Here is a 70,442-nt window from a genome sequence, read left to right on the forward strand (position 1 = left end):
CATCCGGGTCAAGACAGTTTCAGATGGGGATGAGTAGTATGATGGAAATAAAACAAGGCTCTATCAAAGCAGAGGGTGCGACAGTATTTTAGACCAGATGGGACGGGGTTGGGGAGGCCAAGCTGAGTACCAAAGGAGCCAGCTATGGACAGAGCAAGTGCAGAGACCCTAAGGGCAGGGCATCTGAAGTGTACCGTGGGCAAAGTGGCCAGAGCAGGGAGCGAGAGGGGAGGCAAGAAAATGAGGCAGGCAGGAGTCAGATATCCCTGCATAAGAGTTGGAATCTTATTCTAGGAGTGATGGGAATCCTTTGAGAAGTTCTAGAGCAATGAGTGACCAGTGATTGGGCCTGTCACAGGTTGGGTGGGTGATGGCTAACGTCTCCTAAGCAGGAGACCCCAGACCCCTGGGAGAAAGGGTGCCAAGCAGTTGTTTACACAAGGATAGTTAACAACTATAGAGGATCCTTGACCCCACCAGTTGTGGTATTTGGGGAGGGAAGTTTTAGATACATTAAACACGAGGCCAAGTTCTGAAGGGGTGTGGGACCTCTAGTTCAGGCCCATACATGTAAGTTAAACTCACACAGTCTGTTTCCCTGGCTGCAGGCTCCGAGCAAATAAGATGCAAAATATAGTGTGTGTGTGTGTGTGTGTGTGTGTGCTCGCGCGCGCTGGGGGGCGGGGTGGTGGAGTCAGAGCTTGCCCGGGCCCAATCCTCCCCTTCAGGCAGTCACCACACTGACACAGATGCAAAAAACCGTCGATTTTATACAGTCTGTGGTTCAGAAGCAACAATATGCAAAACGGTGGAACAGTCTGTGCTGCCTCCATCCCCCCCAGACATGCCCATTCCTGTCCCCCAAGGGGCAGAGGACCCAGGACCCCTGCCGGGCAAGACCCCACTTAGTTACAGGCTCCTGGGAGGGACCAAGCCCTTAGGGGTCAAGGCTGGGAGGGAGGGGGACCAGCGCTGGTTAACTGGAACTATGTCTGTGGGGGGATGGGGAAACGACTGGGCATAGGCCATCTCTCCCCAAGGCCAAGGGTGGGGAGCAAGTAAAGCTGAGGAGAGGGCTTCGTGGGACAGGGTCCTCTCACCCGGAGAAGGGGTTTTCTTGGACACCCCGCAAGGCACTACTGACCCAGATGTAGGATGGCACGCCCCATCTTTGGCCCCCGAACCTCTCCCAACCCCGAGCTCGCCTAGTTCTCCCGTGCCCACCTCCCACTGTGGTTTTGGGGAGGAGTAAAGGGGCCTGGGGCTCGGGTTCATTCACCACTCTGCACAAGCCAGGAACCAGGCAGGCCAGCTGGGGCTGGCGAGGACCTTCTCCCGCCGCCTTGGGCTCCCAGAGTCTCCGCGGCCGGGCGCCCGCCCCCGCCCCCTTTTTGCACTGGCTGGAAAGAATAAATAAATAAATACCTTCCCCCGCCCGCCCCCGCCCCTACAGCTGGCTCTCCTCCTCCTCCAGGGAGCGGTTGAGTCCGGGGATGAACTTGAGCAGCCGCCGGCGGAAGCTGCGGTACTTGGTTTTGCGCAGGCCGGCGCCGCACAGGGCCTGCTCGCGGGCCTCAGTCCAGAGAGCGCTCGGCGCGCCCACGCCGCCGCCGCCCCCGGGGCCCGCGCACCGCACGCTGGCGCTGCGGCTCAGCACCGCCCGGGGCCCCGGGGCCGAAGCGTCGGCGGGGCCCGGGCCGGGAGCGCGCGCGGGGGGCGGGGGCGGCGGGGGCTCAGGCGGCTCAGCGCCCCCGAAGAAGCACGTGTGGTAGACAGCGTCGTCCGCGTCGCCCCCGGCCCGCCGCGCGCCGCCGCGGGAGCTCCCGGGGGCGGACAGCAGAGGCCCGAAGGGCAGTGAGCCCGGGAGCAGGCCCGCACCGTACAGGCTGGAGCGCACGGACTCCAGCGTGTCATAGATGCTCGGGTCCTTCACCACGAGGCCTGCCGGGGCAGAAGACACGAGGGAGGGCCGTCAGAGGGCACGGGTAGGAGACCTCAGCTCCTTCCTGTTGACCATCTGTGTGGCCCTTGGGCAAGTCACAACCTTGAACCTCACTTCTCTTGTCTGTAAAAGAGGAATTATACACTCAGATCCTTATGAGGATCACTTATGACACAAGAGCCACGGAAGGGGTCTGAAACAAACTCTTGGAGCCTTCCTGTTCCCATCTGTAAAATGGAGATGGTACTATCTTGTACTTTCCTTCAGGGGACAATTGTGAGAATAAACTAAAAATGTGTGTGCATCAGCCTGGGGCAGCATTGTACCCAAAGTAGTAGCTCAACAAACCCTTCTTCACTTTGGAGGGGGAAGTAACCCACTAGTTCTGAGGGGGAAGCAGGAATGGGGGTATCGGTAGGGGTGCAAGTGGCCCTTCACACCCCTAATCTACTCACCGTGCACCAGCCGCTGCTCCTGCACCATTAGGGACCTGTATTCTCCCCACTTCTCATACAGGGTTTGCTGTAAGAGACACCCCCCGCCTCACTGTCAGGAGCTAGCAAGAAACTAGCAGGAGGTGGGTACAGACTGAGGGATCAGGGAGTACACAGAAGAAACCTTAAGGTTAAAAGGAGGTTCAGGACCCCCGGTGGTGCAGTGGTTAAGAATCCGCCTGCCAATGCAGGTGACGCGGATTCCAGCCCTGGTCTGTGAAGATCCCGCATGCCGCCGAGCAGCTAAGCCTGTGCGCCACAACTACTGAGCCTGCGCTCTAGAGCCTGCGAGCCACAACTACTGAGCCCGCGTGCCACAACTACTGAAGCCTGCACGCCTAGAGCCCGTGCCCCGCAACAAGAGAAGCCAACACGATGAGAAGCCCGCACACGGCAATGAAGAGTAGCCCCCGCTTGCCACAATTGGAGAAAGCCCTCGCACAGAAACGAAGACTCAACATAGCCAAAAATAAATAAATAAATACATACATACATAAAACAGCTTGGATTTTTAAAAAATAAATAAATAAATAAAATAAAAGGAGGTTCAAGCAGATAGGGCTCAAGTTTAGGGGTCAAGCAGACCCCTAAAAAAGAGTGGGGCCGGTAGGGGCAGGGGCTTGGGAAGAGGAGGGTGGCGACTGGACGTTATCTGGGCTGCTTTACCTTCAGGTACTGCAGACGAGCCTCCAGTTCCGCCTTCCGAATTGATGTTCCATACAGAGTTTCCAGTCTAAGGAGGTTGGGGAATCAAAGGCTGAGTGGGCCCACAGGGTGGGGAAACACTGAGAGAAGCTGAGCTCAGGAGTCCCTCAGGGACCGCGGCACTTGGACGTACCTGAGAACGTTGCCAGACGCCTTAATGATGTCAACAATTTCCCGATGCCGGATGCCTTCCACGTTCAGGCCGTTGACACTAGCGATGGTGTCCCCTGCCAGGCAGAGAGAGGATCAGAATCTGCTCCACGGGGCATGTGGAAGAATTCCAGCCACCTTCGCCAGAAAGGGTAGGGGTAATAACCCCACAAAATTCTCCTGAACTCCCTACCCCCAGTCATCGTTCTGGGGAGATCTTGTCCAGGCCTGGCACCCCAGCATAGGGGCCAAGGCCCTCAGACACCCACATCCTCACCTCACTCTCAGGAAGCTCTGTCCTCAAAGGCTGAGCCCTCCTGGCAAGCCTGGGCTGCCCCCAGAGCTAGTTATTTTGGTCCAGCCCACAGGCTGTCATGAGACCCAGCCGAGACAGGAAGGGGGCAGGGTGAGTAGCACCAAGCTGGGAACTAACACTGGCCCCAGGCATAAGAGGCCTCAGCTTCTGATACCCTGGGCCACTGCAGAGCCCCCTGACCTCAGGCAGAGCAAGGCACCATCTCCGAGGGCCCATTTCCCATCTGGAAAAGGGGGTGTGGACCCCTGCGGTGGCTACCATGGGGATTAGGAGGGAGGGTGGATGTGAAACTACTTTGCAAAGTTGCAATATGCCACTTAGCTACCAGGGGCTGCTGGTAAATAGGCAGGGAGGTAAGGGCTTAGGGAAGGAAATGGTGACAGGACTGGGTGGGGGTCAGTTTGTGCAGTCGCAGGCTGTGCCTTCCTGGGACTTGGGACCCTAGATTTGGCCAATTCGAAGGGTCTCCTACCGGTGGCACCATTTCCTTGTTAGAGGAAGTATCACAGGTACCCCAGTTTTGGGCCAGGTTGGGAGCAAGATAGGCCCTGATCCTCAATATCAAGCAGATCTAATGGAGTTGTTCCACCCCAACTCCTGCCCATGCTGCATTGCCAGATCGCCAGGGGGAGGAAAAACTGCAGCAGCAACACCTGCCATTTACCAGGCCCTGGCTCTGTGCCCAGGGAATTCCCTCACCACACTGACGTGAGGACATGTTATTGCCCCCAATTTGCAGATGGGACTGCTCAGCATCACACAGTAAATGGCAAATTTGCCTAAGTCCAATCTATTCTTCTTTCTGGTCTTCTCAAAATAGGAGGAGGAAGGGAAATTGTTTTCAGAAGAGATTTCTTACCCCCTCTGCTTGGGAGTAAGGTCATACCCCTTTTCCCAGAGCCCTGTGTCCTGGGTTCATGCCCCACCTGGTGTGAGCCCAGCCAGCTGGGCAGGGCTGGACTCATGAACCCGGCAGACAAAGGTCACCATCTCCACGCGCTGCTCCTCCCGGTGGTGAAGGCCATAAGTCTGTAATAAACAAGGGGACCCTCAGCCCAGGGGTGGGGCGAGATCCATCCATCCCTCTGACCAGCCTCCCAAGCCCTCCCTCCCTCTGCACTCAGCTTCTCCCACCTGGATCTCAAAGCCGAAGGTCTGGTTCTCCTCCTTCTCCAAAGTCAGCACTTTCCTGCAGGAGACACAGGGGCCATCCCATCAAGACTGTCAGGATTAAAAGGAGCTTGGCAGCCCCATAGCATGGCCCTCCGCTAATGCTGGGAGTCTGCTCTGGAACATCCACGCAGGGCTCTGCCTCCAGGGACAAGTCACACTCATCACAGGTTGTCAGAATGTCCTTTTCTCATTCGCAGCTGGAATCAGCTTCATTGAGCCACACAGCATCAATCCAGCCCCTGGTGGGGGAGGCACTGGAACGGCTGACCCCCAGAGCCGGTGGGCTAGCTGAGTTTCACAGCCACACGCCCAGTTTTCTACTGAGCCCCAGAATACTGACTAGCTGAGGCCCCAAATTCGGCCACAGCCTGGAGCACCGTCCGCTCCAGAGCCCTGGGGAGAGGGCTGGCCCCACCCCCAGAGGCCAGTCACGAGGCTGAGCCCAGACCACAGCTGCTCCTCCCAGCTGCGGTGAGGCCAGCCCACCAGATGTGAGGGCTGGGGGGAGGGGAGCCTCGAGGCCGCCCCTTCCCGCACTGCAGGCCTGCCCACTGGACACAATGGTCTGGAGTAGCTCCAGATTCTCGTCTGCTGGGGGAGCCCAGAGTTTCCTCTGCCCACCCCCACACCCCCCCTTCCTTCCCGCCCAGCCAGAGGCAGAGTTAAAGCAGCCTGCAAAGGCCCCTTCAAGCCTCACGGCCTCAGAAAGGCCCTGGAGACCCAGGCCTCTCAGTGCCCAAGCTGACCCACATACCCCCCAAATGCTGAGTGGCAACACCCAGCCCCAGCCTGAGCTCCTCCCTACTTTGAACGCAGGCCTTTCCCCCTCTACGTGTATTGGGGCGGGGAGCAGGGTGACTTCTGTGTCTACTCCAGTGCTCTCTGGTTTTCTGGAAGGGTTGGCAAACTTTTTCTGCAAAGGGTCAGACAGTAAATATTTTAGCCTTTCTTTTCGAGACCTAAATTATTTGACAGCCTCCGTCCTATATTGTTCTTTGTTTTTATTTGTACGACCCTTTCGAAATATAAAAACAGCTCTTAGCTCCAGGCCAGTCTGGCCGGCGGGCCACAGTCTGCTGATCCATTTTGGAAGAAGCCAGGCCCAAATCAGGATGGTACATGGGCAGAGTGGGGCCTGAGTCAGCAACTACTTCTGCCCTCACCTCAGACCCTTGCTAAGAGGCCACCACAGGATGGGACCAGCAGAGGACTGAGATTTTGGATGCATGGGGCAGACAGACTGGAGCAGCTGGACATAGCTTGGCCATGGTTTGGGCCCTCGGAGTTTGCTGGGCTGGGAGGGCTCAGGGTAGCCCCGAAGACTTCTCCTGCTTCCCTCCTCCCAGATCCAGCTCTCTCCGGGGAGGGGTAACTGGCAGGGACTGGGGGTGGGTTGAGGAGCACCTGATGACTCAGAAGTCCCTATCTCCTTCCTCTGCCACCCCCTTCACACAGCCCACACCTCCACCTGCCCCTCATTCCTAGCAAGGGTGCTGTGCTGAAAGGGTGGGAGAATGACTCCCCCCTGGCTGGGCTGAGATGCTGTGTCGTGCTGCCCCCAACCCAGCGCCTCACCCTTTTGGACCAGGGCAGGGGCTGGGGTAACGGTGACTCACCGCTGCTGTTCAGGACTCTGGCTGAGATTCTTCCAGCGCAGTCCTGAGCCCTGGGTGGGAAGGAGAGTCAGGAAGGAAGCAGGTGAGAGGGAGCTGTCCTGGAGCAGATGGTGAGAGCCCTCCTTTGGGGGTTTCTCACCTGGGCTCCGGCCCTAGACCCAGCACCCCACTCACTGTTGCCTGTGTGTCCGGCCCCAGCTCCACACCTACTCTGGTGCCGGGGTAGCTATCTGCAGAGTGCCACCATCAGCACCATTCCACAGCTTTCTCCCTAAGCTCTATCCCCACAGCTGGGTGGACTGTGGGGACACAACAGTTGCCTGGGTCCCAGATGCATGAACCTCTAAGCCCTGTGCTGGTTCCCAACCCGGAGGGTAAGGGGTTTCATTACTCTAGATAAAACAGTCTCCACCCCCAGGGTGCACGTCTGCGGCGGCTCAGGCCCCCTAGACCCCACAAGCTGAAGCAGGGGCTCTTCCCAGATGTTATTCAGGGAAGGGCAGGGGGCCCCTGGGCTTGCCTATCAAAACACTCCAGAGGCCCCTGGGCCGGTCAGGTCTCTCCTAATTTCTCATTCACACCGAGTGGCTCGGGGGAGCCGGGGTCAGAGACCCAGGTCTGGAGGGCTGGACTATCAGCCTGAGCATGGAAAGGCAGGTGACAGAGGGGCCCAGCCTCCTCCCTCAAAGTAGACTGTTTCAGGGACCAACTATGGATTCCAGCTGCAGGTGGCCAACTGTGCCCAGCTCCACCTGGGTCTCTCAACATTGCCATATATTTTGTTGCTTTCTGGGACAAAAACAAAAAAACAAAACCTTGGATCTCAAACTTGTTCTTAAGACTCACTATACTTAAGGAGAGACATTGGGAGTTCTTTTTTTTTTTTTTTTTTTTTTTGGCATGGCGGATGACAGAGCTGAGGGTCCCTACCTCTTTTGGGTCCTTGAGAAATTAAAGCAGTCTCTCTCCCTCCCTAAATTATTGATCCTTGGAAGAAGCCCAGTCCCAGACCAGCCCTCGTCCTGTGTGCCCCAAACAGCCCAGGGCCTTCCTGGTCGGTGCCCTTGTTAACCCTCCCCCCAGGCTGCCCCAAGGCCAGGAAGAGAAGGAAGCCCTCCTTCTCCAGAACCAAAGATTGGCCTCAGGGGTGGGGACAGTTCCCAAATGGGCCAGGGAGGAAGGGCTGGGCCGCATAGAGAGACCCCTTTGTCTTTCCACCCGATTTTCATAAAATGCAAATTCTCAACAAGCTGTTCATTGTGTTGGGGGGAGCCAGGGGCCAGGGGGAGAGGAGGGAGGCTGAGCTAGGAAAGGCCACCAGCCCCCTCTCCTTAACCTGGGTCTTGAGTTCCCCTTTCTGAGCGCTCGGGTCCCCCTCAGGCCAGAGGAAGAGCCCTGCGCAGGGGGAGACTCAAAGAGCGGGCGCGGCCCGCATCCTTCCTGCCCCGCGGGCGCCCTGCGACCCCTCCCACCGCGTCCGGTCGCGGCTGACTTCCAGGGAGCGGTGGCCTCGAGCCCCGCACCTCAGACGCAGGGCAAGGCGGCAGGCCCCGAGTCCAGGAATCCGGGCGTCCCCTCGGAAGGGTCGGCGGCGCCGCACGCACTTCCCCCGCTAGAAGGCACGCGGCGCGTCCGCCGCCCTCCTCCCCACCCGGAACCCGCGGACTCTCAACTTGACTGGGCGAGCGGCGGGACCCCAGCCCAAGGCCTCCCCGCTCCCACGGGAGAAGCCCGGGCGAGGCGTCCTGGGGACCTCGAGACGCCTGGACGCGGGGAGGCGGGGCTCGGGGGTGGCCGAAGACCAGCTGGGGCGAGGGGAAGGGGACCTGGGGAGGCGGCAGGAAGGAGAGCAGCGAGACGGGGCGGGGGCGCATGGGGAGTGGAGAGCCGCCAGGTCGGGGGCGGCGTGGAGCCGGGGTCGCGGGTAGGGGGGATTGCTCCTTCTGAGCAGAGGGTCGAGGGGACCCAGCAGGATCTGAACGTGTCCGTGGGGGATCAGCGGGCTGGGGAGGAATGGGGGGACCCCAGGAGAATGGTGGGGGTTCGGCAAGCGCGAATGGGGGCTGCTGCGGGTTGCGCGGGTCCTGAGGAAGGGACCCCGAAGGGTACCGAGAGCCGAGGGGGGGCCGCGGGAGTTGGGGGGGATACGCACCTTCCGGCGGGGCAGGGTACCTCCGGACACGGCGAGCGCGCGATACAGCTCGGCCGGGTGATAGTCCTCCAGCGCCGCGTACAGCTCGTCCCCGGGGGTCCCAGGGCTGGCTGCTGCGGCAGGGGGGCCCGAGGCCGGGGTCGGGGTCGGAGGGGCGGGAGCAGCTTCCGAGTCGGGGGCTGGGGCAGCGGGGTCTGGGGCGGCCGCCGCCTCCTCTTTCTGCTGCAGCTTCCTGAGTCGGCGGAGGGTCATGGCTCCGGCGCTCCTCGGAGGCGGCGCTCGCTCCGCGCGGCAGGCCAGGCGGCGGCTCGGGGATGCCAGCCGGGAGGGTGGTGTGTCGCCTCCCTTTATAGGCTCGGGGAGCGGGGCGAGCGGGGAGCGGCCTCGCGGGGCCTCGCCCCCCGCACGGCCGGCTCCGCCCCCCCGGGGGCCACCCCCCCTCCCCCGCTGTCCCGGAGCCCCGCCCACAGCTCCCGAGGCATGCCAGGCTGGGGAAACTCTTGGGGACCGGAGCGCTCAATAGGGGAAAAAGCTAGCCGCGGAGGGGAGGGGGGTCCAGGGCATCCCGGGGCGGAGCATGGGTCTCCGTGATACCTGAGGGACGGGGAGCCTGTGAAGGCGCTTGTGCACGAGATTTGAAAATTTAGGGATGGATATCTCTGGAGATTCAAGGAGTCTGGCCGTGGAGCGACCGTAAGGAGTCCTTAGGAGGAGGTTTGGAGGCTGCCCAGAGTAAGATTCTAGGAGACCCAGGAGGCTGCAGGAGACTTTAGGCAAGGAGAGGGAGGAAGGGGGAGGGGTGAGGTCCCTGATGGGAGGGAAGAGATGGCCCTGAACTAACTGCAGAAGCCGCTAGGGAGTGAAAGGGTCCAGGGTTTCCCCCTTACACAGCTGTCCCAGAAGAGTTCAAAGAGGCTGCCTCTCCTTCCCATGACATGGGGAAAGGAAAGAGGGGGAAACCCAAAAAGTAGTAGACTTAATTCTGGCCTGTCCCCTCAGAAGATCAGGAGTTGTTCCTCCTGGATAAACCTTTCCTCACCTCCTGATGTTGGAGCTCAGGTATCCTTTTCCCAGCCGATAGATCCTTCCTATGGGGTTGACTCATGGCAGGGGATGTGACCGCGCTGAGTGGGTGCTCAGGGTTGGGGGATGGTGCTCAGCCATTATCTGACCTTTTTGGGGGACCATCTTCCCCCCACCCCCAGCTGTGTTGCCGGTGGGGTGGCTGCCAGGCCATGGGAGAGGTGGGAATGGCCCAGCTGAAGTCTCTGTCGTCAGTGGTACCCGAATAAGAAGTGAGAGGAGGAAGTGGAAGGCCAGGTCTGGCATCTGAAGAGTGGCCAGCCACCACAGGGCGTCAGCATCACAAGCTGGGGGCTCCACATCCCTACGTCTGCCACTGAACAGAAGCCAGGAATGTCCACATTGTCCCCTCCTCCAGTGTTCCCAAATCTGTTGCCTTTATAGCTGACATTTATTGTGCTGTGCACACTGTTCTGTGTATTCTTTTACATCTTTTACATCCATGAATGAATTCATTTGGTCTTCATAACAACTCTATGAAATAGATACCATTATCATCCCTTACAGAGGAGAAAACTGAGGCCCAGAGAGGTTAAGTAACTTGCTTTAGGTCACTCAGTGGCAGAGCTGATTTGAACCTAGGCAGCCTGGTTGCAGAGCTTGCAATCTAACCACTATGTGATGCTGTCTTCCGCTGTTCTTCATTCACCCTATGTTGAAGCCCTGCTCCAGGCCAGGTTACAGAGGCTCTTGGTCAGGTAGGGAGTGATACATGCACTGGTGCTGTGTTAGATGCATGGCCTGCGGAGTACAGAGGGGCTAGTGGCCCATCAGCCTGCGGAGGCCAGGAAAGGCTTTCTGTCTCCTGTCTCTCTCAGTCCATGGGTCTGTCTCCGTCTTCTAGCTTCCTAGTCTCCTTGACTCTGTCTGTCTCTTCCCCACCCCCAGGCCCCTGGGGCCCCAGCCCCTACAGGAGGTGTGGGGGGGAGGGGGTGCTTCTCCACCCCGCAGTGATTACACAAGTCCAGATGGCAGGATGCTTGTTGGGTGGGGGGCAGGGTGTGGATTGGGGACTGCCACGAGCCAAGTGCTAGCTCCCTTGGTGCCTTCCTCTCCCTCCTCCCACCTTCCCCCTTGGCATCACCAAGTGGCCATCAGCTGAGGGGCTGAGGGGGCGTTGGTGGGGAAACACGGGACTCTATTGTGAAGCATTAGCACAGATGGACCCCTGGACCGTCTGCTGCCTGCTCCTGACAGACGGCATCTGCAGCGGGGGTGGGGACAGGGAGGCGGGCAAAGGCAGCAGAGGCAATGGTTTCTATCCTCCTCACTCCGTGCTTATTCCTGAAGGGACCCTCCAAAGGGCATCTTGTAAGCTCTTCTGTACTGCCACCCCACCCATCCCAGAGGGTTGCCTAAGGGACACCTCCTCGCCTGAAACCTGCAGGAGCAGACACCACGGGTGTCACAGCACCTGTGTCTGCCAGCCCTGTGGAGACATTCCTCCTTCAGACTGACGTGGAGACAGAGACTGCCCGTCAGTATCCAGGCCAGTCTGCCTCTCCACCTCCAAGTCAGAGAACAGCACCAGAGAAGTGAAGCTCACACCAGTTTCCGCCTCCCGCCAGGCAGGGTGCCCTGGAGGACCCCAGAATAAAGGTGGGCCCAGGAGATGCAATTTCTGTCACGTTCATTGCATGATTTCCTCAAACCCTAGAACTTCAGAGCCAGGAAGGGCCCCGTGGTCCGGAAAGGACACCAAGTGGTCCAAGCCCTTATTCAACGGAGGAGGTGAACTGAAGCCAACCAGGGAGGGAAAGACGGTGGCAGAACAGGCACTAGAACCCACTAGAGCCCAGGTCTCCTGGCTCTGGAGACTATTTAACTCAGCTGCTGGTAGCTCCCGCTGAGAGCTCAGAGACCCGTGCCTGCTTCCCCCTCACAATCTTCCCAGTTTCTCCAGAGAGGTGATGGGGAGCCCAGGATGCCACACTGTGGGGTGGTGGTGCCCTCTGGTGGCCATGAGTCTTGGAAAATCTTCAAATCAGACTCCGAAGGGCTGTCTGGCTGGTGCTAGACCCCCTCCTGGAATCCCATTCAGGTTTAAGGAGCCCCCAGAGCTCCTCTCTGGCCTGAGAGGGTCTGTGTTCAGCTGAGACACCAAGCCCCACTTCGGTCACTGAGTTCTGGAGCTTCACACCTGTTAGGAAGTTGTGTGTTTGTCACCCAGCAGCAGGTGACACTGCTCAGGGAGAGGGCAGACAGCTGGTGGGCTTCCTCCGTGCAGGAACCTGCACACGTCAGACTGTACACCAGGCCTAAAACTTTGCTTTTTCCGATCCTCCACGACTTCCTCCTGAGCCTGAGTCTCTGGTCTAGCATCTGCTCTCCTCATCCCATCTTCTGCAGCTCTCTTAAGGCTGGTGGTGGGGGGAGGGAGGAAAGCATTCTGCACGCCACCTGCAGCCTCATATTAGGACAGCTCCCCCTCTGTTCTCCCCCCCCCGGAAGCCTCCTTGCAAAAGCCCCATCGCTCTGGCTCCCGCAGACATCTGCACTCAATCTGTACCTTACTCCTGAGCAAGTCCCAGGCTTTCAGAGTGAACTCTCCAGGCTTTGCTTCCTTTGGCTCCAGCTGTCCTGGCCCCTGGCTCTCAGGGTAGGCAGGGCTTGGCCTGTGGTAGGGGCACAGAGAGCGGGGGCTTGGCTAATGGACGAGGCCTAGGTGAGATCCCTTCTCTTTGGGACAAGCCCTTACCCAGGTACCTAACAGTCAACGGTCCCCTGAGTCCCGTCCTCGCCCACCTGCTCAAGCTCTAGGCTCCCATCAGGAGGTCGGGGTACTCAGGGCAAGAGCTCCAGAAGCCCAGGCTTCTCTGGCGTCTGAGTTAATGTCAGGGCTCTCGCACAGTCATTTCATCCCAGGACTGGTGGGCTGACCGGTCCGCTGGGGCTGCTCTCTGGGTATTGCCACTGCTTCTGAGTGGAAGGTGGGAGGGTGAGGGCCTGGGAGGGAGCTGGCTGTGTGGGCAGGAATGAGGGGCTGGGCCCTGGCTGTAGGATGCTAAGGGAGGCCTGGGCAGCTGGTAGGCAGCTGACTGGGCAGGGAGTGGTTGTTTTCCTTAATGGCTCCTATTGCCCAACTGTTTCCACGGGCTAGTGTCTGTGTGTGGCACTGGGGTCCAGGGGAGCCCAGCAGCAGAGGCGGGGGCGGGGGGGGTGGATCCATCACAGCCCAAAGAGCTAATTCTAGGGGGTCTGGGAGCAGGAGCAAGGCGGATATGGCAGTTTATTTGTCTTGGATACTGTGGCTTCTGAGTCTAGTCGCAGCCAGAGGCCAGGGACCATCTTGCCTCCTAGGGGGGATGGCAAGGTATCTCGGGCTCGAACAGGTTAGACTGGTAGAAGGGAGAAAGGGTCATCTCTCTAGTTTTCCTTACAGTATCCACATACCACTTCTAGGACAGAGGGCATGTATTATTTTACCCCACCTCATTTCAGACAGGTACAGATAGCTAGGACAGAAAATGACAGCTTTTAGGGCCCCAGACTCCCCAGATCTCCTCTCTCTTGGCAATCACAGCTGCTCTGGTGGTCCAGCCCTGGTTCCTTCTCCCCAGGGACAGCATGGTACACGAGGCTGAGATTCTCCCATGGATTCCACACTGAAGTCGGCTGCTCCTCTCTGTCCCCATGTGATCACACCCCCAACCTCTGCATCCTTTCCACTGTCTCTCCCTGTCCCCCAGCTTTTCCTGCTCTACCGCCTCGGCAATTACCTTCTCAAGTCAGCACTGTGTTCTTCCCCCAGTACAAGTAAGATCACATCACTCCCCTGCTCCAAACCCATCAACGGCCTGTCATTCCTACATCAGGAATGAAAAAAGAGGTGTTCATTCATGGGACAACTCCACATAAGCCTGCTGTTGAGAAGAATTTGGAGACCAGGTCGAGACTCAGGAGGAAAAATTACTGAGATTAGCAGTCTGAGGCAGTTGTCACAGGGGAAGTGATGGCACTGGTGGCTCTCGGGATACAGTCTTGACGGCTTAGCACAGGATGGCTCTAAGAGATTTCCTGTGTGCACCCTTGGCTCTCTTGCTCTAGCCATACTGAACCTGTGGTTCTCAAACAACGCACTTTTTAGAATTAATTAATTAATTAATTAATTTCTGGCTGCGTTGGGTCTTCGTTGCTGTGCGTGGGCTTTCTCTAGTTGCGGTGAGCGGGGGCTACTCTTCGTAGCGGTGCGTGGGCTTCTCATTGCGGTGGCTTCTCTTTGTTGCGGAGCACGGGCTCTAGGCGCGCGGGCTTCAGTAGTTGTGGCACACGGGCTCTAGAATGCAGGCTCAGTAGTCGTGGCGCACGGGCTTGTTTGACCCGCGGCCTGTGGGATCTTCCCGGACCAGGGCTTGAACCTATGTCCCCTGCATTGGCAGGCAGATTCTTAACCACCGCGCCACCAGGGAAGTCCCGACACACTCTTTTGGACCAAATCTCCCTCCTCCCCCAGTCAGCAGGCCAGTGCCTATCTCTAAATAGATGTCACCTCTCTTGACCCCATCTTCCTGTCTGTTCTGTGTTTCCAGAGGATTGTGTGTCTACCCCAGCATAGCACTTACCTCACTCCATTGTAATTACCTATTACCTAGTCCATTCCACCAGGTAGGGAGCCCCTGGAGGGCTGGCTTTCCCTAGGCACCTCACCTGAGCTTCCATGACGCATTACATACGGCTCTGTAATGGGTGGGACTTGCTAAAACCTGCTCTACTCTCTATTCTCTATACAAATCCTCTCCGTCTCGAAGGGCAGTGGCCACAGATTGTTCGTCCTTGTATTCTGCCTACTGCTTTACACACTAAGGTTGCTGAACACATGCTTGTTATTTAATAAGAATGTATTTTGAGCCCAGTCCATCCTATTGTTCCTTAAACCTTCCTATCCCATTATCCTCCATCCTTGGCCTCCAAGGGGCATTCCCAGGTGGATCCAGAGCTATCTGCCATATTCCTTAAATCCCACCCTGTCTGGCCATGGGATGCCTAACACCTTTCAGGGTATGGTGCCAGGGATGTTACTGTGAAGGTATGATTTAGATATGATCAACATTTAAATCAGTAGACTTGGAGTAAAGCAGGTTAGGTTACCCTCCACAGTGTGGACGGGCCTCATCCAATCAGTTGAAGGGCTTAAAAGACTGAGGTCCCCTGAGGAAGAAGAAATTTTGCCTCCAGACTGCCTTCAGACTCAAGACTGCAACATCAATTCTTCCCTGGGTCTCTAGCCTGTCAGCCTGCCCTGTAGCTTTCAGACTTAACAGCCCCACAATTGTGCGAGTCAATTCCTTTAATCAATCAATCTATCTATCTATCTATCTATCTATCTATCTATCTATCTATCTATCATCTATCTAATCTATCCAGCCCTCCTATTAGTTTTCATTTCTCTGGTGAATCCTAATAAACCATTCCTGTCTTGATCCACAGCTTTCCCTCCCTTTCCCTCACCTTCATTATGCATCCCTCACATGTTCCTGCATGTCTCTTGAACTTTACTACTCTACCTCTCATTTTGTTTTGGTTGTATTTAGCAAGCATGTTCTCCAGACTATAGATCAGAAGACATGGCCTGGGGTAGGGGGTGGGGACAGAAATTTAAAATGTGTGAAACAAAACCCCTAGTGATACACCATTAAATGAACGCAGGTCTCCTGGGTCGTGGGCCTTACAAAGGTGAAACGTTAGTAACCTTCAAGGGCACATGAAGAGGTCCCAGAATTGCTGCCTTTCTGATTTTCAAAACGGTAAGGTTGAACCTGCAATCCATAGCCTAGTGAATTTTAGGTCCATGCTTGGCAAGATGGCTGATCATTGATTGGCTTTTTTTTTTTTTTTTTTTAATAAATTTATTTATTTTATTTATTTTTGGCTGTGTTGGGTCTTCATTGTTGTGCGTGGGCTTTCTCTAGTTGCAGCGAGCAGGGGCTACTCTTCTTTGCGGTGTGCGGTTTCTCATTGCGGTGGCTTCTCTTGTTGCGGAGCACGGGCTCTAGAGCGCGGGCTCAGTAGTTGTGGTGCAGGGGCTTAGTTGCTCCGCGGCACGTGGGATCTTCCCGGACCAGGGCTCGAACCCGTGTCCCCTGCATTGGCAGGCGGATTCTTAACCACTGCGCCACCAGGGAAGTCCCCATTGATTGGCTTTTGAACTAGGTTGAGATCCACTACAAGCCACTTCACCTTTCCTTCTGACAGACAGATCAAAGAGATGCAGCAACCACAAGAATACCTTGCCACTTCAACAAGGTACTTGGGCTTCTGCTGTTATCTTTGTCCAGAAAGAATTACGGCCAGGGTGCAAGGACAATTTAATTAGCAGCCACTCTGGGTTACTAGGATATATGCCAAACTTAGAGCCAACTTCTACAGGTAAGTTACTTGATTTTCTCCGGCCCAACAGTCTCCGATGGGAGGACAATGGAAAACTCTGGGCAACAATCAGAATTCTAAAATATTGACAGGCTGCAGCAATGGACAGGTTCTGTGGTAAAATTTAACAGGGTAAACATATAAGGCATATAAGGTCCTGCACTTGACTTCAAAATACCAACTTCTCATATACAGGAAAGAGGAAGGGGGCTGGATTTTACTCAACCCAAACATAAGATGCAGTCCTGGGATGTGACCTGAAGGTGTCGAGCATAGTCTGGGATTCTCGTTCTGGTCTGTGCTGCCAGTGAATGCCTGGGTGGGGTGTCATGTGCTCTCCGTGGCCCCAGGCGTGAGCCAGGTTCTCGGAGAGCAGCCAGCGTGGGGGAAGGGCATGGCGCATGGAGGCAGGATGTGCAGAGGCTGAGGGGCTGCAGTCTCTGGCCAGACACCCTGGACCCGAGGTCTTCTCCACCCTTGTGAGCTATGCGGGCAATTTATTTGTTTTCTCTAACCCTCAGTTTCCTAATCCAATCTCATACATTGTTTAGAGGATGAAAGCAGTTCATGTACGTAAAGCCAATTTTGGCACGCTGTGTAGCACAGAGTAACTTTTTTTTTTTTGCCACTGCACAGCATGCGGAATCTTAGTTCCCCGACCAGGGATCAAACCCATGCCCCCTGCAGTGAAAGCGCGGGGTCTTAACCACTGGACCGCCAGGAAAGTCCCACACAGTAACTTTTTAATAAGTATCATCTGCTAATATTAACTGAAGAAACCCTAAGCTTTGCCAGATTCATAGTAACGTAACAGCTGCCTTCAAGTATTTTAAGGGACCTTATATGGAAGAGAGAATAAGTGCTCTGAACCACCTTGGAGATAAGTCACAGGGAGGTTTCCCAGTTCTATGTAAGGAAGAGCTGCTCACTGAGCAGATGGCCGGCAGGTGGAGGTTGTGGTCCTGAGTGTTACAGCACGAGGCCCACGCCACTCGGCAGGGATGCCATGGGGGGGGGGTCAAGTGCCTGATGGGTGCTGGACCTCTGGAGTCCCATCTAAACTCGAGAGTCTATGATTCTAGGACTTGCTCTCTTGGTTCCTCAGCCTAGAGATGTTGGGTTAGGGCTGTTCCTCACAGCCACCCACACACTGAAAACCCCGGAGTCACCACTGAAGACTCCCATCTCCAAGTCGCTTAGCCAACTCCAAATTCACATTTATACTCCAAATCAGGAGGGGGAAAGCTAAAACTGAGGAGGGCCCAGGCTGCCTTCGAGACTGGGTGGTTTGTGACTTACCAGGATCAAGACCCTCTTTTATATAAAGAGAAAAATGCTAAAAGACAAAGACAAATACAGATAAAGCCCAAGAAAAGGTGTTGAGTTCGTCCTCCGCTCCCTCTCACACGCCAGGCCCTCCCTCTATGAAACAGAGGAACAAACAGCCTCAGGAAGACCCCGGATGTTCCGACGGGGTCCTCTTCTGACATGACCTGCTGCAGCTGGTGTTAACGTCGTATCCCAGCAAGTGGCGGGAGGGACGCTACCTGAAGCACCTGCCCAACTCCCCTGATAAAGGCTGGGCAGCCAGTCCACAGATGTGAAACAGATCGCACCAGAAAAGCTCTGTGAATAAAACTTTAATAATGTACAGCAGAAATTGGACAGGCTCATTCTTATATTAAAACAAAAGATTTCCTATATTACAACTTATTTACATTTGCATACTGAAGAGGTAAAGTGTCTAAGTGGCTATTTTACAGTCCATTCTAATAAAATGTACAAAAACAAACAGAAGTACCGAGAATGCCGTTCGGGGGCCTTGACGGCGACCTAAGAACGGGCTTGGACTTGGTCTGTGAATCCAGAATCCAGAGCCGCAGGTAGCCCTGTGGATCAGGGTTAGCCTCAGGGGGCCAAAACCACGGCTTTAGTTTCTTCCCAACTCTCTCACTCCTAACCCTTGGGTTAAGAGTGGTGGTGGTGGGGTTGGGAGCTTCCCCCAAAAACTGCTCAGTCTTCCCCGGAGGTGGAGAAGGAGTGTGTGGTGAGGACAGCAGGGCCACTGGGGGAATGGGCTAGTGGCTTGGGAGTCCCTGGGTCAAGGAGTGTTGGCAGATCCCAGAGGCTGGCTGCGGCGGGGGGGAGAGGAGTCTGAGTTCCATCATCTCCTCTAAACCGCCAAGTTCCGCCGCAGGGCGGACAGATGGGGCGTCGGCAGGGGTGGGGAAAGGCCCCCCTAATGACACAATTGGTATTCGAGGGGAATTAGTCAGTAGCCAGTAAATTGGCTCAGAGGGTTAGGGGAAGATCTCCTTTAATGCAAGGAAAGAAGCGATACAGCAGGAAAATAAATAGGAAGGCCAGGGCACTGGGGAGACCAGTGGAAGTGGCGGGAGGGCTCTCCGCTCCTCCACAAGCTTTGGCAGAGAATCGCTGGGCTGGAGGCAGGGATGCTCTGAGGCTGCACACAGTCTGTGCCTCCCCTGGGGGCAGGAAGGGGGCTCCGGATGAATGCAGCGACTGGGGGGGGTCTCACTGCCCACCACCGGCCTCTTTGGTGGGGGACAGGTGGGCATCCTCACTCCTTAGTGGTCTTACATAAGAGCAATCACTCCGGGCTCAAAAGGCTCAGAAGCAAACACGAAAACTTCTGGTCTCAAAACAGTCACCCACTAACTTGAATGGGTCCCACAGTCGGTGCTCCAAGAGTAGGACCCAAGCCTGTCTTGTTCACAGCTGTATTTCCCAGCGCCCGGCGTACTGCCTGGCATCCAGCAGGCACTCAGCGATGTCTGTAGCGTGAATGCCTGCAGGAGAAGCTGCAACCTGCTGCACGACGCACAGAAGGCTAGGGCCCCAGTGCAAAACCCACTTGTGGAACTGGGAGGGGAGGCAGGACGCAAGCGAGACCAACCCCCAGGGCAGAGGAACTCTTGCTGCTGAGTGGGGGGAGCAGGCTCAGGTACAAGGACAGACATTTCCAGTGTGATTGAGCAGTGTGCGTTTGATTGAAGCATTTTTTTTGTGGTTGTTTTTATAGGGATTTCCTTAAAAACAAATAGATTGAGAGGTAATCATCACATAGAGATGGTTTTCCTTTTATAAAAACTTAACAATATTTAAAAAAAGTTAAAATCCAGACCCTCCCAATTAAATTAAAAAAAAAAAAAAAAAAAAAAAGAAAGAAAGAAAAGAAAACCAAACCACTCCAGTTAAGTTATGGCTTCAAAGTTAATATATACCTAAGATATGCTGACGGAATCACCACCCACAACCGTGCTTCCAGACGTCGTTAAATACTACACTCAGGTTAAACAACAGGTTCAGCTCGGGCTGTTCCCTTTAGTAAAGCCCCTGAAGTGGATGCAAGTCTCACATCTTCCCTCCACCATGATCAGATAATCCAGTAAAAGACCCATGCAGATGCCTCCCTCCCGCCCCAGACTCCCTCCCCACTCCTTGCCCCCCCCCCCGCCCTTCCCCACCCTAAATCCACTACCACCAAAAATATACACTGCTGTTTCCAGAATCTGGGATATGAAAGACAGATGTGACATTCCGATCTGAGTCCCAAGATCTGGGCTTCAAATTCCTTGGCCCTTCCTTGACGCTGCCGAGGACGATGCCCTTAGGCTGGCTCATTTCCCACGGTGGCCGCTGACCACAACACCCCAGACTTCCACCAAGATTCTCCCCCTGCCCATCCCACCCCGCCTCCCTCACATTTGGACCCAAAAGCCTTGCCTGCCACAGACAACCGGGCCAGCTTTGGTTCCACAGTCTGAAATGGAGAAGGAGGGCCAGGTGACACAGGGGAGGGAGACCCACCGTGGAGTGGGGCTTCTGGAAGGGAGGGGAGGGAGACCTCCGGGAGGGGCCCCAGGGAAACCAGACGCTGCTCACTACTGAACAGAGGCCCCAGCACGCAGAGCCGGCATGACGACCACACCCCTGACCTGCACATGCACAGAAAGCTCAAGCAGGTAAGTGCGCACCTACAGACACACACACACACGCACACACACACACACACACGTGTAAGGGCGTGGCACAGACCAGGCACAACAGGGGACGCACCTCGGCACATGCATACACGGCTGGACAGACGGGCACTGGCAGTCCCTCCAGCTGTCCCGATGGGGCGGAGGGGAGCACGAGGCCCGGCGCTGCCGAGAGGGGCCATCCTTCTGGTTCCCCGGGCTGCCTCGCTGCGCTGCGGTTGGTCCCAGAGGAAAGCCCTCGGTGCCGCTCAGCAGGGGCCACGCTCGCTCCTCCCAGGCCCTCCCAGGCCGCCCGTCACCAGGCCAGGCTTCTTGCCAGGTGCACCGGGCTTTGCAGAACTTCCCGCTACAGCCGGTCCAGGCTGTGGCACTGAGTTCTCCACACCATTTGCTCTCAGAGGCTCCGTGCCACTAGGAGGTAAATATAAAAGGTGTCTGTGTCTCAAACCCAATGTGGGAGTGAGCGAGTCTCCCGGGCTCTGTCCCTCTTGCGGGCCAGGCTCCTGGCCACAGAGGGCTGGGCAGAAACGAGAGGTAGGCCTCCATCGGACGCTCAACACGGCAGCTCGGCTGTAGGTCCCGCTGCCCGGCAGCGTGTGGGGAGGGGCAGCTAGATCTTCACGTCCTCCTGCACGCTGAGCTGGGAGAGGGTCTTCTTGATGCGCAGCGCGGTCAGGCGGGCTGCGCCGTTGGCGTACCAGCACTCCCGCATCATCTTCCCCATCACCCGCAGCGCCTGCACAGAGACCCGGCGTCACTCGAGCCTGCCCCTGCCCCACTGAAGCCTTCCTGGTCCCCAGGCGGCCGTCTCCCCAACCCGTCCTCCTCCTCCGGACCCCAGGGAAATGCCCGCGAGCTCCGCCCACCCCCCAGCCCCCGCCCCGCTCTCCCTTCCTTAAGGGACAGCCTGGGGAGGGGGACCTTCTCGGCAAGCATGGTTGGTCAGCCACTCCCCGGCGTCTGGGTGATCCTGAGAGAAATACCTGCAACAGCCTGTGATCTGAAAATCATTTCTGGAAGGTTTGAGTATCCATGTTTATGACTGTTTACTGACTGTTTTTTTAAAAGTAGCGCACGAGCCAGGCACAGCAGGGACATCCCCCAGCATGAGCGCGCACGCGGCTGTGACCCCACGTTCACGTGCAGAGACAGGGTGGCGGAGGAGGAGGCGGCAGCAGCCCCTGAGAGGCAGTCTCGTCAGAGACAGAAGCTCACGGCCAGGGCCCGGACGACACAGGCCAGGGGCAGCCAAGGGGCGGACCTGGAAGGTCACCTGTGGAGGGCTACGGAGTCCCCAGACTGCTGCCTCAGGCCAGTGCTTTCCAGATTCCTTTTAGCAGTGGGACCCGTTTTCCCCAGCGGAGTCCCAACACATAAACAGCCCCGACTGAAGAGGGAGTGGGGTGCGGGCAGCTGAAGACCGGCTCTTTCTGCTTCCCTCACCCTCTGAAGTGAATAAACCCTGAGGGTTCCAAGGAACAGTTTGGAAAAGGCTGCTCTGTCAGGCAAAGAGGAGGCGTCACCAAAATGTGAGCTCAGTCATTCTGTTCTTCAATGCAGGCCTGCCCTCCAGTGGCTACACTCCTTAAAGCAGAGCCACGAGTGGAAAGGAGGCCCAAGAGCACTAGCTAAGCAAACCCTGTGCCGCCAAAGACTCTAAGACCCCACAACCCCATGTTTATTAGGAATCTAGATCATAAATTTGTCCTCATTTCTATTATTTCCATCGAATGTCATCCCCTCCCCGCTTCATCCGCCATCACTCTCCAATCCAAATTCTCTACACCCTCCTCGCTTCTGAGTTTTTAGAAAGGCCACTTCCCTCGCAGACATGTCTTCTCACTGAGTCCCACCCCCTCATTCTTCTACACCCTTCGTGGACGCCTCTTCTTAACTCTTCCACGAAGCTCAGCTCACCCCTGTAGCTCCAGAGCCATTTTTCTAGTTGGACAGGTCTAACAGCTCCCACTCAGTCTTTGTTTTCTCTCTTATCTGTGTCCTGGGACCAAGCCTTTTTCTTCTTCTAGGCTGTCAATTCCAAAGGGGACCCTACAGTGCCCAGGACAAGGGCTCAGTATATAATACAACAGCACATTAATAGTCTGTAATAACTGACACGCTCAGCGGGTAGCCCTGGGGTTGGCCCCATTTTCGGGAAACCCTTTTCTAAGGGAGAGAGATCGGGCAGATAGAAAGGCCACGGGAGAGAGGGGAGCTTCCCACCTCATAACTCTGCCACCAGTTGGGGATGTTGGGGCGGAGCTTCTGGTCGCATACGACCTTCCGCATCTCCTCAATGGAAGGGTCAGAGGGCACTAGGTCATAATATGGCAGCTGATATTCCTCATGGACTCCTGGGAGAAAAGAAAACGTCCACCGGAGTTATCAAAAGAAGGAAGAGATTACTCAAAAGCCAATGACAACACCCATGTTGTGATCTGTAAATACCACTTCCCACTAAGAGGAACTAGGGCTCCTTGGAGAGCCTGGCCAATGCTAGGTATGGGACAAGAGACACACAGGATTAGCCAGGAATATCTTTTTCGTAACAAAAAGCAAGGAAACTATCAAGGACTACTGAGGCCATGTCAAAAGGTACCGACCTGAAAAGCTCCCAACTGGCCAAAGATGAGAACATTTAAGCAACAGTAAGACCTATGACTTCAATGGAAACAAATATTTTAAATCACCAGTTCGTGATGACACTAAAAACAAACAAATAAACCAAAACCTCAGTCGCCTTTGTAGGATGATAGGGAATAATCTCATTATTTTGAAAAATGGCAAATAAATGGAAAGAATCAAGTATTTTTCCTGCCTTTCCTCTTCAAATTAAACATCTTGGTAACCAAATAGATAATAGGGGAAGTTTCTCTTTAAAGAAAAAATCTAGCTAATACATGAAGTTTGACAGGATTGGAATACTGGCATTTTTCAACCTCTAATCAATTTGGATTTGGACAATGATCAACAATAGCTGTTAACATCACAAGAAGAGAGATAACCACCGTTATGTGTGTCTTTTAACAGAAGGATTTTGGGGGAAACAAATGATTCTAGTCTTTAGATGGAACTCTCATAGGAAATTCACAGGAACAGTAGAACGTGTGAACTCCATAAGAGGCTACCTGGAAAATCTAGACAGGAAAACCCTACAGGACAAAGGACCTGGATTCTCCAGTTTTGAAGACTGCAGGAGAGGGGACTTACCTGGTGTTCCAGTAGTAAAGAATCTACCTTACAATGCAGGGGATGAGGGTTCGATTCCTGGTCGGGGAACTAAGATCGCACATGTCGTGGGGCAACTAAGCCCATGCGCCACAACTACTGAGCTCTCGTGCCTCAACAAGAGAGCCCGCATGCTGCAAACTACAGAGCCCACGCGCCCTGGAGCCTGCGTGCCACAACTAGAGAGAGAAAAAACCCGCACGCCACAACTAGAGAGAGAAAACCTGCACGCCGCAACCAGAGAGAAGCCTGCGCGCCACAACAAAAAGATCCCGTGTGCCTCAACGAAGATCCCGCATGCTGCAACTAAGACCCGACGCAGCCAAAATTAAATAAAAATAAATAAATAAATAAAAAATAAATCTTTAGAAGAAAAAAATTGAGGGGTAACCTGTAGATTATGAGACTTGAGAGTTGTATCAATCAGCTGCAGTGGATGGACATTATTATTTTTTTTTTTTTTTTAATTTATTTATTTATTTATTTGTTTATTATTTTTGTCTGTATTGGGTCTTCGGTTCGTGCGAGGGCTTTCTCCAGTTGCGGCAAGCGGGGGCCACTCTTCATCGCGGTGCGGGGACCGCTCTTCATCGCGGTGCGCGGGCCTCTCTCCACCGCGGCCCCTCCCGCTGCGGGGCACAGGCTCCAGACGCGCAGGCTCAGCAATTGTGGCTCACGGGCCCAGTCGCTCCGTGGCATGTGGGATCTTCCCAGACCAGGGCTCGAACCCGTGTCCCCTGCATTAGCAGGCAGATTCTCAACCACTGCGCCACCAGGGAAGCCCGGATGGACATTATTTAAACCCTGATTTAACAAGCTGTTTTTTTTAAAAAATTCGCAGACAATTGGGGAAATCTCAACACTGGCTAATGTTATATGATATTAAGAATTACTGTCCATTTTTTAAAGTGTGATAATAGTACTATATTTTTGAAGTCCTTATCTTCTAGAGCTACAAACTGAAATATTTTCCATAATAAAAAGTTAATTTAAAAAAATCTAATGTAACTTTCTTATGCCTTTTTCCAGAAAAAATTCTGCTGTTCTGAGCTGATGGGACAGATTTTTATTTTTATTTATTTATTTATTGAGATTAGCATTTCTTTTATTATTTCTAAAAAATATTTATTTATTTATTTGGTTGCGCTGGGTCTTAGTTGCGGCCGGTGGGCTCCTTAGTTGCAGCTCGCTGGCTCCTTAGTTGTGGCACGTGGGCTCCTTAGTTGTGGCACGTGGGTTCCTTAGTTGTGGCATGCGAACTCTTAGTTGTGGCATGCACGTGGGATCTAGTTCCCTGACCAGGGATCGAACCTGGGCCCCCCTGCATTGGGAGCACGGAGTCTTACCAACTGCACCACCAGGGAAGTCCCGGGACAGATTTTTAAATAGAGTCTGACTTGGTTAATTATCTAAGGAGCAATTAGCTTGAACTCTGGCCTCAGTCTGCCAGAGTCTGAATCCTAGTTTATTAGTGGTGTGACCTTGGACAAATCACCTAACCTGTGACTCATCTTCTTCATCTGCAAAACGGTGACAATAATAGTACCCACACAGACCTGTGTGACCAGATTTATCTTGATCTGTTTTATCTGTATATCATGATCAAAATTTAAGATGTACAATACCTGGGTGCCTCCTCCATAATTTGGATCTTACCAAACGTATCAGAGATGGAAAAAGGCAGTAAAATACAGAAAAGGCCTCTGCTGGAACACTCATCAGTTCTTTTTAATTAATTTAATTTAATTCACTTCCACTGACCTGGAATCTCTTACATCAAAGATAAATGGCTGAGGGCAGGCTTCTAGTGGTTCTTGAACTTGATCATGTGGCAGAATACTTGGAAGTCACCATAAAATTCTGATATACTAAGCTGATGATAAAAAATGTTTTCTGCTAAATCTGATACTACCTTTCATTGAGTTCTGACGTGGCTGAACACTTGCAAATGCCAAAGACTTAAGACAAAATTGCATAAGAAAAAACTCATTGTGAGAAAATTCTATGCATTAGTAAGCTTTCTCCCACAAATTGAGAAATCACCACTATTATTTTATCAATGAAACCCCACGTTCCCCAGGAACGTGGCTTGAGAGCCAGTGTGTTAGGAATACCCTGCCTCCTGTGTAAAAGAGACCCCTGCATTAGTCCTGTGCTATTCCTGCCCAGGGCTTTCCCAAGCTCGACAGACCAATAAAGACAATGTGATACCAAAAAAACCCCAAAAAAGCCCAAATGGGTCCCCGGAACGGTCACCACAACATAAAACACTATTCAACAAGCTGGTCCAAAGAGTAAACACACTCTTAGCCCTGCTGCTCCCCGGTCCCCTCCCTCCTCTTAGATGAGAACCGTAAGTGTGACGGGTTCTGGCGCTAGGCATCGACAGGCTGTTAGGAGAAAGAAGGCAGGAAAACACTAGCCCCTCAGGTGGTCCGGCACTCTGGACTGCGAGGTAGGAGCCAGAGAAGGCAGGAAGAAAGGTACCTCCAGAGTTGCATCTTCGAGCAATCTCCCAGTACACGAGCCCAAGGGCATAGATATCAGCACACTTAAAGGAGTCGAAGTGCTTCATGTTGATGGTTTCATCAAGTACTTCGGGGGCCATGTATCTGCAACAGCAAAGGAAATGTGATCACGCATAGAAAACGATGACTTCTTTCTGGACTCAAAGTACTGATTCAAGGGCCCCCTGAATGTGGGACAGCATCACCCCAAGACAGCCCCTTGGGGAGGAGGAAGTGATGGATTCTTATTATTGCAAACTCCCATGCTTTGGATTCGAATCTAAACACCTTAGCAAGGTTTGGTAATACTAGCCTACTCTTATTTCTACCTCTATTTTTTAACTGCCAAGATTTATTTTAAGCATGTTTTGATTTCTTGGCAGAGGTATGTGTACTGTAGGCCACAGAGCAGGAACAGTACATAATATCTGGTTGCTACTGGGGGCTTGGACTTTATTCAATGCAGCCAATAATGGGTTGAGCTTAAATTTCAGTCTGAACTTCTTCTGTTATCTTACCCGTGCAGGTAAGTGAGAATTAATTCTAGGTAGTCATCAGAGTCCCACTCAGTTAGTTCATGAGTACTGCTTGAGCCACTCCCCACTCCCCACAGAAGGCAAATCAGCTCACCTCAGGCCTCACACTTTGGGGCCTGGGTGGCTGCAATCATTCAGGTCAAAAGGAAGGGGAAAAAAAGCAGCAGCACAATTAGTGAAATTCACTGAGACTCAGCAGAGAAACAGCCCTCCTCTTCCATCCTATGAAAAGTTGCACTTCCAGCTCGTGAAGTCGATCTGGAGTCACAGTCAATCTGTTCCTTATTTCCTTTTTTTTTTTGCCATGCCATGTGGCCTGTGGGATCTTAGTTCCCCGACCAGGGATTGAACCCAGGCCCTCGGCAGTGAGTGCTCGGAGTCTTAACCATTAGACCAGGGTATGCCATGTTCCTTATTTCTTACTTCACTTCTCTACGACGCGGGAAGGAGGCCCATAATCCTTACGGGGGTCCCTCATCTCCACCCTGGACGACCTCTGCTCTAGCTTGGCAAACCTGCTCTCTACACCCTAAGCAAAACACGCTTTCTGCCTCCTCTGGGGTCCTGCACAGGCCACCCCTTCAGACTGCAACATTTTCCCTCTCCCCCAGCCAAGCCTGGTGCCTGTCTCCCTTCTAAATCTTGCTCCAGGCTCTCCTTCTCCATGGCCTCCCCTGCCCAATGCACCAGCACCTATGGGTACAGGGTCCTCTGGAGCTGTGCCGCTGGCACCTGTATCTGCGCGATGCAACCTGTGTGGCTTTCCAGTGTGGGGAGCAGGTGTTCAATTCAACTGCCAGCTGTCAGAGTAAGGACCACACCGCCTTCTGCTGGGCAGATGGGCAAGGGCTACTCAGTACAAGTGTCGGGCAAGGGCGAAGGCCCAGGGCCTTCCTACCGTTTGGTTCCCACCCTCTGGTTGGGGGCAATGTCAATGGTGTCCGTGACTGCATCGTGACGGACAGCCAGGCCCAGGTCTGCGATGGCACACATGCCATTTTTCTTCACCAAGATGTTCTTTGACTTCAAGTCTCGATGAGCAATTCCAGGCTTCCCTAGCAGAGAAAAAAAAAAACCAGGGATCTTTGAAGAAAGACAGTACAAGCGTTAAAAGCATAGTCTCTGCAGCCAGACGTATGGGTTCGAGTCCTCGTTTTGCTCCCCACTAACCCAGTAACCCTGGAAATGCAACTTAACCTGTCTATGCATTGGTCTTCTCATCCATAAAATGAGACTAAACACCAGTACTTACGTCATGGGAATGTTGTAAGGATTAAATGTATTGTATTAACTTAGGTAAGTCAAGAGCTTAGAAGGGCATGCGTATGAGCTAATATTACTATATTTACACTACTCCTGCTCGCCTTCGCTGAACTAATAAGCTCCCGTATAGAATTGCTGAGGACTTCAGAGAGAAGCTGCTGCGCTAGCTAGGTTCTCAGAACCAAACGGGGGAGGTAAGGACTGCTACTTTCCCTGGAGAGCCTAGCAACAGGGGTCAAACCTTCGTGGCTGGTTTTCTGTCACGGCCAGCAAGAGCTGCTGCCTGGTCGACCAGGCACCAGGAAGCAATGTGCCACCTGCCAAGCCCCAGGAGCTCCCAAAGAGCTGATGTCAGTCAACAAGCAAGGGTGCCCGAGGTCGTCTTCCTCCAGGAGGGCCCTCCTAGATTAGTAGGGCCCAGTGTCTGACCCATCAAGCTGACCCAATGATGAGCGTGTGAACTCACTGAACTGATGCTCGGCACAGTAGGTCATGCGATTTTCTCAGTCCCTTCCTTTACCAGCGAACCGTGGGCATCTGAGATGACCACTCAGTTAACGCCAGCTCCCCAACCAACAACCATGCCAGTCCATCGGGGACAAACAACCAACATTTCCGTCAGGAGTTACCCCGAGGAGCTCTGAAGGCAGAGGCACCTCTTGTTCTCGCTGGAGTGAGGCCCAAGCTCCTCTCGCTTAGACCAGACCCCGGTCCCTGAGGCCCAGATCCAGCATCCTCAGTGAGAAGGAGTTCTGGGAGCTCGGTGGGGATGGGACAGGTCCACTCACCTTGGGTGCCCACAATCTCCATGTGCAGGTGCGCCAGACCGCTCGCAGCAGACAAGGCCAGCTTAATCATCCCCTCGATGGTCACCGTGTACCGGTTTAGATAGTCAAACAGGGAGCCGTGCTCATGATAGTCCGAGACAAGCCACAGCTGTGTCCAGGTGCCGTTATCTGCAGAGAACCACAGAGGAGTTCCAGAAAAGGCACAACTACCAGCAAAAAGGTCAAGGTAGGAAAGGAAGAGTATGTGTGCGACACAAACCCCAGTTAGACCCCTGTACTCCCCGCTCCCCGCCCCTACGCCTCCTGAGGCCCCTCTGTGCCCGTCTCATCCACCACCATCCACGGCTTTAGGCTCCAGGAAGGACAGAACAGGCTTTCTTTCTTAGACCTGCTCCCTTACTTCCCGTAGGTAGGATTCTGAGCCGCACTCCCTGATTACACCCAAATTTGAAATGCGAGGCACCCCGAAGAGGAAGCACATGCTTAGGCAAAGTGACAGGATCATCTGTTTCTTTTGCAACACTGCTTCTGATCCTGACAAGACCCGCTCGTCAAAACCATGACTGGCTGCACCCACCCCTGCCAAGGAGGCTTCGCAGGCCCTCCTCTGTGCTCCAAGACCCTTCGAGCACAGCCCAACCTGAGCACCAGGCTCATTTGTAGCGGGTCCTTGAAGTCCATTACTCTTACCAGGCTATGAGCTCTCTGTGAGAGGAGGAAAGAGCTCCTTTGTGCATTATTGTGTTCCAGGCCAAAAATGCTTTTCAACGCATGAAGAGCACACTTACAAGTATTCCAGAGAGGAATCTTATCATCTTATCCTCAGAAGAGCAATGGGAGGTGGCGAGCACACACTTTCATACTAGCTGAGAGGGGGATGCAGGGTAAAGCGGGAAGGAGGAGTGGGAAGAAGGGAGGGAGAAAAAGGAAAACCAAAAGCTGGTAATCTAATTAGCTTGTGCTGTTGTCAGTAAGAAGACTGGAAATTGGATTGAGATCTCCCAAATTCCAAGCTGGCCCTAGCTCCAGGACACTATACTATCCACGTCACGTTCAAAAGACAAGAACAAAGGAGTCCGATCTTCCTCCTCCCCTGGCCCTCGCGTGGGTTTCAACAGCCAGATCCTACTCACACAAGCTGCCAGAATCAATACAGGGAGCGGCTCCTGGAAAAGCACCAGCCTCTGTTTCCCTGATTACGAACGAGGGGTCCACCGAACACACCCCTTTACACTCAACTAGCCCTGACATCTTGAGGACCCTGCCCATAAGTTAGAAGGGAAGGCATCTTTTGACCCTTTAAAATATATGTCAGATTTAAATGAATAATCAAAAGGTAATGCTGTTTTAAAAAGGCACAGCTTACTCAGAGGGAGTAAGGAATTCTCTCTTTCCCTTCCTCCCTTGCGTGAGAGGTCAAGTCTCTTCAGCCTAGGGGCAGCTGAGGCCACTACAAACCGCCATGGCAATGTAAGGAATGAGCAGCCTGCTGTTGTTTTAGGAAGGAAAAACAAACACTTAGCATCTTCCATAGCCTTTGCCAGCACCAACTTCTAAAAACTGCTGGACCATGGAGCAAACTGTGTCCTGACCGTCGGAGACACTCTTCTAAAATGTAAATGCCTTCACCCACGGTCTCTCTGACTTCAAGTGTGCTACCTGCCCAGGTGTCGGCTGTCCCCTCCTCCTGGGCGCTGTAAGGTCAGGGACTGTGTCTTGTTCTTATGTGTGATGATTCCAGGACCAGACAGTAGCCAGTGAATGTTACTGAATAAATGAATGAAATTTCGATTACTACCCACTCTCTATAATAAAATACAATCTTCTCAAAAAGGCCCTTCCTAATCTGGCCTCTGCCACCTCTCCACCCATGTCTTTGGCTGGAACATCCCAAGCTACCTGCAGGTTCCCAAAGACACTTCCCCTTGGCACATGTGTCTGGAGTGCTCTTTTCATTCGTTTTTCTTTCTGACCAACTCCCTGCCACCTTCGCCTCAATCAAGCTCGGCTATGATATCCGTGGTCCCCATCTCACCCCCAATTTGTGCTCACCAGAACAGCTGTTGTTTGATTACTTCCTATAATCAGTCATTAGTTTGTCTCTTTGCTAGTCAGTGAGGTCCTTAAGAATGAGCACATGCCTGGGCGCACGAGAGAGACTCAAAAACTTCAGCAAAATCAGCAGAGAGAGGGAGGAGGAAATAAGGAACCTCAGGTACAAGCGGACCAAAAGCTGAGCTTGAAGGCCACGGGGGAGCACCTGGGGGGAGGCAGGCCGTGTCTCTGCTGCGCCCGCTCCACTGCAATAGTGTGTATGATGCTGGCCTGTCACACAGTGTGGATCACATGCTTTTCCAGGGCCATCCTTTCCTGGCAGGGGTTGAAGCCACCCTTCTCCGTTCCAACCGGAATGAAGGTAAATTTACTGGAGCCCCTGCAGGCACTATCCTAGGGGTGGGTTTGGGAGTATCACAGAAGGGAAAGTGAGCAGGTAGGATGAGGGGTTATTTATCTGCTTAATAACTGCTTATTTACTTGCTTAATAACCTGGATTTCTGCACAAGCTCTTCATAGAAGAGAAGTTTGAAAATCATCGCCTTACTCAGATCCTCTTGCTATGGGTAATAACTATAAAGGCAAACAAAACTGTGCTGTCGCACAACCGTTCAGTTTCCGCAGCCACTCCTCCGTCTGGGACTACCGTTGGCGTTGGGACACCCTGTATCCAAACCCAGCCCTTTACCTTTATTGTCAGCAGCAATAAACCCAAGGATGTTTTCATGGCGCAGCATGACTGTCTGGTATATCTCTGCTTCCCGGAACCAAGACCGCTCTTCGCGAGAAGAGAATATTTTCACAGCCACATCACCACCCCTCCAGCGGCCGCGCCACACTTCTCCGAACCGGCCCTTGCCAATAATCTCCTGTAAAACGATGGTTCGGGCCACTGTGCGCTGGACAAAAAGGGGTAACCCTATGGACCAAAGAATGGAAAGAAAGCAGACATTTGTGTATTTGCTGAACTTTGCAATGCCCACTCTCACTGCCACACTGGAAAAGCCCTTATCACAGTGCCTCCGCTCTACACTGGTCCACTGACCACGGAGAGCTCGGCTGGCCCTGCATCACGTCCAGGTAATCCTCCGGAGGTCTAAGCTGTGCAGCACTGAGAGTGAGCGAGCGAGGACAGGGAGATGTATACGATTAGCTCTTCCTCATCTAAGCAATTTCTCCTCCCAGTTAGTATGGACGACAGATCTGAATATAAATGTCTGACCGGATTTACTAACTCTTCAGCCAGCCTCCCGGGGGCCAATCCACCTACAGCTGCTTTATGTGGAAGAGGAAAGCGGGGGTTTGAGGGCTGGGAGCCGCCTCTGGCTGCGCCGCTCATTGGCCACTGGAGGGCAGTGCTGCGTGGCCTATGAAAGCCGACGTGTGGTCAGGGCCCACCAGGCTCCCACCTCTCTCCAGAGAGATCAAAGTTCTGCTCACTGGGAGCTCCAGATGCAGGACAGGGGACTACCCAGGCTCATTCTAAGATTACCTTTACTGTCTCTATAGGACTCGATTATCGCCTCATTTGACCCATGCAGTAAGTGTCTCCCTGTCTCTCCCATCACCCCCACCATCGTGACCCTTAACTCTCCCCCTCTCCCTGACCAAACAAACAAACGTGTCATCAACCCCTAAGTTGTTTACTGTATGTTTAATACTATGCAGGAGGCACTTGCATAAATGATCTCATTTCCTCACAGCCACCTATACGGTAGGTGTTGTTTTTATGCCCATTTTACAAATGAGAAAACTAAGCATCAAAAGGGAAGGTTAAGTAACTCATTCGAATTCCTACAAGCTGTAAATGGCAAAGCATCTAGACTGACTCCAAGGTGTGTGCTTTCAACTCCCGCAGTACAGAGCCACCAAATGCTTCTCAATTTAGCCCCCTCCTCACCAGGTCCCCCCTCGCTGGCCCTCGTCCCGGCCCTCCTTTGGAAGACTTCCAGTGGGCCTCTGTGCCTCCCAGCTCACCCGCCTTGCCCTGCCCTCCTTAACAGGGGGCATAAAGCACAGCAGCCCAAGGCTTTCCCACCCTGGCCTGGGGACAGCATGCTGGCCTCTTGATCATTCCCTAATCACCCAGTGAGCGTTCATGCCTTTCTGTCCTTCTTTTGCTCAAGGGTTTTCCCTTGGCCTGGAATGTTCCCTGCCCTCTTACCACTCTCAAAACGTCCGACTCATGACCCCTTTAGACACGACCTCCTCTGTGAGACCCTTCTCCACAATCTCTTCTCTCCAATCCTGGCTCGGCCTCTTTCTCATTTTGTTCACCCTGTATCACCCAGAGGGTATTCAACACATACTTGTTAGTGTGAACTGGAAGTCACACAAGCAGCAAGGACTTATTACTTTAAGTCCACAGAATTAAAACCCCAGCACCTTGGAAGCTTTGCATATTCTGAATTAAGAATGGACTAACCCATCCAGAGAGGAACAGTTATTAATCATTTTACTCCAGATGACTGGGTAACTGCCCTGGACCTGCTCTAACATCAGCTAATCCTGATCTTAAAAAAGACTCCAAAAAACCCGAGCAACCCTCCTCCAGCAGCAAGTCAAGTCACAGAGTCAGTCAGTTCTAACCACTGCCCTACCCTCTTTCAGCAAAGAACAAGCCATATATTTTCCCTCTTCCTAAAAATATGCAGCTTTTAAATATATCCATCATCTTGGCACTCTCTACTGCAGAGCTTAATAAAGGCAAAACCACAGAAACTCAGGAGATGTCAGAGCTCAAAGTATTCCTGTGCTCAAGAAGGGCTGTCTGGCCATGACTGATGGTATAATTTCCCTACAGAAGAGTCTTGTCACATGGCGAGAAAACATACATAAACACGCACAAAACTCTCACAAATACAATCCTGTCTGTCTTAGTTAGAATGGCAACAGTGACCTTTGTGGATGATTTTTTTCTATAGGAACAGAATACCACCGTCACTAAAATAATTGTTTATCTTCATAAAAAGACTCTTCTGCAGTCATAGCCACATCTACTAGCTAGCTGAGCTCTACCCTGAGACTGAGACAACCCAACTCCCTTTATCCTAAATTCTAGTCTCAAGTCAAGGTCCACCTAAGAAAGGCTTGGTCACTAACAGGCAGCTCTGGAAGTGGTGCTGACGCCATGCTGGAGGCCCCAGCTGCCTTTAGTTCAACCGCCACCAAAAACCCTTGGGCAACTGGCACAAGTCAATGATTCACCCAACCCTGGCTCTCGGCTTTACTCGGTGTCCGTAAACTCCCCTTGCGGTTGCTCGCAGATCAATGATTAGCTGCCACCGCCTCACAGGAACCCGGCACACTCCTGTTTCTCAAAAGGGGCCCTGAAACTGAGTACTCCACTGCTCAGGTGGAACCAGGTGAACTTTAATAGCTGTACGGTTACGAGACTTGGAGACGCAGGGATTCTGGGATGGAGAGTTCTGCACCTGACCTTTGGAATTCCAGAGAGTGAAAGATTTTCTGTGAACCCCATTATCTTATCTTATTACGTGTTAGACTCCAAAAGAAGGGGAATTATGAAAGCAAATGGCCAGCCTTCTTCCTGAACACTCCATCCTGCTGGGAGGCAGTGATGAAGGCCAACAGCAGACACGAGGCCTGAAGAAGCGGTACCTGAGCCAGACCCCGACGTGGAGAGGTCGTAGACGAGATCCTGGAGCGTCTTGTCCTTGGAGAGACACATCTCACACGAGGGGTCCTCCATGTCCAGCCTCTGGCGGTTGTGATAGACGCGCTGATGATAGTTAATGACAAGGAAAACAATGATGATGATGAGAAACAGGAGGAACACTGGGCCGGCAATAATGCCCACCAGCTCCACAGGGCCCCACATGGACGGGTGCTCAGGCTCCTTGAGGTGACCTGGGTCAGGTGAGAGAGGAGAGGGAAAGAACAGAGTAAAAATGAGGGAACGCCACGGCCTCATTTTTCCCCGGCTCCTCCCTCCAGGTGGAAACGCCCTTTTCCTCTCCCTGTGATCAAGGTGCCCTTGATCTCTCTGGTCTTACTGGGCTTTGTATCTGCCTGGATGCTCTCAAATGCAAACCTCTCGGGCTTCCCTGGTGGCGCAGTGGTTGAGAATCTGCCTGCTAATGCAGGGGACACGGGTTCGAGCCCTGGTCTGGGAAGATCCCACATGCCGCGGAGCAGCTGGGCCCGTGAGCCACAACTACTGAGACTGCGCGTCTGGAGCCTGTGCCCCGCAGCGGGAGGGGCCGCGATAGTGAAAGACCCGCGCACCGCGATGAAGAGCGGTCCCCGCACCGCGATGAAGAGTGGCCCCCACTTGCCGCAACTAGAGAAAGCCCTCGCACGAACCGAAGACCCAGCACAGCCAAAAATAAATAAATAAATAAAAATTAAAAAAAAAAAAAAATGCAAACCTCTCTAGTTAAGGTACCCTTTGCAACAGCCAAACGCACACCCCGCTCTGTAATTTCACAGCATTTCATGGTGCTCTTCCCACCTCCACGCCCCAGGCACGTGCCATGTTCTGCTCCTCCACTTGTGACGGCCTCTTGAAGCTCAGCCCGGTCTCTCTCTTCCTCCTCTGATCTCCCCAGTCATACCTCCTAAATGGCGGACCTGCGAAGGGTGGTGTCTAATACTCCTCAGCCTTGATGGCCGTCCTTTCCAGCTCTAGGTCCTCTTCCCATTTTGCCATCACCATCACGCCAGAAGCTCCCTTCAGATGGCTTAGGGGCTGCCTCCTTCGGGATCAGCCCCAGGCCCTCCCGTAGGGATCCCTGCCTGGCTCTTCCGCACCTCACCAGCTGCCAATGGCTGCTCAGCCACGACCCAAATCGCAGCTTCCACCTCTGTGGCTCACTCGACAATCTGTTTCCCCCATCCTCGAATCTACAGACCGGACTTGGGAGGAATGCCATCCCATGTCACCTCCGGGAGCATCAAAAAGGGACCTTTACCTATCCTCCAACAAAGGGATGGGGGCAGAGTAGAGAAGGATGAAATGACAGGGGTGCCCTACCTCCACGATGAGCCAATAGTCCAACAAGGGTGTCCACTCACCGCTGGGCACCCTCAGGTCGATCTTGTTGCAGAAGTCAGTGTAGCAGCAGTGCGTGTTGCGCAGATCCTCGGAGCTCAGGCAGTAGAAGGGCTTCCCAGCGGGGACCAGCTCCACTTTGGGGATGCAGGTGCGCACGTGGTGCTCCACCCCGTCCAGGTTGAAGATGGAAACCATGCAGGCCCCATCCGTCTCACACGTGTAGTTGGCCTGTGAGCAGCTGGTGCACGCACAGAGCAGAGCTGCGGGAGAGTCGGGAGTGGACACTGACATCAATGGTGAGATCGTATCCTAGGTCCTTTTCCAGACTTAGAATACAATCCCCTAGCATACTTGATGTTCCAAAATAAGGCGCTTTTATAGAGATGGGGCCAGAAAGATGACATCGTCAGTGGGGGCCCAACCTTTTCGCCTGTTTATTCTGCCCACAACAAGGCTTTCTGGGTCCCACCATTGTCCTCTAAGTGCTCTAGTTTATGCCTACAAGAAACAGAGAAACTGCCTTTTTGACTTTGCTTTAGACTTAGACTTATTAAAAAAAATTGTTTTGTGGCTAGGAAAGAGGTCTTCCTTTAAATTTAGAAGCCTGAGGGTGGGAGGAAGGCACCTTCCCTTCGGAGACTAGAGGACCCCTCTCCCCACATACTCCATCTGACACCACCCGGATTCCCTGGAGCCATCATCAACCCCATCTCCTTTCTCTGCACCAGGAACGCCCACAGTTTCCTGAATGCAGTGTGCGTGCTCTCGCACATGCTTTTGCTGCAATGCTGCTTTTTCCTAGCTAATTCTTACAAGTTCTTTAAAATTCGGCTTAAACGTCACTTCCTTTGAAAAGCTTCCCGACTAGTCCAACAACCTCCTCCCCTTCCTTTAGTCCTCAGCAGGTGCCCCTCTCAGAAGGGGGCAAAAAGAACACCCTCCAAAGAAGATAATATTAGTGCCTACCTCATACAGTCATTGTGAGGATTAAATGAGCTAATGCATAGAAAGTGCTCAATAAATCTAACCCATTCTGAAAGGCCCCTGGATATCACTTTATTTTTTTATTTATTATTTTTTTAAAAATTTATTTATCTTATTTATTTATTTTTGGCTGCATTGGGTCTTCATTGCTGTGTGCGGGCTTTCTCTAGTTGCAGCAAGCGGGGGCTACTCTTCGTTGCGGTGTGCAGGCTTACCATTGCGGTGGCTTCTCTTGTTGAGGAGCACGGGCTCTAGAGCGCAGGCTCAGCAGTTGTGGCACACAGGCTCAGTAGTTGTGGCTCACGGGCTCTAGAGCACAGGCTCAGTAGTTGTGGTGCACGGGCCTAGTTGCTCTGCAGCATGTGGGATCTTCCCACACCAGGGCTTGAACCCGTGTCCCCTGCATTGGCAGGCGGATTCTTAACCACTGCGCCACCAGGGAAGCCCTAGATAGCACTTTAAAAAGTAATATATATATATATATATATATATATATATATATATATATATATATATACACATACATACACATATACATACACATAATTTTTCTTTTTTTTTTCTTTCAAATAGGTAGTGCACACAATCATCTCTGGAACTAATGAGTTTGGCTGGGTGTGTATTATCCCTAAGTGTGCACTGTTGACAGGAAATTACTGTAAATGAATTTGGTGCCTCTGAAAGCCAGTTCGGCAGCCCTGGAATCTGAAATCCTTTATTTATCCGTCTAACAAGAATAGCACAGACAGCAGCCGCTGGTTCTCCCCAGCACTGTCTCCCATGAGCCTAACCCAGCCCTGACCCCTTGGGATGGGCAGGAGGGTGGCTTGAGCCACTAGGATACTGAGGTTGGGACTCACAGTGCTGAACAAAGCATTCGCCCAGCGGGGATGCAGGTGGCAGGGCCCGCCCAAGGCCCCGACTGGACACTAAGCGAATACTATCTGGATCCCAAGAGGGAACATATTCAAACTATGGCCCCTGGAGAAGAGACATTTATGACCAGTCCCGTGAAAAACTAGCCTGTCGTAACTCACCCCTTTCGGCTGTAAACAGTCTATCTTTGTCTCTTCCTCTAAAACAATGGAAGGCATCTCCTGGCTTTTCAAGTCCAAAGACAGATTCTAAATATCTCAGGGTCCAACCCCCTCCTTCCCCAGGCTTTCTGCAAGTGACACGATCCTTGCCATCCCCACCAAGGAAACAAAGGAGGGGGAGCACAGACAGGTAAAAGGACAGTGTGGATCTTCACTGCACGGCCTGTGGGATTTTTCTCACAGTGTCTGATCAGAACACTTTCTTCTGGGAGAAATTCCAAAACACGCAGCTACCTGCTGAAGGGCTCGGGTAGTGTTATATTTTAAAGGCAGGAAGTTTAAAGCAGGTACTCTTTAGACTAGGATCCCAAACATAAAAGGAATTTTAAAAGTAAATTCCTCCTGAATTTCCTTCTTCTTGCTAACTGAAATTTACTTCTGCGACTCTCAGAACACTCAGCCCAAACCTCTTTGACTCACCCTGGAGTCCTGACTACTCATCCACGAGTGCAAACGCCCATCCCTCTTTGTGTCAATGGGGACATTCAGGCACAAAAGGGGTCCCCGTGGCGCGCACACCTCTCAATACACGCGCCCCGACGTCCGGCGATGAGAACAGCCTCAGGTCTATTTTGGGAAGCAAGAAGGGAAAGCGAACAACTCCCAGAGGGCTATTCTGAGCACAGTGGGACACGCGGGCCAGACCCGCAGCCGCCTTTGGAAAAGCAGCTCACTTCAGAGTCCGTCAATTAGCAGGCAGGGAAGCAGAGCCTCTGCTCCCAGACACGCACTCTCCTCTCCTTGGTTCATGGCCTCTTTCACAGTGATTCATTCTGGAGAACGAGCACACCCACACGTGGCTCATTATTTTTGGGAAGTACTTAAACAATCTTGGTGTAAGACAGGAAAGAACAAAAGTGGTGAAATCTATGCTAGACGGGACGAAGAACGGAACTGGGAGCGGGGCCATGCGGCTTCGTGATAAGGGATTGGGCAAGTCTCTGACTCTATCTGGGCCTCGGCCGCCCAACCAGAAAATACCATTTATGTTACAGAGCTGGTATGAAGATCAGCCTACATCTGCTAAGTGCCGTGGGTACTCTGAGAAGACTGCTCACATCTGTGTACACCTCTGCTTTTACAGAGTGAGAAGTCTGAAAAAGCTATTTTTGCGATAACCATCACTACTGCCCACACCCCTGCAGAGGTTTCAGTTACTCTCACTAGAGCCACAGCAGAGCATCACGGCAGGAACAGACCACACAGACCCAGGGCTCAAATACCAGCTCTAGTGTTAGTCACATGGCCTTGAGCAAGTTAGTAACCTTCCTGCACCCCAGCTGCCTAATCTGTAAAGTGGGACTGTTAATTACTTCACAGGACTATGTAAGAATTACGTGAAATAAGAGATTTAAAAAGTGCTTAGCAAATGGATGCTCAATGAATTTTAATCCCTCCCTTCAATGTAAAACTCAAGTAAACACATCCACGTACAATGTGTCTCTCTAACCACTAATTAGGAAGTGCCAAGTGACAGCAAGACCACAGCAAGGAACTTCTGTTTGAGTCTCAGCTCTGCCAGTAACTGGTCGCGTGGTTTTGGGCAATTCATTTAACCTTCCTGAACCTCATTTTCCTCACCATTAACCAGAAAGAAGGGGCTGAACCAGATGACCTCTAAAATCCTCCAGTTGAAATCTGAATCTAGTTTGTTTTTAAATTCACATTGTTTGGATCACTGATTCAACACTGGGAAGTTCTGCTTTAATTCCATACACCTTTTCCTGAACTTTAAAGACAGACTAGTCTTTAAATTCTCTTCTGTTGATATTCATTTTTCATTGAAACAAAGTAAGTGACAATAAAATTATAAAAACATCTGAATTTACTAAAACTTTACTAGTACACTAAATCACAAACTTAATTTTGATTTCTTTGAAAAGTTAAATCTGGACTAATGATAACAGCCCTTTATAATCTGTTTCACAGTGACTCATCAGGTGAAATCCGCCTACTACACATGTGTACATAAACAACACATACCTAAAACTCTCAGTGTTCCATCACCAAAGAGTTACGTAGTAGAAACAACACAATTAGGAAAGCCAATGGCAGAAGAGTAACAAAATCAATCTACAGAAAAGCAAGTTAAAAAGTGGTCAGAGTGAAATTCTCACTAGCACAGCATTTTGTTACTAACAAGCTAGTCAAACCTGAACTAAAGACATTTGGCAGGATTTGAACGCGGTTCCAAAGTATGATTAGAAGGCGGTCTGTGGTAGGATGTCAAAGCAAATTTGGTTTGTGAGACTGGCTGTGTTTGGAGGAAGGCTGACAAGTCCCAACCTGGGCAGACTCTGTCTCACTGCATGTTATGGAGGCACTAACACACTGGGCCTGAGCAAAGGCAACCCCACCGCAGGCCCCTCTCTCCTGCCCACGGCATACTCTAGAAGGATACAGTGAGGCTGTTGCTCACTGGAAATTCCCAAGAACCACCATCCAGGACTAAACTCACAGCCACTCAATCCACATCACTGGGGAACAGGACGTGGGAGGAGCAGGGTGGGGGCACCGACCTCAAACGGTAAGAGGCATGCTGCAAAACACCCACCTTTGTCCTGGGAGATGAAGGTCCACGAACGTTTTAAAGCTACAGTATCTATGACTTTTAGCTTATGTATATGCTCCTTGGGGATGGTAAGTTTCATCAATTTAGCGTGGAACGGTGTCCCATTTAGGGACACTAAACCTGCCTCTTCCAAGCTTCACTGGGCAACCTTCTAGTTCTACAGGAGCTAAAATGTGGTGCCCAAATAGCCCATGCCACCCTTCCTCTTCATGATTTTACAACTTGATCACAAGCTGCCTCTGAGCCCTCATCTTACCAGATGACAGCATCCATCACGCAGGCCAAACTGATAAGAACAGCCTATTACAACCCATGATTATTTTAATTATTCTTCCGTGGACCCTATCCAAACTCCCTACAGCTTACTTGGGATAGAACAAAGACTACAATTCTACACAACTCTGTGATCCTGAATAGCCAAGATGATCTTGGGAGGGAAAAAAAAAAGAGAAAGAGAACAAAGTTGGAGGGCTCACACATCCTGACTTAAAACTTACTACAAAGCTACAGTTATCAAAACAGTATGGTACTCCCCGAAGTACAGACTATAAATCAATGGAATAGAATTGAGAGTCCAGAAACAAATCTATACATCTATCATTAACTGATTTTCCACAAAGGTGTCTACAACATTTTGGGGGTGGGAAGACTAGTCTTCAACAAACAGTGCCGGACAACCAGAAATCCACATGCAAAAGAACAAAGTTGGACCCTTACTTCACACCATATACAAAAATTAACTCAAAGTAAGTCAAAGACCTAAATATAAGAGCTAAAACTTATATTCGAAAACTTCTAAAACTTTTAAAATGAAAATAGGGGTAAATCTTCATGACCTTGGATTTGGCAACAGTCTCCTAGATACCACACCCAAAACACAAGCAACAAAAGAAAAACAGATGAATTGGCCTTCACCAAATTAAAAACTGTTTGTGTCTCAAAGGACAATATCAAAAGAGTGAAAAGAGAACCTACAGAATGGGAGAAAATATTTGCAAATCACGTATCTAGTAATGGTCTTGCACCCAGAATATGTAAAGAACTCTTAAAACTAAACAACAACAGGGCTTCCCTGGTGGCGCAGTGGTTAAGAATCTGCCTGCCAATGCAGGGGACATGGGCTTGAGCCCTGGTCCAGGAAGATCCCACATGTGGCAGAGCAACTAAGCCTGTGTGCCACAACTACTGAGCCTGCACTCTAGAGCTGGTAAGCCACAACTACTGAGCCCTCGTGCCACAACTACTGAAGCCCGCACACCTAGAGCCTGTGCTCCGCAACAAGAGAAGCCACCACAATGAGAAGCCCGTGCACTGCAAGGAAGAGTAGCCCCCACCTGCCACAACTAGAGAAAGCCCGCGTGCAGCAACAAAGACCCAATGCAGCCAAAAATAAATAAATAAATAAATAAATTTATATTAAAAAAAAACTCAACAACGACAAAAAATAATTTTAAAATGGGCAAAGGACCTGAACAGACATTTCTCCAAAGATATACAAATGACCAAAAAGTACATGAAAAGATGTTCAACATCATCTCAAATGCAAATGAATTTCAAATTCAAATGTAAATCAAAACCACTTCACACCCACTAGGAAGGCCATAAGAAAGTGTTGGTGCAGACTCAGAGGAAACTGGGACCCTATACACTGACAGTAGGATCATAAACCGGTGCAGCCACTACAGAAAACAGTTTGATGGTTCCTCGGTAAGTTAAACATTGAATTACCATATAACCAGCAATTCCACTCCTAGGTGTATATCCAGAAGATTGAAAACAAGTGTTTAAACAAAAACTTGTACTCGAATGTTCATAACAGCACTATTCACAACCGTCAAAAGGTGGAAACCCAAATGTCCACCAAACATAGAAAGGATAAACAAAATGTGGTATATTCATATGATGGAGTATTATTCAGCTATAAAAAGGAATAAACTACTGATATTCACTACACTGTGGATGAACTCTGAAACATTATGTTAACTGAAAGAAGCCACATACTGTATGAGTCCATTTATATTAAATATCCAGAAAGCATTATTAGTGGTTGTTAGGGGCTTGGGGGAGAAGATGGGGAATGCTGGCTTAATGGGTCACTGGGTTTCCTTCAGGGTAAAGAAAACGTTCTGGAACTACAGAGTGGTGATGGTTTGTGTAACATTATGAAGGTACTTAACACCACTGAATTATACACTTTAAAATGGTTAAAAACGGTTATATGTGTTTTACCACAATTTTTAAAATACCATAAATCTCTGTAAAATAGTATGTATAATATAATCTCAATTACAAAACAATAACAACAAAAACCTAACACGAGCATACCAAAAAAAATGGAGGTACAGTGTCCTTCCCAAGTCCCTAGGCTCTCAGATGTCCCAGGAACCTGTAAACTCCTAAAGGAGGGAACCAGTGTCCTTCTCTTCTTCATTTTCTCACTGGTATCCAGCACAGTGATCAGCAAATAGCACCGCGCTTAATAAATCTCATTCAGTAGATCTCAGCCTAGCAATGTGAGAGGGAAGGGGCTCTGCCAGAGTCGACATGCTTTTATCCGTTTTATATACCTGTCTACATTTTCATTTTTGAAAGAGTTTTACTGCTTTAAGAAGACAGAAAGAAAAAAGAAAGGGCTTCCCTGGTGGCGCAGTGGTTAAGAATCCGCCTGCCAATGCAGGGGACACGGGTTCAAGCCCTGGTCCGGGAAGTTCCCAAATGCCGCGGAGCAACGAAGCCCATGCTCCACAACTACTGAGCCTGCGCTCTAGAGCCCGCGAGCCACAGCTACTGAAGCCCGCGTGCCTAGAGCCCGTGCTCCACAACAAGAGAAGCCACCGCGACGAGAAGCCCGTGCACCACAACGAAGAGTAGCCCCCGTTCGTTGCAACTGGAGAAAGCCCGCGTGCAGCAACGAAGACCCAACGCGGCTAAATCTAAAATAAATTTTTTTAAAAAAAGAAAGAAAAAAGTTGTTCAGTAACTACTGATTTAGACAACTGCCAAAATGTTTATGAAAATCTTGAATTGGGTTTAAAAATGGAGGTGTCTGGCACTAAACTATCACAAAGTAGAGGTAATGTTTGTTTCTCCGGGGTGGGGGTGGAAGACAGCCGGTGAGGCTGCGGAACTGACACAGTACCAGGCAGAAAAGTCCTGCTGCATTAAAACACAGCAGTCAGATGCTATTGCTAACAAAGACTCAAGTTGCATTTCCAGCTTTCACAATCATCAAAATTAGATTGTAAAACTACAGTAAAATAAAACAAAACAAAAACTCTTAAGTACCCAAGAGCCATAATAAAGTCAAATTTTACATGTGTAGTTGGTGGTATCTAAAACATCCAAAAAGTATACTGGTAAAAAGCACTTATGAAAAAAATGTAACTGACTTAATAAAGGAAGCTATTTGTATGACGAGGGGAAAAAACGCACAGATTTAACAATAAGACATTTGATAAGCTTGGTATTTAATTTCAATCTGGGAAAAGGTCTCGGAGTGGGTTTTGCATAAGAGAAAGGTGTCTGAAAAGCCAGCTCCACACTATATCTATTCTACAAACTGCCTTTCTGACATTCTACTTGGAGACAAACCCAACCCCAGAGAGCTGTTTAAACAAGTTCACCCTTAAGCCTCAGGTCTAGAGAATAAAAGCTTTGTTCTCACTCAAAAAAGACGTTTGATGTTTATGCTAAGGAGACCTGTCATTGTGACTTAATTTATGGCTGACTGTAAATGCCTGAACATCTAGCAAGGGCCCACCTGCTGCCCAGGAGAATGTCAAGGTAAAGCTGGAAGGAGTGGCGTCACTATGACAGAGCATGTCCAGTGTTCCTGGGACCTAAATGTACAGACTCAGCCGTCACATTCAGACTGCCTACTAGCAACTTGGTATTTCTCCTTTACTGACAAGTTTATATTGACATGTACAACCATTCTGTTTTCTTTCTTTGTTGTACTTAAGCAGACACACTCGTGGCTCATTAGAGCAGGGGAGGGTATTTATCAGTGGTAGTCCTATTTGCTTCCTGACCTACTTACTATACTATGGATGTGTGGAGAGGCCACAGTGTACATCACAGTTTTGAGGGAGAAGAGGGATAGGAATGGTTGTTTCAGGCAACTGGGACAATGAAGGAGAAAACAAAATCAGCCAGGACGGAGAATAAAACTAATGAGGTTGAGATCAAGTTCATCTGGCTGGAATAAAATGGGTAGGTGGTAGAATAAACAGAGTAGAATAAACAGAGATGCAAGAGGTGAGGTAGGAAGTGTAATTAGGATGTTCCAAGTAACTCACAAATGTTTGCAGCATTTTGAGAGACTGGGATAAAAACTGTATATACAGGAGATAATAAAATTACAGCAGGATAGAACTAGAATTATTTACCTAGGATTTTGCTGAGAGGATGGAAAAGAAATGAGTGAATTCAATTAAATTATTAAGTACTTAAAATACGCAAGGCTCTGTGATAGGACAAAGACATATAAAGAAAAATAAGGTAGTTCCTAGCATCAATTTTTAGGGGGTAGAGAAGGGAGAGTGGGAGAAGCAGAAAACTATAAACCAGTGTGAACCTCTATACCACTGATATGGACCAAAGAGAAAAGCAGAGAGGATGGAGTCACTAGCTGGGGGATAGGAGGAAGACAAAGTGGGTTCCACACTGGAGGATGGCTGGATTTGGATTTGGCTAAGAAGAGAAGGCCAAGACCAAGAAAAGCACAAGGCATGTTAGGTCCAAAGTAAATAGATGTGACAACAATGCCATGGTTCCAGTCACAGACAAGTGCAGTAAGGGAGACTAGGCCAGACTGCATGGATTGTGATGCCAGGCTAAGGGGTCTGGAGTTGATCCTGGAGGCCACATAAAAGTGACACAGAAGGTGCACTTTCCAAAGTTAAATCCAGTGGCAGGAAGGATGACAAGGGAGAGACAGGAGGCAGGGACTGGTTAGAAAGCTACTTTAATAGTCACTACAGTACATAGAAGAGTACAGGACTTAGAGCATGTGCTTTGGAGTCAGACAGACTTTAGGCCCACTGCTTAACCTCTCTATGTCCCAGTTTTCTCATCTGTAAAATGGGGATGAGAGTGCCTCAGAGAATAGTTGTACAGAGTAAGCAATGTAGCACAATCGCTCAGTGTAACACTTGAGTAGATAGTATACATTCAGTAAATCAGATGCTTTTATCACTACTGTCATCCTAGTGAATGAGAAGGGTCAGAGCTCTTTGTGGTTTTATGGTTCTTCTAACAAGCAGAAATCAATTTGTGTGTAAACGTCTCAATGGCAAGGACAGATTCGTTCCTCAGTATCCCTCTCAACATTAAGCTTGGCCCTGCGTATTAGGAATGAACATTGACTGAATTTGATTCAAGCTTATCTACTACAAGTGTAGAATGTAATGTATATAAACATACACCAAGACAATACGCAAAGATTTGGGGTAAGGCAGGTTCAACACAAATACTTATTTAAAAAAATATCCTTCAATTCACAGATTCCTCAACTCAAAACATCAAAACCATCTAAAAGACTTATCTCCAAAGCACCCACAATCTCCTCTCTCCTCCAAACACTCACAAATATCTAGGAAAAGGTAACAGGCAGTAGGTGAAAGCCACATGTGGTCAAAGGACTTCTTTCCACATGCAAGGTCCATCCATGGGATGACAGGGTACCAGGTCTCAAGGAGCCTCAAGCCCATCTTGGGAGAGAGCTCTTATTTCCCTCTCCTGTTTTCCTTCTCCTCACATCACCATCTGACTCACCACACACACATTTTTAAAAACAACACCTATTTACTATTTCACAGTTTCTGTAGGTCAGAAGTCCAGGCACAGCATGACTGATGTCAGCTGGGGCTGCTTTCTCATCTAGGGCTGGGACCTCTCTCAAACTCACTCATTGCTGCCAAACTCTAATGCCCTGTGGAAGAAGGATTAAGGCCCCCATTTCCCTCCTCGCTGATGGCCAGGGACCACTCAGCTCCTGAAGTCAGCCTGCAGTTCCTGCTCATGTGGCTCCCATGGGCAGTTCATACCTGGATGTTTACTTTCTTCCAAGCCAGTTGGAGCATCTCTGCCTTCCTCTTCTGCAATCAGCTGAGAAAACGCTCTGCTTTCAAAGGGCTAGCTTGATTAGGTCAGGCCCACCATGATAGCCTGCCTATCTGGAGGTGCACTGATTTAACCCCTTCACAATACAGTTGACCCTTGAACAACTCAGGGGTTAGGGGCACTGACCACCATGGAGTCAAAAACCCAAGTATAACATAACAATCATCCCTCTGGATCTGTGGTTCCGCATCCACGGATTCAACCAACCTTGGACCGTACAGTACTCTAGTCTGTATTTACTGAAAGAAATCCAAGTATAAGTGGACCCGTGCAGTTCATACCCATGTTGCTCAAGGGTCAACTGTACTACCTGCATTCATGTGTGACTGAGTAACTGGGAAAAGGTGTGTATATACCTAAGGCTAGGAAACTTGGGGAGAGGAGAGCAGAGGGGGGGCTGTGGTAGACAGAATCACCTTGTATTTTATTTCTTTATTGTCTATTTCACCAGCCAGAAGGTACACTTCACCAAGGAAAGCATTTGTCTCCTTGTGTTTACTGTTGTATCCCCGCACCTACAATAGTGCCAGGTATATGGTAGGTGCTCAAGGGTTAAAGGAACCTTTAGATCACCATAGCAGTACTCAATATACGTATATATACCTGTTTAGTTTATTCACAGGCTGGAAACGGGACTTCTAACTGTATACATTAAACTTTTGGTTCAGTGAAACCATTCAGGAATCCTGGGAATTCCACATGATATAATTTTCTCTCTGCCACAATCATTGTATGGCTTTTAACAAAATACAGTTGATTCTCGTTATTCATGGATCCGTATTTGTGAATCTGCCCACTTGCTAAAATTTATTTATAACCCCAAAATCAATACTCTCAGTGCTTTTATGGTCATTTGCAGACACGCGCAGAGTGGTGAAAACTTTGAGTCACCCAATGCACACGTTCCCACTGAGGTTGAACAAGGCAATGCTCTCTCTGGCTTCTTGTTTCAGCTCATACTGTTAATACGTGTCCTTCTCATGGTATGTTCAGTGCCAGGCTTTTTGTCTTTTTGTGTTTTTTCTTGGTGATTTCACTGTTTTAAAACAGCCCCCAAGAGCAGTAGCTTAGTGTTCTGAAGCTCGAGAAGACAGTGACGTGCCTTACGAGAAAGAAAATACATATACTGAATAAGCTTCATTCAGGCATGCATTATAGTGCTGTTGGCCCTGAGTTCAATGTTAATGAATCAACAATATAAATTAAATGAGGTGTCTTTAAACAGAAACACGAACAGCACAAGGTTATGTACCGATCAGCTGATGAAAACGTGTGACCAGCAGCTGCAGGGACCTAACCCTGTAGCTGCTCCCCCGGGAGCAGTGGTCTAGTATTTGCTAATCCTGTGTTCAAGTGGGCCTCACAGAACACAGTTACGGCAAATAACACGACCTGACTGGATTAGCCCCATTTTACAGATGAAACAATGAAGCGGACAGGGATGTCAAGTGGCAGCCCCCAGCGCACTCCAGCACACCATCCTGTTTTACTTCCTTCACAGCCCTCATGACTGATAACTGTGTTTACTCATTTATTTTCAGTCTGAGCCACTGCAATAGTAAGTTCCATGAGGGTTAGGGATTTTTGTCCATCTTGTTCCCTGTTACCTCCTCATGCCAAGAACCATTCCAGGCACATACCCAACCGAATGAATAAAGAAATCTCCTATATGTAATTGTGTAAATATTAGGGGGATTGATACTTTAAAGGGAAAGGCAGTTACTTTCATTATGTTAAATCCAAAATATTCAGCAAGACAAATGCAGGCTTCAGACTAAGTGGAGAGAGAAGAAAACCAAAAAGAACACCAGAGCTGCCTGAAGCGGCGCTGTCTCAGACACCCGTGGGCAGGTAAGACTGCTGGGGACGGCAGCCGCACAGCTGCACCAAGCTCCCGAGACTCTACAGAGGAAGAAGAAAGCTACACTCTGGAGCGGTATTTATCTGCGACGGAAAAGCCAGCAAGCAGAGAGAACAGGCAAGAGCAGAGATGCTGCCTCCAGGCCCAGCCGCAGGTTGAACCACGTGTGAGAGAGAGAAGCTGAGGAGAGCAAAACCCGAGAGCGGGATTCGAACCTGGCCGTGATGCCGCCCTGCAGAGTGACAGAAGTGTAGCCGAGACGGCCGGGGACTGGCGGCTCCGGAGCCGATTCCCTTCAAAGGTTTGGACACTCCTAGTCCAGGCGGAACTGATGGGCTCCGGAGGCCCGCAGCACTTCCAGCATCGGGGGGAACTGAGGAGCAAGAGGACTCCAGGATTTTCTTCTTATGAATACAGAGAGGAAAATGAGATAAGACCCTCTTACATCAACCCTACTGTAACAGACAAATAGCACAAGAACTCGAGACAAAGAGGCGGGATTCCAGAATTAATGTTCACGGCTGCTCTGAGCAAAAACTGAACAGTAAACAATAAGGATTTCAAAATTAAAACAAAAGAGCCACTTCAGTATTCTAATTTAACCTTCAGAAATAAAGAAGATCTCAAGCACCGTGGACTGAGAATTCCATTCCACCTCAACACCCCGTACTCCTGAGTTATTATGAGAACAGGCTGCGACGCAATTCAACTCGTGTTCCAAAATGCAACAAGCAGCCTCAACAGGCCATGCTGGAAGAAGCAGCACGCCTCATCATCATCTCCTGATTCATATTTTGGTAGCAAGGTTACAATTAGCTCACCGGTGGAGAATAAACCTATTTATAACACAGTAGTCCACCTGAAAGACACAATCATCTAAAAAGGTTTTTAGACAAAAATGAAGTGCAGCTTCTTCCTGTACTGACTGCAGATTCCCAAGGTCCTTTCAGATGAAGTCCTCAGTCTAACCTTCCTGTGTTCACAGGCACCATTCTGGCCACCTCTCAGCCTCCATGTTCTTATGTAACGTTTACATAGTGCCATAAACATACCCGGAGTTGCGTAAGAATTAAAACGTTGCCAAACCAATAAAGCCTAAAGCAGGTCACTCCCTCCAGACTGCCTTTGATTAGCAAAGGTATGCTGCCCGGCCTAAGATGTAAGGGCCTGTCAAGAGACAGAAATTAACTTGAGGAAATCTGAAACGGGTCCACAAAAATGCACAAAGAAGAAGAAATTAACCACACTGTGACATGTGATGCTTCTATCAATCCCAAGAATTATTCTGCCCCATAAGATAAAAAGTAACCCAACATTGCCTGGTCCCTGAAGTCAGAAACTGTGTCTAAAAATACCTCCCAGCCAACTGGCTATCAGTAAGTCAGTCTCACAAATGTCCCAATAAGAGCGACACAGACTAGTTCCTTACTTTACAGAGGCAAAACTGAGGCAGTCACAGAAAGGTTAAGTAAGTGCCTTATTCAAGGACAACCTGCAAGGGAGCAAAGTTCAGGGACTGGAAACCAGCCTCCTCCCTCCATCTGGCTCTAACCTTTAACCAGAGTAGCCATTTTATTGTTTTAATCACATCTGTTCCCGGAGCTCTTAACAAAACTAATCTGAGATTCTCTTTTTCTCTATGAGAGTTCACTTTCACTGTAGTTCGAATTCATGTCCACTCAACACAATTACAAGACTTGGCCTGAAATTAAATTTTTAGTTTACTCACAGAAATTAAAAATATTCCTATCAGAACCTCAAATGTCTCCCTTGTTGCTTTTGTCTTAAGAAATAAATATCATGCTCGCCTGCTACTAATTCAATTTTACATTTTCAAGTACTAATGTGAAAATTCCAAAGGCAGGCCTTAAAACATGGCCCACCTATCAAACGATGCTGTTTATAACCTGGAGCTCCTGCTTCTTATCACTGGCCTTTTACTAAGTCGACATGAGTTCACTATTTAACGCAGACACCGACCCCTTGCTGCCCTCATGTCCTGTCCAAGCACCAGGCATCAGGGCTGGCTGGTTCTGCCATTCCTCCAGCCCGCCTAGAGGAGCACAACAGAGGAAGTGCAGGGGAGGACAGCAATCAACTTCTTGTTATCCCACAGCCTCTATTTTCCCAGAACTGATGTCTTACTTGAAGCCTTTTGCAACAGTGGTCTCTGTAGCATGCACTATTGGCAACTAGATGTGTCCCGGAAAAAACTGTAGTGTCTGGCCAAGTTTAAAGGCCTTCGAGAATGTTTGCTGGACACACAACCTAATCTCCAATTTACCAAAAAAAGAAAGCAACTTCCTATTATGCCCACCCATCCTCACGCCAACAACATCCATTTCAGGAAGGTTACAGAAAATGAACTCTGCCCCATTCAGAACCAGCTGGATTATCAATTAAACGTTCAAGGCTCACAACAAGAAATATCCCACCAGACACTACACCAAACCTACAGGGACACGGCTGTTAAAAATCTTGGATATATTAGGAACAGGATAAAAATTCCTATGGAAGGAATTTAAAGATTTATTCATCACATGTAAAATGACAAACCTGAAGGCTGAGTCTCCTTACTTACTACCCTACTAGAGAAATAACATCGTGTTACACACTCCAAGAACATGGCCCATAATAAGGCCCAGCAAACATTATTCATGAAAACCATTAATTTACCACCAATGTCAGGCTGTGTTCATACACCTTCACCATGTCTATCAGACCCCACGGCGCATTACCTATGCCACAGAGCAGCAAGACCCAGGAACATGCATGAGGCGCCTTAGCAGAAGCATTAGCCTGTGAACAAAGACCCCACCGCACAGGCTGCACCACTGGGAACAAATATCAAGGCTGGAGGTGATGAACTTGTTTTTTAGACTCCAAAGTGGGATGAGGTCTTTTGTTGATTGTCTGGTTTACAAAGGAAGCCAGAACCCACCTGAGAACCATTCTTTCTAGTGGAGAGAAGAGAGCCCCAGAACACACATTTGATCTCCCACTGCTGGAAGGTTAGGGGCTGCTGAGAAGTCAAAGCAGCAGGCTTTGTACATTGGGAGCCAATACAGACCTGATCAGCTCTCCCAGATCTATCTGTGGGTCAATAATCACTTCAATATAACTGCCAAATATAACCTTCATCTGCTACCCCAATGCCAACACGCATTTGAGACGAATAGCTTAAGTTAAACATTTTAGGGTTTCATCTGCTCTCCTCAAGCCCCCAAAGCCTCACAAACAAGACACCCAGCTGAGTGTCCCACAGAAAGGGGCTACCTCTGCAGCGGGAAGGGTGTGGGTGCTACCAGGGAGCAGAAGCCTGTGGGGTTTGGAAGGTAAGGGGTGTGTGAGGTGGGGGAGTGTGCAGGGAGAGGGCTGGGGAGAGGGATTGTGCAGGAAGGTAAATAAATCCTGCCCAAGGGCCGGGAGCCGCTCCAGTGCTGGGGTCTTTAAATGATCTTGGGGGTGGGAGGCAGGTTCTAGGATGTCACCTGAAAGGCATCCACAAAGTGACAAAGTGAATGGGCCCCCTGGGGTAGGGTGGGAGAGGCGAGGTGAAAAGCAAATACACCTAGATGCAGATTAACTGTTCTGGAACTAGGTTTCCTAGGGTTCGAGAGATTCCAAAGCCAAGCTCCCAAAATGTTTAGGGCCCTATTGGTCCCATTGCCTCCACAGAGCTTCCGCGGGGCATGTGTATTGGAGGTGGGGGGGGGGGGGCTGGCCCCACTGAACTCAAGGGACTGCGCGAAGGGGAAATGTGACTCGCTTTCCCAGAACATTAGAGAGGAAGGAGAGGGAGGGGAAGAGGCACCCCAAGCGCAGGAGCTCAAGGAAAGGTTTGAGACCCCCTCCCCTTTCATCTGAGGTGCGCAAGGACTCTCAACATCAGGATACCTCGGAGAGGCAAAGACCCCATCGCCCGAGCCTCACAATCTTGGCGGGAGAAAAGGCGCCCCCCAGGAGCATCTGGAGGGAGGGCATGAAGACCACCGCCCCTGGACATGCTGAGGGGCAGAAACGTGGACCTCCAAATCCTGGGGAAGGAAGCCCGCACTCCCCTCTATGGAACATGGGGGTGCTGGGAGCGCGATCCCCGAGAGCTCCCCGAATCCAGTTTCGCCGGGAGGAGGGATCGGGTCCCCAGGGGCCCGGCGTGAGCTCGGTCCCGGCTGGGCGGCCGCGCCTCGGGGGTCGGGGAAAGCCGACTGGGGGTCACCGCGACTCCCCCGCGCCCCCCGCCCGGCCATATTGAGTGCGTGGGGAGGGGGCGCGCTGTAGCCAGGGGCCGCGGCGCGAGGCCTCGCCCTCGCCCGGCCCTCTCCATCCCGGCCCCCGCCCCGGGACTCACCCTGGATCCCCCGGGGCCCGGACCCGCCGCTGCCGGCAAGCAGGAGAACAACAAGGGGGAAGAAGGAGGAGGCTCCGGCCGACTCCGCCATAGTAACCGCCGCCGCCGCCGCCGCCGCCGCCGCCGCCGCCGCCGCCGCAGCCCAGCAGCGCCCAGCGCGCGCGCGCGCGCCCCCGGCGCCTCCCCTCCTCCCGCTGCCCGACTCCCGCCTCCCTCTTCTCCGCCCGGCGCCGGCACGTGCGCTCCCGGCGGAGCCGGCGCCGCGGCCGCCGCGCGCGCCCCCGAAGGGCGGGGCCGGGTGCGCGCGGGCGCCCGCCTTAAAGGGGAGTGTCCCAGTTAAAGGGGTGGGAGGGGTTCGCGCCTCGGCCAACCTCACCCGTGGGTGCAGAGCGCGGCGCGGAGGAGGCCGAGCCGGACACGCGGCTTCTGCTCTGTCCTGCGCTCCCCGCAGCGCAGCGTGATCTTAACGGCACCGACCCCCATCCCCCGCATCGAATGTTCTACGAGTGCCGTGCGTGTTCCCGTTCCCTTCATCCCTACTGCTTAGCCTCAGGCTCCCGTCACGTCCCATCGCGATCATCGCAACCGTCTCCTAACTAGTCTCCCAGCCCCAAGTGGCCCCTCTGCGATCCGCGGGACGCACAGCCACCTGTGTGATCGAATCATGGGATGCCCCTTTTCAGAACACACCGGAGCTTTTTAATGACAGTACTCAATCTTGGTGAGGGTGCCGTGTGAAGCACTCCCACTCTGCTGTAGGTAGAACCCTTTTGGTAAACAATTTGGCATTATGTATAAAATGTCTTAGAATATTCATACCCCTATCCCCTGTCTTCAAGAAATAAAAGAGATGAGGACAAATATTTGTGAGAAATGTTAACTGTTGCATGTTCATCATTGTAAAAAGCTGGAAACAAGTACTCAATAATAGAAGACAAATTACGGCCCATCCATATGATGGAGCATTATTTAGTAATTAAAAATTATGTTTGTAAAAATAATGAAGTGAGAAAATGTCCATGAGATGTTAAATGAAAAAGCGAAGTACAAAACTATTTACAGTACTGTTCTAATTTTGTTGACACTATATATCTGCATGGAAAAAAGACTGAAAAGAAATTGCCAATATTATCAGTAGTTATCACCAGAATAATTTTTTACTTTTTCTGTAAACATTTCAGTATTTTCTAAATATTTTACAAATAAGCTAGTGTTACTTTCAAATTTAGAAAAAAATGCTTATAAAAGGTAAACTGAATCACCCATAACTTTCTGAAAAGAGTTCACTTTCCTTAGCTTGAAAAAGCACTTGAGATCACAAAAAGGACAGGGTTTTGGACCCAGAGTTCTGGATCTGAAATCTCCTTTTCTTACTAAGTGACATGAAAACTTAGGCAAGCTTTTTAACCTCTCTAAGCACAGTTTCATCATCCGAGATGTAGGGGTGGAGAGGATGACCAAAGGTGGGAGTCGGGGTAGAGGGGAGCTTCTCAAATGGTATCCCCACCTTTGAAGTTGTCACAAACCTGAAGAACACCCCTCCTCATATAAAGAAAAAAACTGGACTGTAGAGACACTCCCCAGACACAACTCACACACAAACACACGTGTACAAAGTCTTACAGAGGCACCATGTACACAAGGGTCAGTAGCTGGATGAGCAAACACCTTACTTTTATACTGCTCTGCCTCACGCCCCCAAAATGGGCATTCCCCCTCCATTTTATCTAACTGGTCTCCCAAACTCTGTTCCACCCACCTTAAGGGCTCCCAGCTGTGGTGGGCACAGTGTAAGCTTACTGTGTTAGTTTCCTAGGGCTGCCTTAACAGAGTACCACGAACTGGGTGGCTTAAAAGAACAGAAATTTATTCTCTCAGTTCTGGAGGCTAGAAATCTGAAACTAAGGTGTCAGAAGCCCCATCCTCTCTCTGAAGGCTCTAGGGAAGAATCCTTTCTTGTCTCTAGTTTCTGGTGGTTCCCAGAATTCTTAGTGTTCCTTGGCTTGTGGAAGCATAACTTCAATCTCTGCCTCCGTCTTCACATGGCTGTCTTCCCTCTGTGTCTGTATCTCTGTGTCCAAATTTCTCTCTTCTTATAAAGACCCCAACCAGTCATCGGATTAGAGCCCACCCTAATCCAGTATGAGTTAAAATCATTTTAACTTGATTGCATCTGTGAAGATCCTATTTCCAAATAAAATCACATTCACAGGTTCTGAGTAGACATGAATACTGGGGGCACACTATTCAACACAGGACATTCACCAACACATGCAGTTGGGAAGGGAAAGCTGACCCCTCAGGAGCACATTACTGAGACCAAGGGAGAGGAACTGTCATTCCTTATACCTTGCTAAGTGCTGCCACTGTGGCTGCAAGACCAAGAGTCGCAGAGGGGACCTGTGGTTGCTTTACTCCTAAATTACAAGGGCAGTCACATAGCTGAAGGTAAAGCCCAGGGAATCAGAACGCTGGGTCCACAGACCAAATACCAGCTCACTTGATAGCCTTTGACTTTGGACAAGATATTTTACCTCCCTAAACCTCAATTCCCTCATCTGTAAATTGGAACTGATGTTAGTTCTACCTCATAGAGATATTGTGGGGATGGATGAAGATACTGTCTTCAAAGCATTTGGCACAGTCTCTGACACCTAGGAAGTGATATAAAAAGAAAAGCTATTGTGATGATGATGATTTAATCTTTACTATAATCCTATGAAGTGGTTGAGGCATGTCAGGGTGTGCTCAATTTACAGGTGAGGCAACTGAGACCTAAGGAAGGTAAGCCACTCGCCCAAGCTCACGTCTAATTAAGTGTTGAAGCCACAGCCTCCTGGTCCTGTGCTTCTTCAACATCACAGCATCTCATGCTTTTCCAGGGACTGGTTTTCAAGAGCCAGCTGAAGGTGGGAAATTAGACTTGAAGGGGTCGGGGAGGGGTGCGTTATACTCCTCATACCCTATTCCTGAGAGTTTGCAACATCTCCTCAAGTCAGAGTTTTACCAGATGATGCATCTACCTTCCCTTTTAGGTCCCAGGCAGTACGGAGACAGACCGCCCAATCTCCCTGTGCTCCCTCCCACAGCCTGGCTCTCCTCCCATCCCTGAAGACCTCAGCAAAGCATCCATTTCTGTAAGCCTCCTGAATCTTAGGACTGGACCCACATCACATCTACGAACTACTCATCCGCCTTGCTCTGTCCCTTTGTCATGGGATTCCCCAGAGCTACCAGGATTTACTTCTCCAGGAAAAAGTCTTACTCCCCAAGCTCCACTGACTAGACCACCCAGTGTTACAGCTGCCATCTTGTTTACAACACACCAAGACACTCCACCTCCTGGGGGATTCAGCACAGTTTGCCTTGGTGAGCAGCAGGGTCATTAATTCCAAGAAGACAGTAGCTCATCTTCATCCATTCTGCAAGTGCATATTGAGCACTGGCAGTACACCAGGCGTAACTTATAAACGTGGATAAGTCATGGTCCTTGCCCCCCGTGAAATTTACAATCTAATAGAGATGAGAGTGAAAAAAGGCACAACATATTATATATGCTATAACACACCGGTAAAGGGTCAGCAGGGAGACTCAGGAACGGCATGGATGGTGCAACTCTGGAAGGCTAAGGAGGTGGGAAAGGTTTCACGAAGAGACCATGCTCCAGCTGACTCCTGGAAGATCTAAGAGTGTTCCTTAGATAGACAGGCTTGTGTGGGGCAGGGGAAGGCGGGAGATTATTCCTGGCAGAGGGAGCAGTATGAGCAAGATACCAAGGTGCAATTGCCCGATGTTTAGGCATGGCAGCACGCGCAGAGGGTGCAGGGTGAAGGGGGCTGGTGGTGGAGCTGAAAGGTAATGTGAGAGAGAGAGACAGATGTGGAAGTCCACATGGAAGTGTCCTTTTCTCCAGTATTCCTGGATGGGTTCTAAGCAGGGGGGTAAAGTGATCATATTTGTATTTTAGAAAGACCACTTTGTTGAACCAAATGACCTTGAACTTTGTGCAGATGGTTTGGTGGTAAGGAAACCAAAGAGCCAGTAGCTCAGACAAAATAGGAGGAGGACCTGACCCTAGGCAGCAGCAATGGAGATGGGAAAGAAAAATAGATTCAAGAGATTTTAAAGAGGTAGAAACTACAAGATTGAATGGATGTGAGAAGTGAGGAGGAAACGGAGAAGCCCATTATGTTTCCAATATAATCTGATGTGGGTGACTGGCTGCTTGGTGGCTAATTCAGCAGATTAGCAAGAGCAAGTTTGGGAAAAAGATGATGAGCTCCCCATTGGACATACTGAGTTTGAAGGGCCTCTTGTAGGAACCTGGAGCCATGGAGCTGTTGATTGGAAATCAGCAGCATATCATAGTTATGCAGACAGCTCAGGGGTGTGCAGTAGTTCTGGGAGTACAGCAACAAAGACAGGAAAGAGGAGACAGAGAAGAAACAGTCAGAGAAATAGGAAAAGAACCTGGAAAAAAACAGAATCATGGAAACCAAGGCAGGAGATGGTTTCAAGAGATCAGTAGTTTCTAATGTTGAGAAGGAGTCAAGTAAGTTGGGAAACAAAGAATGTCTAGGATTTGATAACTTGAAACCCAGTGGTGACTTTTACTTGAGCAGGTTCAGTGGAAGGTGGAGTGGAGGTCTAACTTCAGGGGACTACAAGTAAACGAGAGGTGAAAGCTTAGAAAGACTGAGTGTCAGACTTCCCTGGTGGCGCAGTGGTTAAGAATCCACCTGCCAATGCAGAGGACATGGGTTCGAGCCCTGGTCCAGGAAGATCCCACATGCCGCAGAGCAACTAAGCCTGTGGGCCACAACTACTGAGCCCGCGTGCCACAACAACTGAAGCCTGCATGCCTAGAGCCCGTGCTTCGCAACAAGAGAAGCCACCACAATGGGAAGCCCATGCACCGCAACAAAAGAGTAGCCACCGCTCGCCACAACTAGAGAAAGCCCGTATGCAGCAACGAAGACCCAACACAGCCAAAAATAAGAAAGAAAGAAAGAAAAAGAAAGAATTAAAAAAAAAAAAAAGACCGAGTGTCATCTGTTCTTTAAAAGAACTTGGCTGTGATGGGAGGGGGAGATTTGAATTTCCTTCAGAATGATAGACCAGGTTCCCTGAGCAAAATTTCTGCTAAAGAAACAACCCAAAATGCTTGGTAAAGTAGCAAGAAAGTGAAGAATACTCAAGTCAAAAACTAAGGAACAAAGAGAGGAAAGCAGAGAACCAAAGCTGGCTTTCACCTTGAGAGCATTTGTATACCAGGTGAACTTGAACTTTGGTGTTCTGAAGGTGAGCAGGATGCAGGGGACAGAAGAGAAAGTCCAGGACTGCCCAAGGTGTGGGAGTCTAATAAATCTTCCTCTGCTCAAATCTGAGACCCACAAGAGATAAGACGACACTCGGTCAAAGGATGAACTAGAAATAATTCACTCCTCCAGGAGGCTGCCAGGAAAACTGCCTGACTTGAACCTTGGTTCTGAGTGAGAAAAGGGGAAAATCTTCCCTGAGAATTCCGAACTACAAGTTGGCCTGCATCATTGAATTTCATTCCAAATTAACCCTACCTGGGTGGTCTGAAAAACTATACACTATTTAGATTCAAGTGGGCCTGGGCTGGTAGTACCCCGTGGTAGTACCTGGAAGAAAGAAGAGCAAATAATCTCTAGAGGACCCACCTTCAACTCAGGCTACAAGGAATTCTCACAGACAAAATTCCAAGAAATATAATCTATGTAGTCAAAAATCCAAAAACAATTAAGTAGGGCTGAGAGAAAAATAACAGTCAACCTAGAATTATATACTCGTAGAAAATGTCTTTAAAAAATGTATAAATTATGTATGAATTCACGCCTACTTTACAAATTGTCAGATATTCCCTAATAGAAGAGAAACAGACTATATAACTTCCAGGTTAAGAGAAGGAAAAAGATAGAATAAGAAAATATAAGCAATCCTGGGCTTCCCTGGTAGCATAGTGGTTAAGAATCCATCTGCCAGTGCAGGGGACACGGATTCGAGCCTTGGTCTGGGAAGATCCCACATGCCGTGGAGCGACTAAGCCCATGCGCCACAACTACTGAGCCTGCACTCTAGAGCCCCCGAGCCACAACTACTGAGTCCCGTGTGCCACAACTACTGAAGCCCGCACACCTAGAGCCTGTGCTCTGTAACAAGAGAAGCCACTGCAATGAGAAGCCCGCGCACTGCAATGAAGAGTAGCCGCCACTTGCCACAATGAGAGAAAGCCCGTGAGCAGCAACGAAGACCCAACACAGCCAAAAATAAATAATAAATAAATAAATAAATTCTTTAAAATAAATAAATAAAGGGGGGAAAGAAAGAAAATAAAAGCAATCCAAAAGAAGGCAAGAAAGGGGGAAAAAAAGGATAGTATTAAGGTGAGATAAATAGAATGCACAAAATAAGATGGTGAAAGTAAATTCAAATACATCTGCGATACAATAAATATGAATGGGCTAATTATCCAAATTAAAAATACAGATTTCTAGACTAGAGAAGAGAAAGAGAGAAAAGGGGATTTCCAGAGGATATACAAGGTCAAAGAAGTGTTTGCTGTGTTTTGTTGCTTTAATAAGAAGGGAGAGATTGCAACTTAGACTGCAATAAAGGAGCCAGGAAGAGTTCAAAAATATGGAAGAAGAAGAAGTAAGTGATGGAGCCAGAAGCTGGAGGAGGAGGTGAAAGGAAGTTTATAGGCATGAGAGGGTCACCTGGATGTTCTCAGTCAAGTTTCGGGCATGGCCTGTTTTGATACAACATGGTCAGGAGGCAGGATAGCATATGATGGAGGACATGCTTGAAGAGAGTAGGGAGAATTTGCAAAAGCAACTGTGGGGAATGGGATGGTGTCCAGGAACATAGGAAGCAGAAGGTAATTGCCAGGGTGGCTCTGGGGCCCAGCCAGAGTTGCCGAACATTAAGTTGAGGTCATAACAAGCCTCTTTGATGGTACAGTTTCTTCCAGAAATGCTCAGCATCCCAGAGTGGGAGCTGAAGAGGGGATGTTTGGAGGCTGAAGGGGTGGGGGAAGCGGTATAGGGTCTGGTGGGAGAATGGGTGGGCCAGGGAGTTGAGGGAAGCGGAGGGAGGGCAGCTAAGGCAATGGAAGGGACAGGAATGTGATGTAGCTGGTGGCTAAGGATAGGAGGCTGGCTAGAGGCACTGTTATGGGCCTGAGAATCCCGAAGGCCCCAGTCAGTGTTAGGGACCTGACAGAGTCAGCGGCTGCAGTCTGTGCTCAGGGGCCCCATGGGATGGTGCTGAGCTCTGCTGTTCTTGAAAAAAACCCTCCCCAGGCTTTTCCCCCTCACTTTCTGCTCCAGAGGCCATGGCATGATTGTAGATTACTATAACCCCCACACTGACCTCGTTCCACCCCAGTGCCTCCTTGGTAAACAGGCCCGGTGCCCTCAGCCTTGATGATTCATACATTAGTTCTATCCGGACATGCCCAGTGGCCAAGCAGGATGTCTCTCCTGGTCATTCTCCTTTTGCTGTGGACCTCTGAGCTTTTGCCTATCTGTACCCGCCTCTTCTCCATGCCCCTAAAGAAGCCCCCATCCAGAGCCTCATATCATACACCACTGATACTGCTAGCGCTGTAACCTCCCCACCTCCTGGTCACCCTTCCTGCAGTTACCAGGCATGCCATGGCAAACCCATGTTCCCTCTCACTTTGTCATCTGCCTTCCTGAGAACATATGGGCTACCTATTGCCCATGACACCAAGCCAAAAGCATGGCATTCTAAATCTGCAGGGGATTTCTAGAGATTATTTAGTCTGACCTCATTGTTTTACAGATGGAAAAACTGAGGTCCAGAGAAGATAAATGACTTTTCCAGGGCAAAACCAAAACTGGCAGTCAAGACCTCTACACGACAAGCCCTTAATATCCATCCAGACTTACTTCCCCTACACATAAAAATAGCATACAGAGACTGACCATGTACTCTCCTAAGAGCCCTTTGTGGATTATTTATTTAATCTTCACAACAACCCCATGGGAGCAGTACTACTGTTCACCCTATTGTAGAGATGGAGAACTGAGGTACAGAGAGATCAGATAATTTGCCCAAGATCACCCAGCTAATCCCAGTTCTGACAGCTCCCCTGTCATCCTGGCTCCTCTCTCTCTCTCTCTCAATCCCTCCCCCTTTTACACACTTATACACTTGCAAGCACACCTGCCAAGTCCTCAGTCATAGTCTTCCCCCTGCTTGGACAACCCCTGCTCCCTTTTTTTCCATGTGGATTACAAGGGTGTATCGCTCTCACCTGCCTACACCCCCTTCTCCTAGATGAATACATGGTCTGCCCTCTGGCCACAGATGATTGCACCAGGGTTGGGCATCTGAACCAAGGGAAAGTAGTAAATAGACTGGTTGAGTTATTCAGCTTCTCTTTCATGAGCATTTGAACTAAGGAGGCGTAGAAACTGTGTTACTTAGATGGTGGCAGGAGCTACAGAGTAGTAACTGGAAGCCATGTGGTATCAGGATGAGCTAGGAGAAGAGAATGGAATGGATCCGAGGCAGGGAGAAGGCTGGGGGTGGTCACCAAGGTGTGCTTGTGCACACGCACCCTCCAGCCTCAGCCACTCTAACAGTCAAATTGTCCTCCACACATACCCAGTCCAGTGTCTTCAAGACCCCATGAGATCTGGCCATATTTTCCCATTACCAGTTTCTCTGAGATTCCCATGTATCTTTCCAGGAAATCCTCTTTTTTCACTTCTACTGGTTTGAGTGTGTTAATCCTTGTAGCCTAGGGTTCCTGGCTAGAACCCCAGGTCAAGGAGTTCTACCCATCGTTCAGAACAAGCTCAGAGCCTGACTACTCTAGGAAGCCTTCCCCCTTCCTGGGTGTGTAGCCTCTCCTTCCTCAGACAGATCATTAACCCTACCACTTCCATCTCCCTCCCAATGTTCAGGAAATACTAACTTTGGGGCACCCAGTTCTGATTTTGCCATTTGAAGCTGGACTATCTTTATTGTTATCATTTTATGTTCTAGCAAATCCATGGATCCAGGCATCATTTATTCATCCTGGAACATATTTCGAGTGTCTTTGTGCCAGGCACCGGGCAAGGCCCTGGGAATGATTCAGATGAAGTTCTTAGTTCTTTGCCTTACAGGAGTTCACAGGCCAGGAGGGAAGTCTATATTCCCCTTGCCAAACTGGTCACACCAACACAGCCTCCGGTTTCATGATCCCAGACACACACACACACACACACACCAGACGTGACTATGAACGCTGTCACATTGTCACACACACACCCAGACACGGGCTATATCTTGTCTTCTCCTCCCCGTTCCTTCATCCCCTTCCTTATGCCATGTGCCCACCCATCTGGGGCCTGAGCTCACACTCACACTGCTCTCCGCTCAGGAAGATGCCCCGGAGTTCCTGCTCCACTCTCTTTTTGATCATTCTGTGGTACGGGAATTGACACCATAGTCTGAGTGTGTGTGTGCCTTCATGCTATTTTAAGACCCCAGCACTTTGCAAAAACCTGGTGGAGAATACTGCCAAAGCCAGAGGGCGGGGGAGGGGAGGCCAAGCAACCTGAGCCCAGACGGCTGGGCCTCTGCGAACCCGGTTAGCGGAGCCAGCTGCAGACTCCACTGTGAACTGCTGGTTGCCCGGCCCGGCCCGGCCTGACCTGGGCCTCTACCATCTCTTTGCCATGTCCAGCCCTCATCCCTCCCCAGGAGTTGTTTTGGAGTTTGCACACCAGGCAGCATGTAAAATTGTTTGTGTTTCTGGAAACGCACGCGCGCGCAGACAAGTCTTGAAATTCTTCTTGGAACGGTTCCAGGGATTTATTTATGAAATTCCCAGGGGGTGGGAGAAACAGAAGTCTGGACTTTGCAGACTGAGTGCTGTGCCGTCATCTCATCAACATAAACAGCAGCTCTGGTGTGCGCTTACTAAATACCCACCGCGAGCCTGGGCCAGGCTGGAGGGGTGGGGGCAGGGAAGCCTGCACAGGTGCTCCGTCCCCAAGGCACCAGGGGTGCCCTCCCTGCCATCCCACAAAAGGGGGAAACAAACATGATATTGACATATTTTGGCCATGGTCCCTCCTGCCTCTGCTCTCTCTTCTACCAGCCTCCACTGCCTCACTCTCTGGCTCTTTTTCTCCCGGAATCTGCAGCCTCTCTCCCCCTGCCCTCTCCACTGCGGAGTCCATGCTATCCTGTGGATGGATGTCTCGGTCCTCTAAAGAAAGGCTTCGTGGCTAGTTTCTCCACAAGTGAGAAGCTGAGAGCTGGCTGTCCTGTGCTGCCATCCCCGGATCGGATCGTTCTGCTCTGATCCCTGGCAGTTTGGCAGGGAACAGAAATGGGGTTGAGGCACAGGCATGGCAGAGTCTGCCAGCTGCTGGAGAAAGCTGAGGTGTCCAGGCCTCTGAGGATGGTTTCTAAGTTGTCCCCCAGGACGTGCTGTGGGAGCTTCCGAGGGGAACTGAATGGAGGCAGATAGTCAAGCTAATGGAGTTGGGGACAGAGCCTTAATTCTGCTCCCAGTGGAAAAGAGTGTAGAAGCTTCCTGCTGCAAGACAGGCTTCAGCAGGTCTTCCAGCCCCAGTCAAACCTTCTGATGACTGAAGCCCCAATCAATGTTATAACTGCAACCTCATGAAAAACCCTGGGCCAGAACCACCAGTAAGCCACTCCCAAATTCTAGAACCACAGAAATTATTATGTGAGATAATAAGTGTTTATTATTGTTGAAAGCTGCTAAAGTGTGGAGTAATTTGTTGCATAGCAACAATACATGACTTCCAGGCTTGCCTGGTATATCCCCTTCTTTGGCCCTTAGACCCCATCGCCTACAACCCTCTCCCTTGTTCATTCAGCTCCAGCCAAAATTTACCTAGTTGGATTTACCAAGTGTTCTTTTTTTTTTTAACATCTTTTTTTTTTTTTTTAATATTTATTTATTTATTTATTTATGGCTGTGTTGGGTCTTCGTTTCTGTGCGAGGGCTTTCTCTAGTGTGGCAAGCGGGGGCCACTCTTCATCGCGGTGCGCGGGCCTCTCACTATCGTGGCCTCTCTTGTTGCAGAGCACAGGCTCCAGATGCGCAGGCTCACTAATTGTGGCTCACGGGCCTACTTGCTCCGCGGCATGTGGGATCCTCCCAGACCAGGGCTCGAACCCGTGTCCCCTGCATTGGCAGGCGGATTCTCAACCACTGTGCCACCCGGGAAGCCCTTTTTAACATCTTTATTGGAGTATAATTGCTTTACAATGGTGTGTTAGCTTCTGCTGTATAACAAAGTGAATCAGTTATATGTATACATATACCCCCATATCCCCTCCCTCTTGCGCCTCCCTCCCACCCTCCCATCCCACCCTTCTAGGTGGCCACCAAGACTGATCTCCCTGTGTTATGCAGCTGCTTCCCACTAGCTATCTATTTTATATTTGGTAGTGTATATATGTCAATGCTACTCTTTCATTTCATCCCAGCTTACCCTTCCCCCTCCCCATGTCCTCAAGTCCATTCTCTACCTCTGCATCTTTATTCCTGTCCTGCCCCTAGGTTCATCAGAACCAGTTTTTAATTTTAGATTCCATATATATGCGTTAGAATACAGTATTTGTTTTTCTCCTTCTGACTTACTTCACTCTGTATGACAGACTCTAGGTCCATCCACCTCACTACAAATAACTCAATTTCATTTCTTTTTATGGCTGAGTAATATTCCATTGTATATATGTGCCACATCTTCTTTATCCATTCATCTGTCGATGGACATTTAGTTTGCTTCTATGTCCACATGACTATTGTAAATAGTGCTGCAATGAACATTGTGGTACATGACTCTTTTTGAATTATGGTTTTCTCAGGGTATATGCCCAGTAGTGGGATTGCTGGATCATATGGTAGTTCTATTTTTAGTTTTTTAAGGAACCTCCATACTGTTCTCCATAGTGGCTGTAGCAATTTACATTCCCACCAACAGTGCAAGAGGGTTCCCTTTTCTCCACACCCTCTCCAGCATTTATTGTTTGTAGATTTTTTGATGATGGCCATTCTGACTAATGTTAGGTGATACCTCACTGTGGTTTTGATTTGCATTTCTCTAATGATTAGTGATGTTGAGCATCCTTTCATGTGTTTGTTGGCAACCTGTATATCTTCTTTGGAGAAGGTTTGGCAACCTGTATATCTTCTTCCTCCCATTTTTGGATTGGGTTGTTTGTTTTTCTGATATTGAGCTGCATGAGCTGCTTGTATATTTTGGAGATTAATTCTTTGTCAGTTGCTTCATTTGCAAATATTTTCTCCCATTCTGAGGGTTGTCTTTTCGTCTTGTTTATGGTTTCCTACCAAGTGTTCTTTAAAATCACTTATAAGCCTGAGGTTTTAGAATACAGATCCTAGAAAATAAACTAAGAAACAAAATCATCTATGATTAAGAAATAGACTCACAGATGTAGAAAACAAACTTATGGTATAGTTTGTTTGTATGATATATATATACAAACACTGTATAGTGCAGGGAACTATATTCAAGATCTTGTAATAACTTATAATGGAAAAGAATCTGAAAAAGAATATGTATAATTGAATCACTTTGCTGTATACGTGAAACATTGTAAATCAACTATACCTCAATTAAAAAATTTTTTTAAAGCAAAAAAAAAAAAAAAAGACAGGCTTCAGGTCTCTGCCCCTTATCTAGCCCACCATCTGAGAGGAACTTGCAGAACTTGAGGTTCTGTGGCCGCCCTTGCAAATATTGTGGTTTTACTTCAAGACCTTAAAGGTAAGCTCCCAGGTGAAAATATGGAATGGTCTGGCAGAGCTGAGACAGAAGGCCACAGAAGGCCACTGCACTTACCGCAGGGGTTGTAGGACTTTTAAAAATAAAAGTCACCACCCAGAAAATAATCAAATCAGGGGACAAGTAATTAAATATATTAAGTAAAAAAGGGACATTGGAAGAATAATAGGGACAATGTCCTTCCAACAGAACCTCCCCTTCCCTAAGCAGCCCAGGCTCCAAGCTCTGAAGTTTAGGCTCCCCACTCTCTTTAGGAAAAAAATCCCCAAAAGTCCCAGTGGCCTCACAGACTTCCGGAAGTTTCTCCCTCTGTTGGGAAGCCCCAGACCTGGTTACTCAGCATGAGCTGGGGTGGGGAGACGTGCCTTCTAGCAGCCTTTCCCAGCTGAGGCAAGCAGGTGTGGGCAAGTTTACTCCTGGGAAGCCTGTTGCGAATGGGCTGGCCCATTCCTGGCTGGGAAGAGGGCAGCTTCTTCAGCCTGCCAGGGCCTGTGTGCATGCGTGTGTGTGTGTGTGTGTGTGTGTGTGTGTGTGTGTGTGTTGGCACAGTGCTAAAGGCACAGAAACACATACCCCCCACACACCTCTAAAGCTGTACTAAGCAACCATGACCTGCCTCTTCAGGCTTATGGACAAATGTACCCAGGTGAAGATGTGAAGGACCAGATGGATTTCCTTAGTGAGAAGGGCCATGGGCTCTGGGTTCAGACAGATCTGAGTTCATATCCCAGCTCTGTTACTTACTAGCTGTGTGATTTGGGGCCCATCACTTAACCTCTCTGACCTTTGGTTTCCTCATCTGTAATATGGGAATAATGACTTTTATCTTGCAAAAATTTTGTGAGGATAGAATGAAGCTGTCCTTTATCACTTGCCAAAGGCTGTAGACAGGAGAGTTATGACTTCCAACAGGTCCATGACGCAGGCACTGAAGTCGGACTGCCAGTTTTTAACCTTACCATGCTGGTCTCCTCACCTGTAAAATAGGTAAAAGAATGGTCCTGCCCCATAGGTTTGTCCTGAGGATCAGACGAGTCAGTACATATACAGCAGCACATTTAATAGTGTCCGGCCACAGGAAGTGTTCCAAACATGTCAGATATTGTTCTATAGACTGCCTAGCACTGAGCCTGAGCTCACACCACTGTGGTCTTTGTCTCAGGACCCAGCCCCGTCACAGAGCCCCTGTCCCAGCTCGCCTTGCCTGTGGCTTCTGACCAGTTTTTCTTACAGCAAAATCTGGTTTTTCCTCAAGCTGGTCCTTCCCAGGCGTGCTGTTGTCATGGGAACCTTCAGGGGCCGCCTGGGTTTGGGGGAGGAAAGGGTTATGGATGAAAGCTGAAGAATCCCACCGCTGCTGTTGCAGCCACTACAACAGTAGGCTGGCCACCATTCTAGCCCCCAGAATAGATCCCGACAATGCCAGAGGGAAGAGTTTATGGGGGCTTACTCCTGCCCTGCCCCAGCGCTGGTCAGGTGGGTGAAATCCCATGATCCAACACTCTCCACCATCATGTCTCCATCCTACTGTCAGAAGTGGATCCTGATACTAAATACCATTGTTTCTTTCTGGGGCTGAACAAATACACAGCTTAGAATAGGGATTTGTAATTGATATATTACTACTTCACCTTCAAGACAAACTATAGGACTCCAGGATGGGTATAATTAGCCTCACTTTACAGATGGAGAAACTGAGGCCTCAGAACACCTAAGTGACTTGCCTGAGTCATTTAGCCAGTAAAATGTGGAACCAGCCCCTGGAACCCAAGTCTTTTGATCTTTGCCATTGCCCTGAAATGCCTGCGACTGGAGGGGAGTTTGCCCTGGAGGGTGCAGAGAAGGGAGGGAGGAGGGCCAACAGCCATCCCCATAACCCAGTGTGCACCACCTGCCTCTCCTCTGGGAGGTGATTCTGAGAGGACAAAAACCACTCTCCTCTCCTCCCCCACTAAAATTCCACTCAGAAATTCAGGCAGCCTTTTTTTTTTTTTGAGTCCTGAAGAATTTCTAAACTTGGACTTCAGAACTCCACTCCTAGGAATTATCCCAAGCATATCCATATACTTCTTGACCCTACAAGTCCAGCTGTAGGAATTCATCCTAAAGAAATATTGTAATCGGACACTTGCATAAAGATTTGAAAATCGGGAATGTCAACACAGCTTCAGCTGAAATAGTAAAATATTGGTAACAAATGAATCTTCAAAAAGAGAGAATCGTTCATGTAAGGTACATCTATACACATGGTTGTAGAAACTTTAATGATGCAACAAGATGTTTATGACATACAGTTAAAAGGGGAAAAGCAGGTTATAAAATATGTACTAAAATATAGTATATTCTAATATTTATGTTTTAATTATCATAAAAAAGAGCTGGAAGGATATTTAGCAAAATGTTTACAAGAGTTATCTCTAGGCAGTGAAATTACAAATATTTTCCTCTTGACTATATTATCAACATTTTCAAAGATGACTATATATTAATTTTACTTTTGTAATTAAAACAATCAATGTAGGTATAAGGTAAGTAAGACACAAGGATGTACTGTAAAGCACAGGGAATATAAGCAATATTTTATAATAACTTTAAATGGAGTATAATCTATAAAAATATCAAATCACTATGTTGTACACTGGAAATTAACATAACATTGTAAATCAACTATACTTCAACTAAAAAAAGTAAACTGATTTAAAATAGACATATCCACAAAGATACACATTGCAGCATGATTTACAATAGAAAAAAACAGAAAAGATATGTATATGTGTATATATATATATATGGAATGACTTAATAAATTACATAATACACTGTTATTAAATATTATGAAATCATTAACATGATGATGAATTCTGTATAGAAATATTAAAATGTTTATGATATAAGTGAAAAATACTGGACACAAAATAGACTGTGCCCCATGATCATAAGTATGTAAAGTATGTATGCAAATATTTGCTTCAATTTGATAGGGCGAGATTATGCATAATTTTTTTCCTTTCTTTCAAATTTACCAAAATATGATACCTAGCCTTTTCAATAAAAAAAAATACTCGGGCTTCCCTGGTGGCACAGTGGTTAAGAATCCGCCTGCCAATGCAGGGGACATGGGTTCGAACCCTCGTCCGGGAAGGTCCCACATGCCACGGAGCAACTAAGCCCGTGAGCCACAACTACTGAGCCTGCATGCTACAACTACTGAAGCCCGCGCGCCTAGAGCCTGTGCTCCACAACAAGAGAAGCCACCACAATGAGAAGCCCACACACCACAACAAAGAGTAGTCTCTGCTCGCCGCAACTAGAGAAAGCCCGTGCACAGCAGCAAAGACCCAACACAGTCAAAAATAAATAAATAAAATAAAAAGGGAACAATAAGGTATTAAAAAAATTTTTTTTAAATACTCATGGGATGATACAGTGCACTGAACCTTATTTCTGAAACTATTCTAGAGAAATAGGTGCAGAGAGTTCTGAGATCCCTTCCTCAGTCATTCATCCTTTGAATGTAAAAATAATAACATTATTGTAATTATTTCTTGATTACCTACTGTATGTATACATACCTCATTTCTAACTTTCACAATAACTCTGTAAGACAGTAGATTACTTAAGACTGTGTTGATTCTAAGTAATAGAAATCCAGTCTAGCTATTTAAGAAAAAACAAATTTTTTTTCTTCTTTAGTTTCTCCCAGACTCAGTGCAGCTGGTCTCAGGCAGTGCCTGGAAGCAGGATATCAAATGGACAAGACTCTTTCTCCGTTTCCACCCTCTTCCTCCCTGGGCCTCTGCTTCATCTGTGCCTCTGCTTCCCTCTTCTCTGATGCAGACCAGCATTCTCTGCATCCCATCCACAAGGAACATATGTCTCCTGACAGTCATCAGGTCTAAGCTCAGTACAGCTGCACAGGAAAGATTCTGGTGTGACGCTCTCTGGGTCACAACTCCTCATTCAGGAGGTAGGGACTGATGGTCCAGCTTGGGTCAAGTGTCAACCTCTGGCCCAAATATCTGTGGGGAGTGGGCTTGGTCATATTGTACAAACACGGCTATCAGGGACCACCACTGTTCCTATAGAAATAGGGAAGAAGGGGCGATTCCCAGAAAAAGTGTGTGAGCGTGGAGAGGTGGAGGTGGGTCAGGTAGTTGGAAAGAAAAATCTATATATGCTAGACAAAGCAGGTATTACTATTCCTCTTTCTACAGATGAGGACACAGAGGCTCAGAGAGGTTAGTTCTACAGGCTCAACATCATACACAGAGCTTGAAAACAACAGAGCTGGAATTCAAACCCAGGTCTGCCTCTCTCCGAAGTCCACTTCATCACACCACCACACATATTTACTGATGAATGCAAGTAGTCAGGCCAAGAATGTCCTAGACAGTGGGGAGAGCATATGCAAAGGCCCAGAGACAAAGGGAATGGTGGGTCTAAGGAGCTAAAAGGAAGAAGTCTAGTGTGGCTGGAGCATGAAGATGGAGGAGGGCTGTGGAAAGAGATGTGGTCAGAGCTGCGGGCTAGGTCAGATCTAGCAATAGGGGCCTGTTAATAAGGAGTTTAGACTTTAACCTGAGGGCAGTGACGTTCAGCGGAGAGCATTATGGAGTGTCCATTTGTATTTTAGAGGAACTTCTCCAGCCTTCAGTGTAAAGGATGAATTGGAAGGGCTAGATGTATGCAGGAGAGCAGGGGGACGTTCCACTAACCTAGAGGAGGGAGGCTTGTAGCTGGGACCAGGATGGGGACAGAAAGAGGTGGATGGAGTTGGAAAGATGACTGGGAGGTAGAATGGACAAGAATTTGTGTTTAATTGATGGGGGCAGGGGTTGGTGTTTGGGAGAAGGTGGTCATGAACGGATCTCCTGTGTTTTCTTGGATAGTAATACCGTTCTCTGAACATCAGGGGCAGAGCAGGTTTGGGGTGACAGATAACGAGTTCTGTTTTGGACATGATGCATTTGAGATGTCTGGGAGACATCCAAGGAGCCGTTAGGAAACAGCTGGGTCTTGAGGTCTAGAGCTCAGGGTGGAGGTGGGGGCTGGAGACACAGATCTGAAAGTCATCATCAATGAGCCTTAAAGCCAAGGTGTGATGAGCTTACGCAGTAGGCGTGTGCAGATGGAGAAGAGGACCTCGGACTGAAAGCCAGGAACACCGGCATTTACAGGAGAGGTAAAGAGAGGCCTTCAAAGACATCTGAAAAGGAGCCGCCA

The 70,442-nt window shown here is 49.7% G+C and overlaps 2 protein-coding genes across 8 annotated transcripts; both read right to left on the reverse strand.

Annotated features, from left to right (window-relative positions):
* Positions 1–750: 750 nt before the first annotated feature.
* On the reverse strand, positions 751–8,859 carry TAMALIN (trafficking regulator and scaffold protein tamalin). 2 transcript variants are annotated; one of them, XM_057557439.1, is made up of 9 exons: positions 8,549–8,622; positions 6,397–6,446; positions 5,586–5,693; positions 4,742–4,796; positions 4,534–4,636; positions 3,275–3,368; positions 3,103–3,169; positions 2,398–2,464; positions 751–1,941 (listed from the first exon to the last, which is right to left on the reverse strand). In XM_057557439.1, exons 5-9 carry the CDS (start codon positions 4,595–4,597, stop codon positions 1,448–1,450), a joined length of 786 nt encoding a protein of 261 aa, XP_057413422.1. In that variant the 5' UTR covers positions 4,598–4,636; positions 4,742–4,796; positions 5,586–5,693; positions 6,397–6,446; positions 8,549–8,622; the 3' UTR covers positions 751–1,447. The 2 variants fall into 2 exon arrangements, with proteins under 2 accessions (XP_057413422.1, XP_057413421.1); XM_057557438.1 differs by lacking the exon at positions 5,586–5,693 and having other exon boundaries at positions 8,549–8,859.
* A 10,629-nt stretch (positions 8,860–19,488) lies between these two features.
* On the reverse strand, positions 19,489–52,567 carry ACVR1B (activin A receptor type 1B). 6 transcript variants are annotated; one of them, XM_057556733.1, is made up of 10 exons: positions 52,384–52,567; positions 35,416–35,655; positions 34,000–34,248; positions 31,067–31,297; positions 29,690–29,812; positions 28,324–28,491; positions 27,171–27,327; positions 25,717–25,841; positions 22,225–22,355; positions 20,461–20,737 (listed from the first exon to the last, which is right to left on the reverse strand). In XM_057556733.1, the coding sequence occupies exons 1-10, from the start codon at positions 52,472–52,474 to the stop codon at positions 20,612–20,614; spliced, it is 1,641 nt and encodes a 546-aa protein (XP_057412716.1). In that variant the 5' UTR covers positions 52,475–52,567; the 3' UTR covers positions 20,461–20,611. The 6 variants fall into 6 exon arrangements, with proteins under 6 accessions (XP_057412715.1, XP_007179451.2, XP_007179450.2 ...); XM_007179387.2 differs by lacking the exon at positions 29,690–29,812 and having other exon boundaries at positions 52,384–52,558; XM_057556732.1 differs by lacking the exons at positions 22,225–22,355; positions 29,690–29,812 and having other exon boundaries at positions 19,489–20,737; positions 34,000–34,120; positions 35,375–35,655.
* Between the last annotated feature and the right edge of the window lie 17,875 nt (positions 52,568–70,442).

Source organism: Balaenoptera acutorostrata, chromosome 11 (assembly GCF_949987535.1).
Source record: "Balaenoptera acutorostrata chromosome 11, mBalAcu1.1, whole genome shotgun sequence".
In the NCBI taxonomy this organism is placed as follows: domain Eukaryota; kingdom Metazoa; phylum Chordata; class Mammalia; order Artiodactyla; family Balaenopteridae; genus Balaenoptera; species Balaenoptera acutorostrata.

Coding starts and splice junctions, on each gene's coding strand:
- ACVR1B (XM_007179389.2), bottom strand. CDS start 52,474: ATGGCGGAGTCGGCCGGAGCCTCCTCCTTCTTCCCCCTTGTTGTTCTC. Junction 35,656..52,383: donor CGGGCCCCGGGGGATCCAGG/GTGAGTCCCGGG, acceptor ACTCTCCCGCAG/CTCTGCTCTGTGCGTGCACC. Junction 28,492..31,066: donor TATTGCTGCTGACAATAAAG/GTAAAGGGCTGG, acceptor GGTTCTCTGCAG/ATAACGGCACCTGGACACAG.
- TAMALIN (XM_057557438.1), bottom strand. CDS start 8,800: ATGACCCTCCGCCGACTCAGGAAGCTGCAGCAGAAAGAGGAGGCGGCG. Junction 6,447..8,548: donor GTACCCTGCCCCGCCGGAAG/GTGCGTATCCCC, acceptor CTTCCCACCCAG/GGCTCAGGACTGCGCTGGAA. Junction 1,942..2,397: donor GGAGCAGCGGCTGGTGCACG/GTGAGTAGATTA, acceptor CTGCCCCGGCAG/GCCTCGTGGTGAAGGACCCG.